Source organism: Rhinolophus hipposideros (genome assembly GCF_964194185.1).
Source record: "Rhinolophus hipposideros genome assembly, chromosome: 5".
NCBI classification, from domain to species: Eukaryota; Metazoa; Chordata; class Mammalia; order Chiroptera; family Rhinolophidae; genus Rhinolophus; species Rhinolophus hipposideros.
In genome coordinates this window covers 29894809-29966897 of record NC_138051.1, presented here as the reverse complement: position 1 = coordinate 29966897, position 72089 = coordinate 29894809, and the positions used below count along the sequence as shown (strand labels likewise).

The 72089-nt window shown below is 39.7% G+C and overlaps 5 protein-coding genes and 1 pseudogene across 6 annotated transcripts in view; 1 reads left to right on the top strand and 5 right to left on the bottom strand.

The window, feature by feature from the left end:
• The window catches only part of SALL2 (spalt like transcription factor 2), a 12859-nt gene extending 9174 nt beyond the window's left edge, over window positions 1-3685 (bottom strand). Inside the window, exon 1 of the mRNA XM_081050247.1 lies at window positions 3367-3685. Within this exon, the coding sequence (XP_080906373.1) occupies window positions 3367-3439 (73 nt within the window). The 5' untranslated portion in view covers window positions 3440-3685. The remainder of the gene's footprint in view (window positions 1-3366) is intronic.
• Window positions 3686-27786: 24101 nt separating this feature from the next.
• On the bottom strand, window positions 27787-28728 carry OR10G3 (olfactory receptor family 10 subfamily G member 3; the record flags this gene model as incomplete). The annotated part of the gene is made up of 1 exon (XM_081050261.1): window positions 27787-28728. The coding sequence occupies one exon, from the start codon at window positions 28726-28728 to the stop codon at window positions 27787-27789; it is 942 nt and encodes a 313-aa protein (XP_080906387.1).
• A 7880-nt stretch (window positions 28729-36608) lies between these two features.
• LOC308498387 (olfactory receptor 10G2) lies at window positions 36609-37565 on the bottom strand (the record flags this gene model as incomplete). Its single annotated transcript, XM_081050253.1, has 1 exon — window positions 36609-37565. The coding sequence occupies one exon, from the start codon at window positions 37563-37565 to the stop codon at window positions 36609-36611; it is 957 nt and encodes a 318-aa protein (XP_080906379.1).
• Window positions 37566-46172: 8607 nt separating this feature from the next.
• Window positions 46173-47129, bottom strand: LOC308498388 (olfactory receptor 10G2-like; the record flags this gene model as incomplete). The annotated part of the gene is given in 2 exon segments (XM_081050254.1): window positions 46173-46595; window positions 46599-47129. Coding segments are annotated over 2 exon segments (954 nt in total).
• Window positions 47130-60547: 13418 nt separating this feature from the next.
• Window positions 60548-61009, bottom strand: LOC308498396 (RNA-binding protein 3-like; annotated as a pseudogene). The gene has a single exon. The product of its transcript is annotated as an RNA-binding protein 3-like (transcript).
• A 6541-nt stretch (window positions 61010-67550) lies between these two features.
• On the top strand, window positions 67551-68492 carry OR4E2 (olfactory receptor family 4 subfamily E member 2; the record flags this gene model as incomplete). Its single annotated transcript, XM_081050260.1, has 1 exon — window positions 67551-68492. One exon carries the CDS (start codon window positions 67551-67553, stop codon window positions 68490-68492), a length of 942 nt encoding a protein of 313 aa, XP_080906386.1.
• Window positions 68493-72089: the final 3597 nt, after the last annotated feature.

Sequence of the window (72089 nt, the reverse complement as noted above, 5' to 3'; positions counted from 1 at the left end):
CTGAATTTTACACTTCAAAGTAGTTATAATGGTAATTTTTATGTATACTTTACCACAATAAAAAGTTTTTTAAAAAATGGAATGGAGGTAATAATAGGGATTTGGGAGGAATAAACAAGAGGCAATACATACAAGGCCTAACATAATACCTGACGAATAGTAAATACTCCACAAATATTAGCAATGAGTATAATTATTTAAAGGAAAGGCCAAGGCTGAAGCCCTGGAAGAAGAAAGGACTTGCCCAAGGTCACATAGCTTCAACATCCAAGCTAGACTGAAAATCAGGTTTTTTGCTTCCTTTTTCGGTGCTCTGTCTACTATGCCTGAGTTACTTCTATCCACTCAGAGGTGTTTTCTTTTTGACTCAGGGTTACCTAGGGCTGAAAGGCTCAGGGCTTAATAGCCTGAGAGATGATGCTTTCTACTTCCATATATAAAGAGAGTGGAGCCCTTAAAACTGTGTGCCTTCTTTCCCCTTTTGCAGCTCTTGATGTCTGCCAGCTTCCATTTCTCTCTCTAGATCTGTTTGGCTGTTGTCCTGGTTTCTCCTTCTCACTAAATATCTGGGTTTCTGATCGTTTCCTTTATTTCCCAGATGTACTAGTTTACATTTTCCCTATTCACATCCCTTATGTTCTCTAATCCAGATTTCTAGACTCTGTAGGGGAGAGGGATTTTTTTTCTCTCCAGAGTTGTTAAGTAAATAGACTATTTCCTTCTCATCACTTATGTGCAATAATTAGTCTGTTAGGTTTCGGTGTTCTGGTCAAAGAAGCTGAGCAAAAACAGGGCTGGAAAACAGGTTTTACAGACTGTTTCTTGATGACATCTTAGGTCACTGCAGAGATGAGGCTTTTAAAATGTGCAACAAAGGCTCAGTTCAGCATTTGCTTGTCATATAGAGTCAACATTGCTTAAAAGGAGGCAAAGACTGCTAAAAATCTTAGTGGCACTCTAGCCTACTGAAAAAAATGTCTGCTGGTGCTCATGATGATACCCAAAGTTTTACAGGTACACCAAAGGGCACACATAAGAGCCCCCAAATAAGAGCCTTCCCTACCTAATTTGGGGGCATGAAGAAAAAGAAAATGTCTCCAAGGTAGAAGGAAAAGTCAGCAGCCTGAAGATCACATAAGCAAATAGAAACCCTATCTATGGAAAAGGAGGGAATGAGAAATTTATGTCTTATAAGAGCAGGAAGGAATTTCAGATTTCATCAATTATACCTACCACATCTTACAGATGAGACCCAGTTACACTCCAGATCCTGTAAGTAACCTAGGACTTTCGCGTTCAGAATTCTGATCAGAAAACCCTTAAGCTTTATGAGGCTGATCTTAAGAGATTACTACTACTGCTTTTTTGCTTCTTACGCATTTATGTTTCTGACTTTCATGGCTGACTTTCTGACTTTCATGGCTCAAAGGCAATATTTCAACTGAAAGTTGTTGTTGACATTGGGTTCAAGCCTACACTGTTTCTACGGGAAGGTCTTGGAGCAGCATCTCCATGCCCCTCCGTCTCCATAGCCCCAAGTGGAAGCTACAGCTCAAGGGGTTTAGAATCCAGTCGGGGCAGTTACGAAAGATTCCTCACAGATTTTCCTCAGCTGTGGTATGGAGAATGGGTGAGCAGACTTGAGTGAGGAGAGAGGATGCTCTTGGGATGGGGGGATTCGGCATTGTTCCACAATCAAATCAGCGGGGGAGCAGGACTGCAAGGCAACTCGGAGGGTCTGCGGGAAGTCTCCTGTAGAGCAGGAGGAGGAGACATCCGGGCTGCAGAGGCATTAAGAAGGGCTAATGTGTCCCAGTAGGGAAGGATGCCACCACCTTGAGCCTCTAAATATGGGCACAGTGGGATCCCAGCAAAGCAGTGACTTGAGGAGGATGTGTTCTACCCAAAGCACAGTATGTCTCTTAAGGTTGTTCCATGGCAGATGGAGTACTACGGGGATCTCAAGTCACTTTTTAACAACAGGTAGAAAAACAAATCCATGATTTAGATTTGGTCACTGTGAATACATTTTCCTACAGCTTTTCATGCCACACGTCTCAACTTCAGCATAAAGAAATGCTGAAGTTCTCCAAGAGATTCCTGAGTTTTGGCCATATTTTAGCACTTGTAGGAAGTGTCACTGTTGCAGAGTAAAACAGTAAATCAACTAAAGTTGCACCATTAAGCAAGTGGTAGAGCCAGGATTTGAACCCTTAAAATCTGGCTTCAGAACTCTGTGCTTAATCTGAACCCTACACTACATTGTTGGGTGAATCAACTGTTTGCTGAATAACTATTAGTTCCTTCCTGAGCCAGGACTCCAGACTGTTCATGTCACACGTGAACATGTGTAGCCATACCACTGACCAGTATGTCCAAAACTTGCTTCCTAAATTTTACCTGGATGTTTGCAAAGATACAGATTTGCAGACTCTAGCACAGATCTACCCACAATCAAGCGAGTTTGGAAAACCCTAATGTGGTGGAGTGAGTACCACCACCATCAGGAAACAGGTTTTTGTCCTGACTATGTTTCTGTTTCTGAGATTTTGGGCTATGTCACTTCTCAATACCCTCGTTGCTCTACCATCTGCCTCTTTCTGGAATGTTAAAAGAATACATGAAATCTCCTCCCCCCTCCCCGGCTCCCCTTCCCCCCAATAAAGAAAATCTGTTACATAAAACAGATGATAGTAGCTTCATAAAATGGCATACATGGATGTTAACTCATACGTTTTTCTTATCTTGGCCTTCCTTGAAGCCCAAATCTAAGCCCCTCATCCAGACCTGTCCTCCGGCCTCTACCCCAGGTGACACGGATACACATCTCAAACCAGGCGCATCTGACCGACATTAGCTCTCTCCCTCTGGGAGCTCTGATCTGCTCTCAGCTCAGCCCAACAATGAGAAACTTTTTTCTCTTCTCCCTCAAGGGAACCTTCACGTTTATCCGATTCATTCTCTTGCAACCCAACTCTTCAGAAAGGAAAGGGGGGAAAATCCCACCCCTGAGAGACGGTCTTCAGGTCTGAGGACGTTACTTAGCAACGGCACAAAGACCAGAGAGAAAAGGGGGACCTGGGGAGAAAACTCTTGGGTGGGGAGACAGAGCCAGTTTGAAAACTCCATTTCATCCAGAGAAAAACAACAAGGAAAACACAAACAGAATGAATCCTGAGAAAAGCCAAGAGGGGCTTCTCCCCAGCAAAGGTCATCTCCTTACTCCCTGCATCTCAACTCCTTCAAACCCCCGGTGACCATGTTCTCCCCCTGCTTTCGCCCATGGCCCGGGTGCCCTCCCCTTGCCCTGGCTTGACCCACACAGACTTGGACTCAGGGCTCCCCCACCCCTCCCCAAGCACCCACCGTTCTCAGACGCGCTGGGACCTTCGCAGTCCGAGATTAACTGTTGGGGTTTCCGCTGCTTTCGCCGAGACATTCCCGTGTAGAGAGAGGTGGGAGAGGGAGGGGCAACGCTCACTTAGTCTTAACTGGGGTGACCTGGTCTGGTCTCCCCCTTGGATCTGAAGCCAACTGATGCCTCTCCCCCAGTGCAAATCACTGTGAAGCAGAGGTGGTCTCTCTTCCCAGAGACAGACAGACAGACAGACTTGCGCGCCCTCTCTCTCTCTCTCTCTGATTCTCCGTCCCTGACTCTCTCTCTCTCTCTCTCTCTCTCTTTCTCTCTCTCTCTCAATCTCTGCAAGTCTTTAAAGGGGAGACGCCCCCTTTTTTTTCTTCAGCTTCTTCCCTACGCTTCTGCAGCTCCCATTGTAAAAGCAAAAATCCTAATCTTTCCGCACACTCTTTTCTTTTGTACTGCAGAGGAAAGGATTTAACCCTCTCCTCCCTGCCAGCGCGTGGGGCCTCTCCCCGTGCTGTCTGTTCAGAAAATGTCCCTCACTTGAGTTTTGAACTCTTCTTCTAAGATCTTCACAGTGCTTTTTGATTCTTTCACGATTCTATGTCACCTTGTTTCATAATGTGACTGCTTCTGGGGTGTAAGCTGAAATGAGAACTTTCTGGTATATCTTGATAATGAGGCCAAGAAGGCAGCTCCTTCTAGTCAAAAATGGACATATGAAAGGTTGGCAAAAAGACGGAGTAAAGATGAACAGTCAGTATAATAATAATATATGTAGAGCTCTTTATAAATTATAGTATATTTTCATGTACATGATATATTTTGAATATTACAACTCTGAAATTAGCATGCCAGGTTTTACCACTCTCGTTTACAGATGATCCTTTTTACAGATGAACCAAAGGTCTCAGTGAGGTTGAATAACCGATCCAAGATTGTACAGCTATGATGTAACAGAGCCAGGGCCTGGAAGCCATGTGCATCTGACAGGCTAGCATTTCTTCCCTTCTATATTGATAAAGGTACAATATGCCACCAGACTCCTAGCATGATAAAAAAGAAGTGATTGATCTTAAGGAATCTCATTTAAAATAGCAACAGGTCAGGTGCATTGCTGTCTCTCTCATTCCTGTCCAGGTCCTAGGGTTGAAGGGACACCACCTCTGAGAAGATGATGTTAGATGAGTTCCGTGGTCCTCCAGGGTGGAAGCTACAAGAAGGCACTTTGAGCTCAATATAAAGGAACTTTCTAATAGTGTAATGGACTCTCCAGTGAATTTGTGAGCTCTCTCTAACATATACTCACAGAGGCTAAAAACAATTGTCAAAGAGTCTGTGGAAAGAATGTCCTTTTGGATATGAACTTTGACCTTTAAGTATATCCTCCATCTCTAAAATACATCATTTGGTAACCAACCAGGTCTCTCTTGCTCATTCTGTGCACTTCAAGGTGATTCATTTTTTTGCTCTGGCCATGCTATTTCTACATGAATTTGAGTAATACTGTACTACTGGACATAGAATGCCCACATATGTCCTGTGTTCTAGCTATAATGCCTAGGCCTTTTTCTTTCAACCTTATTTACCCTTTACTCTTCTGGCTGAGATGAGAGAATATCTGAAACACCATCAGTTAGGAAAGTGAAAATTATTTCCCCCTTTGGAGTTTAATGATATAAATCTCTGATGGCTGCATCTTCAGAGAAAAGCAAAGCATATCTCCCTCATAGTGTTGAGTGCAAACTTGAAGTTCCTTTTATTTCTACCCTTACACAAGTCCAGGCTAGTCTGACAATACTAAAGAAGGGAGAGAGAGAACAGGTGGTAGGAGAGTTGCTGGTGATAAATGAAGCAGGTACCACATCTGGAGTGATTTGGGAAGCACTCTGATCTTTACTTTGGAGCTCACTGAATCGCCATTATTTTCCCAGTCTTTTGGGGTCAGGACCCTGGGTGACTCCCTCACATTCCACATTGTCTAATTCATACTGCTAACTTCCCTGTGTAGATGGGTACAGTTATCACTAGGCTATGATTATAGGAGAAATGGGAACACTGAGGCCAAGAAAAGTGTCATTTCTCAGTGGAATAGACTGGATCCTGTCACTCTCTCATCCCACTGTTTCCATCATTTACTTCCTTTTTGAAGAATACAAAAGAGAGAAGAAATATAGCTTTCTGCTTCTCTCAGGAGTCCATGAAATCTCCAAGGATAGATTTGGGGGTCCAATATTTGTCTCTTTCCTGGGTGTTGTCTGTCTTGTCTTTTCCTATTTTTTCCACTCTCCTTCTTGCTGGCCTTATTGAAAGGAAAGACTCTTTCCCCTCCTCTCCTTTCTTCTGCCCTCCCCCATTTACCATTTTTTTCCTTTTACCTCTCTCCACTGTGGCCTCTTGACCTCTCCACAGAGTTACAAAAGTAAAATCCTTGAAGAGATGCTGCTGTGGGAATGTTAATGAGGCTTCCCCACAAAGGGGCAAAGACTTTACTTCACTGAGTTGGAAAAAAGCCCCTTTGAAAAGGGGTTTCTGTGTGTGGTGAAGTGGAGAGGGGAGGGGAAGGAGGGAGAGGGAGGGGAAGGGAGAAAATAAGGGAGGGAAAGAGAGCAAGAGAATGTGAGAGAGAGAAAGAGAGAGAGAGAGAGGCTTAATAGCAGAAGAGAAAAATAAAACAACATTTTTCTTGCTTCAATTGGTGATTTGGTTATTTAATTTTTTAATTTTTGGAAAAAGTTCCATGGTCTTTTGACCTTGTAAATGAAGCGCTTACATTCCCAAGCAGGTGAAGAGGTTACTCAAGGGCACTGAAGATAATAAAGGATAGGAAAAGGGACTTATCCTGGCATCCTATACCCAGTTCCTTCCCACGTGGGAGAAACTGAGAGGCTCTAGGGAAAATATTCCGGATGGGGGAAGCTGGTGGTAAAGATGGGCTCTTTCTTTTGGTTTTGTGGTTCCTTCTTATAGTTTCTCATTCTATAAAAAATTTCTATGTTGGCTTCCATATTGACTATTGGCCTAATATGTTTTTATCTTCAGGAATAGCTTAGAGTACAGTTGGATTTTTTAAATTTTTGTTTTTTACATTATTGAGCCAATTTTCAAGCCAGACCACTTGAGCATAATCTCTGTATCCTTTATTTATAAGCATAGGTTGCTTCTGAATTAGTTATAATGGATGTTATGGTATTTCTAGTATCAAAATTAAGTCCTCAGAAAGCCAAGATGTGTTGTTGCTTTTAAAAGAAAGCCAGTCATTGACTTTCAGAGATTTTCCTACACATTGTTTTGTGATGTCAGCATAACACTCTAGTTAAAGAAGCCCAGAACTGTGAGGAACAAGGAGAAGGTGATTGGAATGAGATCCCTGGAAGAGAAAGATGAGGAGCCAGTCAGGAATGCTAATTCTCAGAGTTCTATAGACTCCTCTGGACTGAGGGTAATCACATGGGGAATTTATCCAGAATTCACATTCTTGGCCTCTACCCCAGATCTATTTAATCAGAATTTCTGGGGGTGGGGCCTAAGATTTTTAAACAGGCTCTTACATGATTCTTTTGCAGAGTTAATTGTGAGACTGTTGCACTTGACTGATGGTTCCCAAATCATGGGTTATCTACTCCTAGGGGACTGCAGTGTTGTCACAAGGGAATCCATGTACAAATGAAGGGACCAAATGTATAACATGCCTCTCAAATGCATATACTATTGTTGGCCAAATGTTTGTCAATGTTGTTCAAATGAATACATTTTTAACTCATTTAAAGATTTTCTAAACTCGTCTTGGCTTTTGCCCTAAAAATACAACTATAGTCAGGTGGGGGTCCAGGACATTTTTTGGCATTTCACTCAAGGCCTCTTCTCTCAGGACAATACTCTGCTCTTAGCATTCCTCTTTTACTAGTTTGTAGAAGAGCAGCCATTGTGGAGGCATTTCCTCTACCTCCCAAATAGTTAGAATCCTATGAGAAATTTGATTTTAATTGAAAGAAAACTAAACTCACAATCTAGAAATGCAGGTAACCTTGATGTAACAATAGTCATTGCTTAGGTGTATTCTGTGTGCTATGCCCTTTGAGTGCATGATCTTATTTAATCCTTAAGATAATTTTGCAAAGGAAGCATTATATAATCCCCATCTTAGACATGCAGAACACCCCATTTTACAAATGAGGAAATTGAGGCTTAGAGAAGCAAAGTAGCTTTCTTGCTCAAGATCTCATAGTTGATAAATGGCTGGTTGAAATTTGTCCAAGCAATGCCTGATTGGACAGCTTGTTTTTCACCACAATGTGACACTGTATTGATTTCTGCGTGTTATGGGCCCACTTTCTGGCTGCAGACCTGGAGAATGACTTAAACATTCGACTTCCAAAAAAATTTTAAAGACCTTCAATTAATATCTACAACAAATTATGCTTCTTATAATTACATATACGAGTATTACCACATGTTCTTTGTCTTGCTAGCATTAAGGGAGTAAGATAATAAAGAGTAAAGGGAAAGCGCCCTTTGCAAAACTTTACTAAATAAGAAAGAACTGGCAAACAGTCCCTGGTCTTATTAGATGATTTCCGCCTGGCCTCTTTCAGGTGGCAGTTGCCATGGTATTTTAGGGGCAGAGGGAGGGTGTGAAGATCAAGGAGGGTCATTCAGACTGAGTCTTGTCCGGTGTTTCCTTTCAGAGTTCATTCTCCAAAGGATGGCAGGAATTTAAACATTCATAGGAGGACGGATAGAACTTATTCTTTTTGCTCTCCTTCATTTCTCTGTGTTAGTCATGTTAAATAAAGGGGAAATGGAGTTTGTGAAGAGGACAAGGCAGTGGAACAGAAAAGAGAGGTCATGGGGGAAGGGCCGTTAGCCTAGCTGGCAATGGGAGAAGGCTAGGGTGGGGGCAGTGTGTGTGTGTGTGTGTGTGTGTGTGTGTGTGAGTGTCTGTGTGTCTGTGTGTGCATGTATGTTTTCAAGGGAGACATTACAAGAACAATTTGTTAAAGTTCTAGGGATCCTGAGTTTGGTCATTTGAAAGAAAATCAACAAATCAACAAAGGATGGGGAATAGGGGCAAACAGTCAGAGTGAGCAGGGAGCATGATGAGAAAGACAAAAAAAAAAAAAGATAAACCAAGCCTTGAAAAAGGAAAACAAATCAGTGATGAGAAAGAAAGATTTAAATCACAGAGGCACGTTTTTGGAGGAATAGGAACATGGAGTGAAGCATGTCAGAAAAAATGAATAATTGACAACCTATAATAGAACCATAGCCAGAGCCTTCAGGAGGAACTTTGAAGAAGGGGAACCAGGACTTTGGAGCTGGAAGGGGCCATAGGGATCATCTCCAAATCTCTCACTTTTCAGATAAGAAAAGTAAGACCAAGAGAGGTTAAGTGACTTTTCAAAAGGTTCTCCAGAACCAGATCTTATCTCAGAGAATTACCCTTTTTACTACACCATGGAACTGGAGAAGAAACAAGGCAAGAATGAGTGGGAAGCCAAGCATCAGTAAAATTTTAAAAGATAGGTCTTAAATTAATTTTTCCTTTCTCCGTTCTCTCCAAAATTTATAAACTTTTTTTTCACTGTTTTTCAAGAGATAATTTCATTCCAATAACTTCATACTTTAAACTGTTTCAGTCAGATAATAATCCCTTCTCCACTTTAGAGATTATTCCCAGGAAAGGGATCCTTCAGTGACTACTTTTTAAATCGTGAGAAAATTCTTGATGATGACTAATTGATTACTAATTACATTTGAAGTGCAAATTCTTTAAGTCTGCTCTTGGTAGAGTTTATTTAGTTCAGATTCATTCGTTCAACAAATATCTTTTGAGCAGCTACTATGTGCTAAGTACCTAGTACACAACAGAAAATAAAATAGATGCTGTCCAGTTTGTTATTATGCATTTATTTTGGATTTAAATCTTTTGATGATATTTGTGTTGTTTTTTTACATTATTTCCATTTCCAAATAATGTTACTGCTTTATTCCTCATCGATAAGTGGGATAATTTATGCCAGTGTTCTTAGACAATTCTGATGTGGCTCCTCATCTATTCTGGAACTGCTCTTACAGCCTCAAAATGAGCCAGGACACATGGTTCCCATGGAATTGATTAGAGCAAGTTTACTACTTACTACAAGATAGTTCAAAGTAAGGAGAGATGATAGGGCAAATCAAAGCCAGAATCCTTGACAAGAACTAGGGGGAGCAGAAAACCCCACAGGCAACCTGGAAGTCCAGAGGGGCTAGAATACCATAGCAAATGAGTTAAGAGAGAGAGGAGTTAAGAACTGGAAGGATTGCTGTGAATATTGACTTTACTGTACTTGTGGATTTGAAGTGAATGGCAACTAGCTTAAATATGGAAGTTCAAGATGCATGGTAACGGCCATGGCCATGGTATATATTATAGAGAATCCCATGCTTCACTGCAATTAAGCATTTCTATGAGAATGGATGGCAATATCGTATTTACACTATTTAATAATCACATACTATTTGATGCATTATTCTTTGTCCATGTTAAAGTGCATTGTACATTTCTTGACCCCATGATCCACTTAATCCCATGGAATTTAATATGAGGTTCAGGAATTTACTATTTATATTGTAGATGCGATCTCTCTCCTTTCTCTCTTTAGATGTAGGTAGAATTACACAGATACTTGTATATGTACATATATCTGTATACATGCTATATATAGATGTAAATATATATATGCTATATAGAGATGTAAATATATATGCTATATAGAGATGTAAATATATATATATATAAACATATACATACATATATACATATGCATATATATGTATGTATATATGATGTTTATACAAAAATGAAGAGGGGATCAGTGGATCTCCAGCAGAAATTGGGGATTTAATGATCAAAGTCTATCTATGAGGTTTAGATCTTTCTTTGCCTTTCCTGGTTTAATGACCTCTGTTCCCATCCTTTGATCAAGGGATAAATGTTACCAGGGTGTGTGTGTGTGTGTGTGTGTGTGTGTGTGTGTGTGTGTCTGTGTGACTGTGTATTTCCAAAAAATTAGATGGAAGTTTGAAAGAAAAGAGAGGTAAAGAGGGAGACAATAGGCATGTTACTGAAGAGTTACTCTTTCCATCACTTCCCCCCACCTTTATACTATAAAACCATTCTTCCACACACACCATTTCCAAGCTGTCCATCTTTATTTAGTCAGCTTGAAATCCTGGTAATAACTTTGTTTTCTTTAAATGGAAGAAGGCACTTCCCCCCACTGGCCAAGGTACCTGAAAAATAGCCTTAGAAAATAAATTCAATAGAATCACATTACATAATTTAAAATCTTAGAGAACAAACAACACAGTGTCATAACCATTACAATACTGGGAAATCCCTTCAAATTTAAGATCTTTTAAAAATAAGAGCATTAAAAATACATAATTTTCAAAATAAAAAGCACATTTGTATGAAATCATAGTTTGGCCATTCTTTTATAACTACACTGTTAGCTGGGCAGAATGTATGGAACATAACCTCATGTCTTTTCAACCCTCTAGAAGCTTATATTGAAAGTCTACTTGACAAATAGATTTCAGATGATACACATTTCTATTTTTAGTGGAAAAATCATTGACTTAGGTTCTAGTCAGACTCTTCCACTTCCCAGTTAAATTACCTTGGGAAAATGTCTTTACCTTTCCAGACCTCAGTTTCCTCATCAGCAATGATTGTATTAGACCAGACAATTTTCTCACCCAGCTTTAACCTCTGTGCTTTGTATGTGATATCTAAGTCAATCAACAAAATATGTCTATTGCAACAATTTCTATATAGGGTCCTGCAATAATAATAAATTCATGGGAATCAGTTTCTAATGGCATCTCTCAGTACAAAGGTCACCTAAGGTCAAAGTTTAAAATCCCTGAGGAAGGAATGCACCAGAGACCAGTTTTATTCTGGTATTGGAACAGATGATCATTTCTTTGGCTGAGTATCAGATGATGTAAGTGGCCAGCATGTAGGGGATAGGTAGAATAAAAAACATGCATTTCTCTGCATAGAATCACACTCATGCTTATATTAGAGAAGGGACAAGAGAATGGTACTCATTGAATGGAATGCCAGAGTGGGATTGATTGCATTCTTTCCATTGTTGTTTCTCCCTTTCTTTTGCAGACTTTAATGTAATTATAATTTAATTTGCACATTGAAATTTAATTTGAATTAAATTAATAAAAAAATATTACATTCCATCAACAATCCTCAGGCCTGTTGGTGATCTTTGTGATCTCCTGAAGTAAGTCCAGTCAAAAACCAAAGCAGTTTACAGGTTCATGATTCTGTATCTCGAGAAGGCAGAACTATCTCAGGATTTAAATCCAAGTCCTGGCCAGAGAAATCCTTCCTTTGAGATATAAGGACCAAGCTAGATCTTCTAATTAGTTTTACTCTCAACAAACATTTACCAAATGCATTTCATATTTCACTCACTGGACCTGCATTTAGGAGGAAAGTAGAATTAAAAAAATACATTTTTCAACATAGAATCACACTCATGCTCATATTAAGAGAACTGAGATGCTGGGATTGCAAAGGTAAATAAGAGAAGAGGGACAATATTAAACAAAAAAATTATAATGCGATATGAGAAAATTACATAGAGACATGCATAAAGTTCCATGGGAAAAAGAGAGACTTGACTTGGACTAATTGTCCACTGGCAATAAATTCATCCCTCTCTTCTTCCCTCCCTCCATCCATCCTATTAAACGAATGTCCATGGTGGTTAGTTACTATATATGAAGCACTGTGCTAGGTATCATAAATGAAAAGAGAATAAAATCAGAGCCTTCTTGAAGGAGCATTAATTTGGTATAGGAGATAAAATAGTTAAGCAGGTAATGCAAACAGCCGCTGTTTATGGGCCACTTCTTTGTGACAAGGCCCTGTGAGGTTCTTTAATTACACTATTTTATGGCAGTCTTGTGAGGTAGACATTATTATCCCCATTATAACAGTTAGGAAATTGAAAGTTAGATAGGTTAGGAATTTGCTGAGGGTCATGCAGCTGTGAATTATGGAATTGAGTTCTAACACATTTACCTTACAACAAAGTCTGTGCTACAAAGACTATGTGGATTCTGGAGAGTGAGGTTTTGGGATTAAATTGCCTTCACCACTTGTCAACTGCATGACCTCAGTTATTTTACTGAGCTTCTCTGAGCCTCCGTTTCCTCATACAAAATGAAGTAGCTACTTCATAGGCTTGTAATGGAGATTTAGCAAAACTCAGTTAAGGCATTTGGTCCAGTGCCTGGCCAATATTTTAAGCTCACTACATTTGATAGCTAGTACTATTATGCTGTTCTGCATACCTGTAGATAGCAAGTAGTGCATGCTGAGAGATGCAGATCAAAAGTGTACATATTTCAAGAAAAGAAGGATTACTTCCAACTGGAGGGGGGTGGGAAGGTGTGTAGATTAAAGGAGGATCGTGAAGAATTCACTTAAATTGGGGTTTCTGAAAAAAAGCTAAGACTTGGGGCCGGCCCGGTGGCTCAGGTGGTTGGAGCTCCATGCTCCTAACTCCGAGGGCTGCCGGTTTTATTCCCACATGGGCCAGTGGGCTCTCAACCACAAAGTTGCCAGTTCAACTCCAAGAGTTCCACAAGGGATGGTGGGCTCCGCCCCCTGCAACTAAGATTGAACATGGCACCTTGAGCTGAGCTCCCAGATGACTCAGTTGCCGGTTTGACTCCCACAAGGTATGGTGGGCTGTGCCCCCTGCAACTAGCTACGGCAACTGGACCTGGAGCTGAGCTGCGCCCTCCACAACTAAGACTGAAAGGACAACAACTTGAAGCTGAACGGCACCCTCCACAACTAAGATTGAAAAGACAACAACTTGACTTGGGAAAAAGTCCTGGAAGTACACACTGTTCCCCAATAAAGTCATGTTCCCCTTCCCCAATAAAATCTTTAAAAAAAAAAAAAAAGCTAAGACTTGAACATTTAGATGATCGAGGAAGGCAGCAAGAAGCTTGTTACCTGTGGGAGGTGATAAGTAATAAAAATGCAAGCAAATTACAGAGAAGGGTAATTAAACAGGGTAATGGCAGAGAAAGTAAGGAGGAAGGGTGGGGCGGTTACGGGTAAGTGTCTAAGAGCTTTAATTCAATCTCTAGATAGAATGCTGTTCATATGTAGATTGACTGCTATCTGTGAATGGATACTGAATGAATAGCCCAAACTGACAGAAATGCAAATGTTATTCTAAACAGGGGCTATTAGTAATGCAAATATGAAAAACCTCTGATTTAAGAACAACAAAACACCCTAATTAAATTCTATGTTAATCGATCTGTGAATGAAGACATTTACATCCTTATGATTTTGATGACAGAAAAAATCTTTTTTTCTGTCCCTAGTTTGTCTTATCTGTAGCTAGAACTAAGTATGATTAGTAAATGCCATCCTAATCTAGGGTTCATTCATTCATTCATTTATTTAACAAATATTTTGCTGAGAGGTTACTATGTGCCAGGCCCTATTCCATGCCTGGGGGATACAGTGGATGGTCTTTCTTTGAGTTCTCATCAATAGCTAGAGAAGGCTTTTGGAACAGAAGGGCACCTCAGGAGAACCATAGGCAGATTCTGACATATGTCTACTGACGTGTTTGGATGGGGGTGGGAAAGGACCTGGAAACCTACAGGGTCCAGAGAGTGTCCTAAGATGATCTATGGTGAGAAGATAAAGTACCCTTGATTGAAGAAGTTTTGAAAAGATTTTAATGTCCCCAATTTCATTTGAACTAAAACATTGTCTGCCTTTCACATTGCTCTGTGCAACCCATTCCAAAGCTTACTCCATCACTCCTCATACACCTGTCCTCATCTTGTGCTATCTAAATTTACCAAATAAATATTCTTTCCACCCATTCCAATTCCTGCTGTTCTTCAAAGCCAGTCTCTGGGCTCAGCCCCAAGCCTTGAGGGGCAGTAAATGGATTCAGAGTTGCTACTCAAACACAGATCCCCATGGAAACCAAAGGACTAAGAAAACAAAAAGAGAGGAAGAGGCAGCCACTGCCTGACCTTTTATGCTTGCTCTCCAAATTCTTTTCGCTCTCCGGCTTGAAGGCAAGTGCTTATTTGTATAACCAGTGGAACGAAAGAACCTGACCCCTCCTCCTCACTCTCAAATTTCTTAAGAACCTCTCTTCTCTTTGATAGTAAGGGTAGAGCAGTGGGACATCTCCACCTGGTGGTGGAAATACCGAATTACCTCCAAAAAGAGATTAGTGAGAGAGCCTGCAATGCAGGTTCTTAAGCAGCCGCAAAAGGAAGAGAATGCCAAGACGTAACATGCAGGAGCCACTCTTAGGAAAAGTGTTTAGTTGTGAGGCATTTAGTGCCTCACATAATGATCTATGGTTACATATATATATGTGATTAAATATATATATATATTTAATACTTTATTTTTTTATTATTATTTTTAAGGAGGGCACAGTTCACAGTGGCCCATGCGGGGATTGAACCGGCAATCTTGGTGTAATTAGCACCGCGATCTAACCAACTGAGCTAACCGGTCTCCCTCCTCACATATATTTTTAAAATACTTAAATATCATCTTTTAGTTGGTGACTTTTTTTTTTTTGCATTCAATCCAAATATGCATGGGTACATGAGGTCCTCTCATATCTTCAAACTTCATAGCAGATATTTCCTACCCGAATGTCTTGTCACCACAAATTCAGTGTAATCCAGCATCTGGATGGTGTTCTTCTCTTCCTTTTCTTTCCCATCTAGAAGGCAGGCTTCACTAGCTTACAAAGGGAAACCAGAAGATTTATTCCATTGTCTTTTAGATGTATCCCAGAGTTGAAGTGTCACCCTTCTTCTTCCCCCATCATGAAAGCAAAAGCCCAGACTGTGGCAGGCACATACTGCTGTCCTTGTACCCCCACAGATATCATGCAGGACCTCAATGTTTTCCGTACATATTCTTGCGGGATGTGATAGCCCTTGTCGACAGACAGCTGTTGCCACCAATTCAATACAACAGGAGTCTCCAGTTTGGGGTGTGGTGAAGGGGAACTTTAGTCAATGAAAACAGCTCAATCATGAAATAGCACAGCTGTGGAACAGCACAGTTGTGAGGTGGCCCTGGCCCTCGTGTTGCAGCTCTGTCCCTCTCTGGCTCTACCCCAGTTCAGCAAGCCAGCTCTGCTCCAGTCCAACAAGATAGTTTTAATGTTACAACTCTAGCTGGGGAAACATAGTCTTTGGTGGAAATACAATGTGTGATCGTTGAGTCAGAGGGGACCTGCATTATATGGAGAGCTGACTTACATATACATACACCCCTGATCTCTGATTGGTCCATTTCTATGCAAATGAGGACGCTAAATCCTCACAGTTTGATCCAAATAGCATCATCCTGATTGGTCAGAATGGAGCCACTCTGATTAGTTAGTGAAGATGCAAAGGAGGATATAGCTACACAGCTCCAAATGGATGGGGAAAATTTCAGTCCTATTGGTTGAAATGTGATTGCAGGAATTACTTTATAAGTGTTGGTTCAGATGGCAGGAACACAGTGCAGGCAGGCAGCTTCTCTCTGAAGTGTGATGTGCATGAGAGGCCCCTGTTTAACAATGACTGCTAGGCTCTGTTTTTAAATTTGGGCCCGATTAAAGACGAGGAGTCCTTCCTAATAGGTATTTCCTTTCTCTGAGTCAACATCCTCTCAATAATAGGGCCTGGCCACAAGGCTCAAGGGCTCCTCTGAGAGAGCACAACCTCATCCCCTGCTCATAACTACTTCTAGCCAGGGGCACATGCAGGAGACGCTGGGGCGCATCACTGGAAGAAGGCATAAGACACGATGCATTCTCTTCAGAGTGGAGTGCTTTCTTCTATGAATTCTCTCAAATTGCAGGTGGCTCATGTCCCCCTAGTTTTGTGTGTAAGTAGGTTGAAATAAAAACACACTCAACATATTGACTAATTGCTCCTTTTTACCTTCTTTCTGAAGTTGTGTTTCCCCAACTTTTATTTATATCGTTTGGCCTTCTCTGGATCTTTTCCACAGTCTTCTTAAAAATGTGTTTTATTTTTTAAGAGCAGTTTTAGATTTACAGCAAAATTGAGCATAAGGTACAGAGATTTCTAATGTGCACTTTGCCCCTACACATACATATTCTCCCCCATTATCAATGTCCCCACTAGAGAGGTACATTTGTTAGAATTGATGAACCTATATTGACAAATCAAGCATCACCCTCGGGGGTAGGGAAACCTGAACTGTAATTGATGATTTCCTGGAGGCTCAGTGTGGACAAGTCTGAGAGATAAAAACTCCAAGGGAATCCAGTCATACGGGGGCTCCCAGGCTTTTCTGAGTTTGCCTTTAGGAGTTCTACTTCTGGCTCGGTCTTACAGTGTATATAGGAGAAAAATCCCCTCATGTTTCCAATAGGAGGAAGGAAAATGGGACCTTTTTGAAATAAGCCAGAGCATTCTCTTCTTTACAAGTCCTGCCCTCAGGGGAACTATTTAACCAGAGCCTAACCTGCTGGGGTATTATCAGAGCCCAACTGACCAGGGAGAAGGGAAATACTCAACTCCAGCCCCCTCTAGCCATCCTGTCCCACCTAAGGTGGGAAGGGGGAGTTGAGAAACACATAAAAATTCACAGTGCACAAGTACAGACTGTGTAAAGTAATGACACCTAGTTATAAGACTAGAGAATGCTTCCTCTCCCCCCATACCTCACTACCATATTGTTAAAGGCATATTTATGGCAGTTCTTTTTACCAAGTACATCATGCCCAGTTATCAAGAAAAAAATTACAAGGCATACTAAAAGGCAAAACAAAACAAATCCCCCCAAACTCCCCCATAAAACAAAAAACGTGGTTTGAAGAGACAAAGCAAGCATCAAAATCAGACTCAGATATAGCAGGGATGTTGGAATTATCAGACCAGGAATTTAAATCAATTGTGATTATCATGCTAATGGCACTAATGGATAAAGCAGACAGCATGCAAGAACATATTTAAGCAGAGAGATGGAAATCCTAAGAAAGAACCAAAAAGAAATGTGAGAGATAAAAAACACCAGAGCAGAAATGAAGACTGCCTTTGATGGGCTTATCAGTAGACTGGAAGCAGCTGTGGAAAGAATCTCTGAGCTTAAGGATATCTCAATAGAAACCTCCAAAACTAAAAAGCAAACAGAAAAAAGATGGGAAGGGGGACTCAGAACAGATATCTAAGAAATGAGACAACTACAAAAGGTTTAATATATGCTTAATAGAAAGAAAGAAAGAAAAAAAGAAAGAAAGAAAGGATATGGTGGCTTTGATTTAAAAGAAATTAATTTCTACTATGACTATTGTATGTATCCAATATTATAATATTCTAACAATATTATATGAAAGGGAAATGAAATGTATTAAATCACAACAAGTTAAATGAAAATACCCTTCCTGGTGGAGATCACATGTGAGCTAATTGAATCATAAGGAGTCTGCATAAAAGTTGTATTTTGAATTTATAAAGGGATAAAAAGATGGTAATCCTACAAAACTATAGGTTGTAAACACAACTCTAAACCTGAAAATTCTAGAAAGAGGGCATCATTTAGTGAAACTCATCTCGAAGTTGAAAAGCCAATGACATTGTTAAATTTATTGTTGCTTTTTTTCCTCAAAACTTAAACTTTATGGAGGAGACAAATACTTAAAAAAATTTTTTTAGTTAAAATTTATTGGGGTGACAATGGTTAGTATAATTACATAGGTTTCAAGTGTACAATTCCGTGCAATATGTCATCTATATATCACATTGTGTGTTCAACACCCAGAGTCAGCTCTCTTTCCATCACCATGTATTTGACCCCGTTTACCCTCATCTATCACCCCCCTCCACCTATCCTCTGGTAACCACTAAACTATTGTCTGTGTCTGAGACAAATACTTCTTGAATGAATTCACAAATTTCAATATTCACAGCCATTACCTTAATGCAGGCTATTATCACCCCTCACCTGGACTGCTGCATCAGTCTTGTAACTAGCCTCCTTACTGTGTTTTGCCTTTTACAATCTATTCAGTACATAACAATAAGTGTGACACTATTAAAACAGAAGTCAAATATAGTCAATAATATTGCAATCACTATGATGTTAGTTGGGAACTGAACTTATTGGGGCAATCACTTTGTAAGTTATATAAATGTCTAATCACTATTCTGTACACCTGAAACTAATATAACATTGTATGTCAAATGTAATTGAAAAATTAAAACAAACAAACAAACAAACAAACAAACAGAAAACCCCATGAGTCAAATCACCTCAATGTGGAGCTTTGATTCTCTCAGTGGCTTTGATATGATAGTTAGAATGAAATCCATAGTCCTTACAAAGATTTGAATGATCTGGCCCCACTTTACTTTTTATAGCTTTTTTATGTCCCTGGATCCTCACCCTCATTAACAATGCTAGCCTTGCCTAATTCTTTCTTATCCTTCAAGTTTCAGATTACCATATTTTCACAAAAATCCTTGTACATGAATGTTCATAGCAATTTATTCATAATAGCCAAAGAGTGGAAGCAATGCAAATCATCATTAACTAATGAATGGATAAACAAAATGTGGTATAGTCATACAATGGACTATTATTCAACCTGTCAACATAAGAAACGTCAAGCCTGTAGAGAATTTTTATAAAAGTTTATTTGAGTTAAATTGACACTATATGCCAGGGAGCAAGATCTTAGAGGCTCTGGAGAATAACAATTTCACAACTTCTTTTATGTGTTTGAAATTAAGGACGGAATATCAGGAAGATTACATGAGGATGGGAGAAAGCAAGGCAGATATTGGATTACAAGATAGTTAACAACATTATATGCTTTCTTGAGGGTGGTTATTTGAAAGGTGTGTTAACCTAGATGCACAGAAACAATGGATAAGCTTGCTTAAAGTAAAGATAAACCTTTTACTAAAAAGTATATGCCTGGAGCATGACTACCCACCATGATCTGCCCAGTCAGAAATTTAGAATCAGATCATACTGTCAGGTTACTTTCCAGAGTACCCCTTTTTTTGTCCACTAATCTTAAAAAAGAATGAAATCACAAATCTTAATAAAGAATGAAATTCTGGAGCAGCTGGATGGCTCAGTTGGTTAAAGCGTGAGCTCTGAACAACAGGGTTGTTGGTTCGATTCTCACATGGGCCAGTGAGCTGCGCCCTCCACAACTAGATTGAAGACAACGAGTTGCTGCTGAGCTTCTGGATGGGCGGCCGGATGGCTCAGTTGGTTAGAGCGCGAGCTCTCAACAATAAGGTTGCTAGTTCAATTCCCACGTGGGATGGTGGGCTGTGCCTCCTGCAACTAAAGATCGAAAACAGCAACTGGATTTGGAGAAGCACCCTATTCCCCAATAAAATTTGTTTTAAAAAAATGCTAAGTGAAAAGTAGTTAGGACAAATATTGTATGATTCCACTTATATGAGATACCTAGAATAGGCAAATTACTTACTCATATGACACAATATGTATATTTCAAACCTTGATTCTCCAAATAGTTCTTTACGTCAGTGTTCTATACCATGGTCTAGGAATAATGGCTCCTGCCCTTTGGCCTATGACAGGTCAGATGAGGCCTGAATCACATGAAAATTTCTGGACCTTGGAAGAAGGAGGCCCTGAAGGGCTGAGAGGTTAGGCCAAAAGAAAAAATGATCAGAGAAACAAAGACAATGGCCGGCCCCAGGAAGATGACAAAGGCTGTTGAGGTCAGGCAAAGATAAAGCTACCAAGGCATTAGGAGAGCTGTTCTGGAGTGTGGTTCTAGGGCAAACATTTGGAAAATAAAGCCCTAGCTGGGAGTAGAGGGAAGAGAGGTTTTCAGGTATCAGGGTCTTAGCTCACAATAGCCAGGAGGGTATTAAAGATAGAGCACTTGACAACATCACCAGCTTCCTGTTTTTTCCCCCAGACCCCAAGCCCTACCCTTCCTCTTCAAGGGTCTCTGAGCCTCTTTTCACTTCCTTCTTGCTGCCCTTTCCTCTCTGGAAAACTATAAATGCTGTTGCCCCAGAACCTTTGATTGCTAGACCCATGAGTCAGAGAATCTTGAGGCTACTTAGGGGGCTTAGGGTTTGGGGGAGGCTGGCTTGTTGCTTGTGCTGGGTCAAAATTGGTTGGGGCATTTCTGCTGTTGTAGTTGTATCTTGTCCTTCCAAGCTGCCCAGCTTCTCTGTAGAGGGAACAGGGACCCCTGTGTAACTGCACGTGAACTTCATTTCTTTAGGATGCATTCTACTTTAATCCAAACTAGCTTTGTTTAGCCTGATAGAAATATAATTCACTTGCATTCACAGGTAGATTCTCCTACCTGTACGTATACTGTATGTCTGCTCCTTTTAATCATTAAGCCCTTAGGATATTAGGTTCTGGTCAATGTCACACTTACTTCAGAATAAAGCTTCAGATCTATCAACCATGACCAAGAGACAATAACCAAACCTCAAACTAGAATAAGGTTTTGGTCAAACAAAGCCAACACCTTGGCCTCCTTTATGTCTCAGCTCCAGACTCATGAAAGCAGAATGGCTCCATGAACCACGTCCCCTGGGAACCAGACAGAACATGCCACGACTGACACCAGACCTGGAGCTATGATCAATAGCTCCCTGCCTTAGCCCCGACCAATCAGTAGAGCCCATGACACCAACTCCCATAGTAACCATGACTAATGATTTGCCCCTTACATCACCTAGCTGCTAGAGGCCACCAGAGAGCCAGGTTTCTGAGATCATTAGCTCACCTGTGTCTCTGGGCTTAGTACCAACTCCTTAAATAAGCCTTTACTTTCTTTGCTGCAAACTCCTGCTCGTGTCTTTTTTTTTTTTTGGCTTGGCTGCATGCAGGCAAGTGGATCCTTTGAGTCTATCGTAACGCCTTCTCTATATAACTTTTGGCAGAAAGCTCCAGAAAGTGGAGACAAAACTGCCTTGGGGGACCAAGAGTCCAGGTTTCTTCCCATTGCTTCTCTACATACTTCATGCACTGTGAGGTGTTTTATCACCAGGAAAATTCTGCTCTTGATGTTTAGATTCATTAAATGGAGAATAGAATGAGGTGTGCTTTGGGTGTCAGAGTCTCAGCATCCGGCGGCATCAAAAATGATGGGTCAGTACCCAAGTTACACAGCCCCACCCCATGCAGGTCCTAGCTTCTTACAGCTGGGTGCTATAGCAACACAGCCTAAGAGGAAAGAGGCTCAGGAACTGCTCCAGCCACAGAATCCCGAGGACCTAATTCTCCAGAAGCTTGAGCCTGGGGCCAAGTAAAGGAGCACATACAGGTTATTTGAGACTGGGTATGTGAGGTCTTTCACTGGATGGGTGGAAGTAGACATGGTGACTCTTCCTTGGCCCTAGAGAGAAGAAAGAAAAATAGGACTGTGTAAAGGGCTAAATGAGATTCTTACAAGTAAGCAAAATGAACATGAAAAGGGAAATTGGTGAAGCTTTTGTCCTGTGCAGACATGAAGCAGGTTTCCAATGGAAGGGCTTTATTTTCGTAGGTAATACAGTGGACTGGTGGATTAATCTAAATTGGAGCAGAGCGGAGACTTTCCCTTGGTTCCAGAGGTTCTAAGATTTGTGTTCAACTCCAAGATGTTGTATGGTTTTGGGCCTTTCGTCTAACCTTTCTGAAATTCAGTTACTAAAAATTGTTTACCATACTACCTGCCTTACCTCATGGATGGGGTGATGGCCTTTATATGTGACAGGCCTTTGTAAACTATAAAGCCTTGTTATTTAAAGTGTGGCCGTGGTCCAACAGCATCAATCACCTGGCAGCTTGTTAAAAATGAAACTCACAAGTCCCATTCCAACTCTACTGAATCAGAATCTGCAGTTTAATAAGATCCCCAGATAGTCACATACACATTACAATTTTCAAAGAATCACCGTAAATCACTGTATAAATTAATGTTACTGTCTGAGTGAGGACCAAACATCACTTGGGATTCAGTTTTGCCCTCTTATGTAAGACCACAAGGGGGTGGCAGGTGCCCAATTCATTGAGTGACAGATCCCTCTACTCCAATTTCTTTCATAAGAGCAGTCTTAAGAAGGATGATTAAGAATGTGCTGGGCCCTGGCAGTGGGATGGGAGAAAATGAAAGAAGAACCTGGAACGATGAAAAGAAAGATGGATGATGAAAGGAGGATGAACTACGGTGATTTTCTGTGCTGAGTGCAGGAGAGCGAGTGTAAGAGGAGACAAGTAGAAAGCATTTGTAATCCTGTGTTGGGGTCTTTGAGCACACGAAGGTCTGGTGTTCTGAGGTAATAGACAAATTTCTCCTTTTTGTCACTTTTCTCCTTTTTCTAACAGAAGACATGCTTCTGACATGGATGCTCTTCTTGCTCCTCCTAAAGGACGAGTCTGGCTTCTCCGAGACCCACAACTTCCTTGTCGTCATGTTGACAGACCCATAGCAAAGGTCTCTGATAAGTACGAATATTACTGTGACGTGATCATGATGGTTCGAGGGCTGGCCACTGAGAATAGCTGTAAGAAGACCAAGAACTTTTTCACAGCCTGTTTCCTAACAAAGGTAACCCTCTGCAAGGGTCCAACTGTGAGTGACTGCCACCTCATCATCTTCAAAGTCACTCAATGTAATCTCTACCCAGAGGCCTTGTCACCACACTTACTACCAAGGCATTAACCCCTGGGGGGATGTGAGGGTGGTCTGTGTGGGGAAACATTCAATTCTCTTGGAGGAATCATCTCTAAGCATCTCATCAAGGATGACTTTGGTTCTGCCCCCCACTCCCCCACCCCATTCCCACCGGGAGGCCCTGTTTTGTCCTAGCTAGTCTAGATTTTCTCCCAGAGCCTGGACTGACTCACTGTTCCCTACATCCTAGTCCCTAAACCTGCTCTGAGGGATAGTGGAGGCAGAGGGGAGAGAGGCTTGTCACCAGCCTCCTTTGACACCTTTAGTACTTGCCCTGTCTAATTGCCTTATCTTTCCTAGAGAGAGAGAGAGAGAGAGAGAGAGAGAGAGAGAGAGAGAGAGAGAGAGAGAGAGAGAACACCAATGCTAAATATTTTTCTAGGGTTTGGCCCCTTTTCTCCTTAAGCTCTCACTTCCTAGGGTGGAAGAGAAGGTCAGAGAGAGGTTTGTGAGCCTGGTGTGGGCATTTATGCTCCAGGGGTCTGCTGAGCCCATTTGCCCACATGCTGCTTTAATAAAACTCTCAAGGGTGCTGACCGCAAGTGGCTCTGAGTGTTTGGGTTTCTAGCACCCTCTCATTTGAGGGGGGCTTGTGACAGTAAGGGGTTTGTAGGGGAAATCCTCCTTTACAGGTACAAGTCCCAGAACTGTCAAGCACCAAGAGTGGGCAGAAGTGTAACTATCAGGAGATAGGAGTGACATTAGCCTGGGGTAGACCCACTCCAAGCGGCATGATTCCTTCTCTGACATGTGTCTGACATGTGTCCAGCATGATTCCTTCTCTGACATGTGTCCAGCTGCCGGCCATGCTGGCCATGCCCCCTTGAACACTGTCTTCTTAGCTTAGCAGAAGATGCAGAGAAATGTTGAAAAGACCAAACTGAGTACTGAGAGTACAGGAAAATTAACCCAGAGGCTATAATTAGCATGAAGCTTACCAAGGACAGATTTCCTAAATTATTCCGTTTCACCTGTCATTTTGAGATACTTAAACTTTGGTCCAAAGCGATCAGGAGAGGAATCCATCACATCTACTCAGCATCCTCAGCGTGCAGAAACACTTCCTACATTGTGGCAATTGTACTGTGGAAGGGACAGACAAGGTAAGAGAGGAAGATGTCTGCCACCCTGTCTGCCTGGTATTTTATCTCCTCCAAAGAGCTTTCAGCTTTTAGAAGCAACCCCGTTCTACGTCACTGTAATGTTTTTAATTTTTATTCTGTCATCTCTACCTTGTATGGTCTTTTGGTTACTAGGGTTTCCCTGAGGAAATCGGTAGGAAAAGTATAGGATCCATGAGTTTATCTTTAAGTTTCAGGTCGAGAAGGACAAAAGCTTTGCCATTGGTTTGGCTCACTTTCTTTTGTTCTTTAATTGGCAATTGTTTTTCTATAAGAGAAAAAGATAAATCTATGTTTTTATTGCATACTATATGCAAAAATAAATTTCAGATGAAATAAAGATATAAATGAATAAAACAAAATTATAAAAATGTTACAAAAAAATTAAGGACACTAGAAAATCTTGGGGTGGGGAGCGAGCTTCTTAAGCAAGACAGAAGCCCAGAGTCCATAAAGGAAAATATTATGGCACAAAAATAAAAAGTGTGGAATAAAAAAAACAGAATAAACACAAACAAGTGATACAGTTGGAAGAAAATAGTTGTACTCATATCAACAGATGACTTTTCTAATATGCAAAGCTCTCCTGAATTGATAGGGAAAAGTAAACAACTCAATAAAAAAATAAGCAAGTGATATAAACAGACAAATGATAGAAGAGGAATTCTGAATTATAGGTAAATCTAATAAAAGATACTCAATCTCTCTATTAGTCAGATAAATTAAAACAAAAATAAACTTCTCAATAGCTTGGCAAAAATCAGTTGATGTGATTTATTGTTGGTGAGAGTGTGGGCATGGGCATTCATTCATACACACACACATTATATTTTATGTATGTATGTTTTTAGTGTATATATTGTAGCAAGTTCTCACTTAACATCCTCAATAGGTTCTTGGAAATTATGACTTTAAGCAAAAAGATGTATAATGAAACCAATTTTACCATAGGCTAATTGATATAAACAAGAGTTAAGTACCCACATCATATTTCTAGTAAAAAAAAATCACCAAACTTCTACATAATGGCCCCAAATACTTCATATTAAACACTGAAATAATTGTGAGTGATACAGACGTTTAAGAAAGGTTAATAAAAACAAGTAAGATGATGACTTTCCAAATTGTTGACTCCAATACTGTATCTTGAGGGCTGGAGCCTATGCTGGCAGCTCAGGGCACAAAGTAGGAACGAACCTGAGCAGGACACCCCTTCCATTGCAGGCACGCTCACACCCCACCCACACTCACTCAGACTGGGACAATTTAGACCTGACATTTCACTTAATATACTGCACATCTTAACTGACTATAGAAATAACATTTACAGTCATAATGTGATACCCTTTAGGTAAATGCTTTTTAATGGTTTTCCGTATTTGGAATCACCATAAACAGAATAATAAAGGCCTACTGATGGTTATAGAATAGAATATAAATTTGATCAACTCTTACAATTAAAAAGTACAGATTACAGAAGTTGAGAGGTGCAAGGTAAAGAAGAGGTGGATAAAATGGGGGTTCTCATGGTCTCCTTTCATAAAGTGAAAGGAAAAGAGATTTAACTGTATTCATTCAGTAACACAACAAATACTTACTGAACATCTGCTATGCTCGTACACTCTTCTTAGTGCTAGAGATTCAGTGGTGAATAAAATAGACACAAATCCCTGCCCACTTACAAAGACAATGATTGAAGAGCTACACTTACAACCATAGTCTTATGTGGACAATAGATGGAAAATTGGTCAACACGGCATCCCCAAATCGCAGAATGGAGCACATCCCTGGTGTGGCAGTCATGGAGGTGTCATTGGCATCTCCCTTAGAGACAGAAATAAGCTAGTATACACCTCCCAGGGAGAAAATAAACCTTCCTCCTCAGAAAAAGTAAGATGACAGTTAGGTTTTCATGGTTTCCATGTCATACTGTTTATTTGCATGTTTCTATATGGCCAGGTGACCTTCAACTGACACTGTCCCTTTCATGTAAGCACGTGCTGTAGATAATAGCCCTCGGAGTCACAAGCAAATATAAGTTTCTTATATGACTTCACCAACAGCCCTGTGATCAACAGTTTCCCCTGCCTCCTACTGCCTTCCCCTTTTGAACCCCTTAAATAAGACCCCCCCATGTGGCTTACCAAAATCCTGCTCTTTTTGTTTGACTTGATCATTCAGCCTAAAATATTCCATCCATGGAACTGAATAAAGACAAGTGATAATATTATTTTCTTAATTTTTAAAACAACAGCTATGATAGCAATTGTGCTAAGCACCTGGGAAAACGGGAACAAGATGTATAACAGCCTTTGGAAACTTTTTGATTCATAAGCTACAGATTTAAGTTTATTTTTGTAATTAACTATTCAACCATTTTATTTGTTAACTATTTTGAAAGATTAAGATATTTCATAAGTAATTTTGTAGTTCGAGGGAGTTGGTATCTAGCGCATTGTTTGTTTTCAGCACAGAATAGTGAGGAATCGTGTATGTTCGCTTCATGAAGGGAGTATGGCTAGTTTTCTCCTAGATCAAAAGGTGAACTTCTGAGTCGTTTGGAGAGGAACATTCACGTGACCAAACTAATAACTCTTTGCTATGACCAAGAGCGTTTGCTCTATTGATAACATGATTTCATCACATGGATAAAGCAACCATCCAATATAAAAAATGGAGCATGAGGCAGAAGCATAATAGGATAAGATTGGAGGTGCGAAAGGGTTAAAACGAGAGATCTAGCGTGAAATTTGCCCACATTGATTAAGCCCTGGCCTAACTCACTGAAAGCTTGTCAACCTCATGAATCTAAATTGACATGAAATACTAATTTGGATAAATTATCCTGGTGCCCTGATTAATTGCCCTATTTTCTTTTAATGGGAAATTTCATGTTGAGCTTTACTTTTGGGTGTGGGGGAATTATTACTGGGACATTTGAAAATATTTTATTGCATTCTTTTTTGGATTGTTTAATTTGGTTTGGTTTGTGAAAGTACCGGTTTAAGAAAAGGTTTATTTCTTCAGCAGGCAAGGTAGAGTAAGGACTTAAGTTCCTCTTTATATCCCATACTGGCCGCAGGAAGTTCCCCAAGCCAGGCCTTTTTAAATGCACACAGCAGGGCATCTATAGTTTCTCTTCTAGCACTAGCTCCTAAGGTATATATCCAATTGCAAAAGAACTGAAGAACATTCTCCCATCAAAAGACCTATAGTCCATCCTATTAGGGCTTGACCATTCCAGCCTAGATGTCAATCCTCTGGATGTCTAAATGTGCTAGGTTTTGCTATCTTCTGAGTGGCTTTAGTCTTACTCTTCAGTCTTGTAGCAGCTTAGTTGTTTACCTGGGAAGAACACTAAAGAACTGCTAGAAAGTAGTGTTTTACCTAAAACTGTGTTTGATCTTGATGTATTGATACTATATGGCTACATTAAAAAGAAAAATCAAAAAGAAAACAAAAACTGTCTGAAATCTAACATTAGAATAATTGTAAACATGAAGGTCTCCCCAGGGAGGGACAGGCACTTTCAAACATCACTGTTAGTCCCAGGACCTCCTATCATTCTCTTCAGGGCCAGCTTCACCTCTTGGTTCCGCAGAGTATAGATGAGAGGGTTGAGAAAAGGAGTGATGGCTGTGGGGAATAGGGCAGCTGCCCCATCCAGGGGGCTGTTGTTTTCAGGCCTCAGGTAGATGAAGGCACAGGGCACGTAGTACACGGTTACCACGGTTACATGGGCTCCACAGGTGGAAAAGGCCCGACGCCGCCCATCAGCTGTACGGATTCTCAGGATGGCCTGAATGATCTGTATGTAGGAGAGGAGGATCAGGGAGAAGCAACTGGCAACCACCAGTCCGATGTCCACAAAGGTCACCAGCTCGTTGACTGTTGTATCAGCACAGGCCAGCCTCAAAACTGCAGGGATGTCACAGAAGAAGTAATCTACCTGATTGGGCCCACAGTAGGGCAGACGGAAGGTTAGGATGGCATGGAGAGCCCCATGGATGGAGCCGGCCACCCAAGCTGCAGCCACAAGAATGGTGCATAGCTTCCCATTCATGAGCACTGGGTAGCGCAGGGGCCGGCATATTGCCAGGTACCTGTCATAGGCCATCAAGGTGTAGAGGAAGCACTGGGTGCTGCCCAGGAAATGATAGAAATACAACTGAGCCACACAGCCACCAAATGACATGGGTTTGACACCTAAAGTGAAGTTCATCATGAGACGAGGGACAATGACGGTGGAGATGCCCATGTCAATGATGGAGAGAATGCCAAGAAAAATGTACATGGGACGGTTATGGAGCCGTGTGTCTACCCAGACAGTGATTAGAATGAGCAGGTTCCCCAGCTGAGTCAGGATGTAGATCAGCAAAAAGAAAACAAAAAGAAATGTCCTTAGCCTGAGTGGGTAGGGAATTCCTGTCAGGATGAACTCAGTCAACAACGTACTGTTGACTCTTTCCATCCTCTAGAGAGATCCTACCTAGAGAATAGACAAAACAGGAATTAGCATGGTGGTGAGAGGAAGGTGAGGAGCAATCAGAGAAAGGGATTGTAAAAACTAGGAGAGGGGCAGGGACATTTCTCTCTTATGTGGAGAGATGACAAGTGGGGAGAAAATATGTTCTATGGCAGGAGCTGGCCCGTTTTGTAAGTAAAGTTTATTGGAATATAGTCATGCTCATTTACTTATATATTGTCTGTGGCTGCTTTGGTGCTATGATGGCAGAGTGGAGTCGTTACATTTGGCCTGCAAAGCCTAAAACAATTACTCTCTGGACCTTGACAGAAAATGTTTGCACCTAGAGTACTTTTGCCAAAGATTAAAGGTTTACTGGGAATGAAAAGTGGTGGAAAGGATATTTGTTTTGTTAAATGCTCTGCCAGTTCAGAAACTTCCAGAGGCCACTAGCTCATTTTTATCTCTGCCGGGGCATAATCTTATACAGAGTGGGGAGTATGCAGAAAGGAAATGAGAAAAATCTTTTCCCCTTTTTGTAGTAGAGAGAATGGAATAGAATTTTGATTAAATGATTAGTTACATGTAATAGTGCTTGATGCTGTATAAGTCTACTCTCCAAGTTCTTTGTAGAAAAGAATGCCCATGAGGCAGTAAGCATATAAGTAAAGTTGTGGTTGGTAATTATTGCTATGTATTTTGGTTTCTTTTTACATAATAATTTTGCCTTGGGACATGGTAAAGAAAGAGAGGAGAGGAAGCAAAGAGGGACAGCCATAGTGAGAAGTCAGGTGGCTGCTCTGGTCTGGCAGACATGGGATGCTGTAGTTTTCTGAGGTAGAAAAGGTCTGATGTTAAACTCTGCAGATTTAGAAATCTGATTTTATTTGGTAAGGTTTCCCCAGGGTAATCAGGCATTGGGAAATCAATTCACTCTATTCAAATACTTGAGAGAATGACTTGTAAACCAAACAACAATTTTGTTAATCTACAATGGGAGAGCTCACTCCCATGACTGAAATGGTGTGGGAGTGCCACAGTAAGTGCCCAGGGCAACCACTTACTATGTAATATAAAGGTCCCTGAAAATCAAATTAGGAATCAGGTGTATATTTCTGAATTTTGAATCAGGGCAAAAGGAATTTGATGGAGCTTCAACAGCTCTCAACTAATTTCACCTAGTGAATTACACAGTACCTTCATCTTTATACTTCAATCTTCCCTTCAGATATAATACCTTTTTCTCTGGACAGTAGTGGGGATACATGGACAAAGTTTTACTGTTATTATTTCCTTCCTGAGTCTATATCTGTTTTAGATTGCCTTTATTATTTCTAATGGCTTTCTTCTTTTCAGCACATTTCATAACTTTTTGGGATTCCTTAATACTTTTTTTCCTCATTTATTTTCCATACTGTCTTCTTATTTGCATTAGGGAACATTCTCTGTTTTCTGAATTATTCTTGTGGAACTATATATTCCCCCTGGAAATTTCCCATAGATAGGGAATTCCAATCCACACATATTGTGTTGATTCTTGTGTGTGTTTTAAATATATGTCAAAGATTTATTAACTCAGGAATGAGCAAACTATTTAGAACATAGAGTTACCAAGAGCATTTGAAGGAGAGAGTATTTATAGGCATTAAAAAAAAAAAACTGTTGGCATAAGGTTGCCAGGTTAGTCCAAAACTGGTTACAGTATAATGAAACCATAGCCTTTGGGGATATTTTTCCTATGAAAAAGAAATCTATCAAATTAGCATATTATCTCACAGAACCTGAACTTAAAATTTTTTAAATTTGTATTTTTATATTGAGGTATAATTTACATTAACATTATATTAGTTTCAGGTGTACAACGTAATGATTTGGTATGTGTATATGCTGACTCTTGTTATGTTCAACCCGAGACAGTGTATTTCCTAATCTTGCCCTTAGGTTTTAGAGCCATCATGGGAAGGCATGTAGCTCTGTGTGTAATTCTGTTCTATTAGGTGTGATTTCATTCCAGTCACAATTAAGTTTTCCTCTTTGTTTCTTTAACAAATTTTCTTCCTCATTTAGTTATAAAGATTCACAGGACAACTTTTTTTTTTAACCTCTGATTTGTCATGCCAGTATCATAGACCTCCAAGCATGAAACTTGGTATTCACTGGCTGAACATCCTCTACTTACTTCGAGTCACTGATATCCCAGATGTGGCTCTGAGATGTCTTAATTCATTTAAATAACAAAACTGGAGATAGAGGGGTCGGCCCGGTGGCTCAGGTGGTTAGAGCTCCATGCTCCTAACTCCAAAGGCTGCCGGTTCGATTCCCGCATGGACCAGTGGGCTCTCAACCACAAGGTTGCCAGTTCAATTCCTTGAACATGGCACCTTGAGTTGAGCTGCCGCTGAGCTCCCAGATGGCTCAGGTGGTTGGAGCGCTTCCTCTCAACCACAAGGTTGTCAGTTCGATTCCTCGACTCCCGCAAGGGATGGTGGGCTATGCCCCCTGCAACTAGAAAAAAACGGCAACTAGAAAACGGCAACTGGACCTGGAGCTGAGCTGTGCCCTCCACAACTAAGACTGAAAGAACAGCATTGAAGCTGAATGGCACCCTCCACAACTAAAATTAAAAGGACAACAACTTGACTTGGAAAAAAAGGCCTGGAAGTACACACTGTTCCCCAATAAAGTCCTGTTCCCCTTCCCCAATAAAATCTTTTAAAAAAAACACCAAAACAAAACACTGGAGATAGAGATAACTAGCTAGCTAGCTAACTAGATAGGAGAACATGGCACAAAGAGAAAGACACATGGCACTAATGAAATCTCAATGGACTAGGGTGATATGAACTCACAAAATAATGATGGTATTTTACATCTCTGTAGTGTTCTCATGATCCTTAAAGGAGTTAAATGACAGAGGCGTCCCATAGCCATGTAGTGCTAGAGTAAGGACTCCAACTAGGCTTTATGGTTTCCAGTTTAGTGCTTTCTCTACATTTTACTTACCATTACTTCCAACAAATAAGCCAAAATAATTTAGTAAATCATATTATTTCAGGTTGCTAACTCATTAGGAGTTTTAAAAGTTCATTAAATCATTAATCATTAGTGTCCTTGAGGCCATAGCTTTGTCTATGATCAAAATAACTATGTTAAGTGTTTGGTGGTTCATTCTGTCAAAAATTCTAAACTGGTGTTGTTGCCCCCTATTTCTAAATCTAAATGTAGTAGAATTAAATGCATGTTCTAAAATCAAACAAGAGTAAAATTTTCTTTACCATGAATCCATAAAGTAGCCCATCTTCTTTCATTGTCTGGAATTCTATCACATTGAGTATTTTTTAAAAAAATAGACCATTGCTGGGGGTTTAGCAATCTTTTCATTTTACAGAGAATTTGACTGTGAAGATATTGGTGCAATGTGTTTTTGAATTGTGATCTGATACCAAATATAAAAGGTCACGTAGTACAGTCATGTTTGAAAAACATGGGAATCATTAGTGGACCACAAAATGACTATAAATCAACAATGTTGATCATTAAAGAAATTGTTAGTGATTGATGATTTGCCCAGGGGATTAGGCACCTTTTCTAATGAGGCAAAGGGCACAGGCTTGACCTCACTTCAGCAGATGAGGTTTGCTTAATTCTGGTTCCTAATTACATGCCTAACTCTAGTCATCTATCTCTCAAATGGCCGTGAAGAAAATAAAAAAAAATAAATTATTTTTTGAAAATCAACTCAAAGCACTTTCTTTTAATTTATACAAAGCATCTCAAATATTTAGAAACTTATATAATCTATTGCTATTTTCTGAATTTTACAATGAGACAGGTAAAACTGAAAATAATCTAAAGAAGAGTAACATTGCAAAGAACATATACATAAATACAATGAGATCAGAAAAATTTGAGTTACTAAGTCCAAGAAATGAGACTACAAGTTTTCATTAAAATATAAAACCCTTATTAGCAATGAGTTTGAACTCATTGTGTTTAAAACATTTACTAACACAGAAATCAGATTACAGTTTTACTCACACCCATCCTTCAAACTGTGGGCAGAGAACTTGTCTTAACAGGTGGGAGAAGGGACCTGACAAAGACCAAAGAGCAAGGAGAAAAGTGGGAACAACCACAGAATTCCAGATGCTCTTACCTGCTTTGGTTGGTGTTGAGTCTAGACAGTGAATGGATCTCTGAAGAAGAGTAGTTTTGGAGAAAGATGTAGCCAGTGAAAGGCTTGGGGAGAGAGTGTTATCCTGATATAAAATAGCTAAATGGTAGTTTCATAATTAAACTTAGCAGAGCAATAATAAAAAAAAAATTCTGTGAGAACAGAAAGAAATATATTGCATAATTGAACAAGGAAAGATTGAGAGATAAAGTGACTGAGAGTGGAGAAACATTTTGCACAGTGTTTGGACCATCATTTATCTGTATCTGAAACTCACTCTGTGGTCATCTATAGTTGGGAATATCTTCCTCTCTTTTCAGCACCTCTCCACATCGGTGATCAAATCTTGTAGGTGATGTTTAACTCTGGAAAATGGGATCAGACAATGATAGGTGCTACTTGAGGAGGAGAGTACCACCTTCTCCTGGCGGTGTCAGTGTCCATAGAAAATCCTTTTGCAATCTGAGAGGAGAGATAAAAACATGTTTCTAGAAAGATTTCAATGATTTTGGATCTAATGGGATCAGCAGTAGTTATTGTGAAGAGATCATGGCAGAAGACCCAATTTGTCAGTTCTGGCTGGATCAAAATGAAGGCCCAAATTATTGAAACTTGATCTATTATTTACCTGCTTATTTATAGACATCCTCTTCCAGTTTCCTTACAAACTGAGGGAACAGTTGTGGCTCCCACTGAAGGTAACTGCTAAGGTTTGTCTCTCTTGTGTTCTGTTACTTCTTTTATTTTCCCCAGAGTCAATTACAGGGGGTGAGACCATTACCTTGGGGAATATTATAACAGCACTCTTGTGATAAGACAAGACCAATATTCATGGTTTTGTTTCCTGGGAAACTCCCTTATTTCTAACTTTTTAGAATTTTGTAGCATTAGGTAGGCAACGTCTGTGGGGCTTAACAGGGCTTATTGAGGCTTACATATCTATGATTTCTTTTATCTTCCAAAAACAAATTGGTGGGGGGGGGAAGGAAGGACAGCTAATGTGGTTGTCGTTGGTCAAAAGATGTTTTCTTATTGGCACTTTCACATTTTATGAAACTCATATTTCTTTGAATTTCTAAGGTGCTAGCTAACATAGATCTACATAGACTAAGAGAAACAGAATCTCAGGATTAGAGGGACATGAGAAGTCATCCAATCCAACTATCTACAATATTTTCAGCCATGCTCCCTAAGCAGTGATTTTTACTAGTATTTTTTAGTCCTGTTTCTTTGAATACTTTCAGATTGGTCTGATTTCTTTTCTGCTAGTCTGATCTTTGAAACTATCTGAACCCTTTTTCTAGACTTCCTTCAAAAGTCTGGTAATGGTCTACATCTTGAGATAATACCCTGAATGTGATCTGTTCCCCTTACCCCCAAACTTTAGTAATAATCTCTATAGCTCCAGTCACCTTGGTGTTGAAGTGTCTAGAGCAAAGGTTGGTAAACTTTCTGTAAAGTCAAATAAATATTGTTGGCCTTGAGGACCATACAGTTTCTATTGTAACTATTCAAGTGTGTCATTGTACATGAAAGCAGCCACAAGTAATACATTACAAATGGACATGGCCATATTATGGACATGGCTGTACAAACTTTATTTGTAGACACTGAAACTTGAATTTCATGCATCATAAAAACTTATTCTACTTTTTTTTCAACTATTCAAAAAATCGAAAAACCATTATTAGCTTGCATGTTATACAAAAAACAGGTAGAAGGCCAAATTTGGACCACAGGTGAATAGTGGTAATCAGGGGAAGAAAAAAACTTGTTTGTGACAAGTTTGTGAGAAGAGCTGGCCATGGTGTGTTTGGGTAGATGGAACCAGGAGAAAATGTTTGTCTTACCTTTTCACAGCCTTATCTTTCCTTGTATGAGTATTTTGCAGCTTCCACTATTTCAGGAAGCATGACTTCAGTTGCACTAGGTTTCAGAAAGGAAACTGTTGAATTTTATGGGTCCAGGTTTGTATATTGCAACGAGACTGTGTGTGAGGAGGTAGTTTGTGAAGTGGACTGCACAGGTACAGGTTCATAATTTCTTAAGTTGTTCATGATTTAATCTAGTTTCACGGATTCACCTGACACCTTTCTAGCCGTGTTTTACAAAAATCATTCCACAAGAGTAGTTATGTTTATTGATTAAAGTAGTAATGATATACACACACCTCTAAGAGTAGTTAGGTTTTACGGATTAAACATGCTTATGACCCCAAGATCTGACAGGCTTCATAGCATCTCATCTCCTCTGGCAATAATAATAAGGTCCCCAAGGTTAGGTGTTATACAAAAGACATATCGATTAGCTCTGATTTCTATCATTATTTTATTCATGTCACAAGTGGCAATTTTATTGCTTCTGATGAGAGAGATGCAGATAAAAAGATGGGCAGCTGTTGCTGTTGCACCTCCCCTATTGTTGCAAGCCCTTCCAGCCTCCAACTGTAGTGACTTCCAGGGGATTTAAAGGGCCTCTGTCTTTTTCTCTTCATTTTTTGCTTTACTTAGACATATAACTACACCTACCTGTTAAGATGGACTGGGAAATGTCCATTGTGGGGCAGCCATGTTCTAACTACAGCTCTCTGATGAGGGAGGAAGGAGAGAATTTATTTTGGTGGGCAGTTAGCCATCTCTACTACAGTGCCTACTAGTAGATATTAGGGAAAAGAGGGCTACAACATAAATATCAATAAAACATTCTTTCTGTTCTCCAGGGACTCTGATGTAAACTATAATACAGGCCAACCTATGATAAGTGCTATTACAAAATTCAAAGGGCTGTAGGAATACAGGGAGGAGGAGATAAGTTCTGATTGGGAGAATCAGAGAAAATTTCTTGTCGGAATAAGAATTTTTCCTGGGCCATGAAGGAAGCATAAAACATCAATTTACTAAAATGAAGAAGGAAAAAGAGTATTTCAGATTCAACAATGTCTTAAGTAAAGAAAATGTTAAAAAAGAAAAGGCAGGTAAATTAATGGGGTCTGGAGGGAAGAGGGAGGTGGAAATGTCTGGGGAGATGGGGTACATTGGGATCTGACTGTGGGGGATTTTGAATTCCAAGCTAAGAGGTCTGGCTTTATCTATATGCAATGGAGAGCCAGTGAAATTACAAGGAAAGAAATGACATATTGAGTTCTATGTTTTAGAAAGGAAACGCTGGTAATGCTATGGATGAGGATGGGGATTACAAGGGGATAATTTAGAAGTCAAAGAAATATTCCTGAGACAGAGTGAACAGAATCTGGGGAGAGAAAGGGGCTGGAAGGAAACACAGAGGATCCACACGGAGATTCACATCAAGTGCTTGGGGAGGACAGATTTGGCTTGACGTGAGCACAGTAATCCTGAATGCCCAGAGGTTTGGGAAATTAGGAGTGAAGCAAATCGATGAAGGGTGATGGGACAGCATTTTGCTGATTTTTCCCAAATTGGCCTGGAATAATCCCCCCTGCTTCCAGACAGAACATTTATTCCTCATATTCGACATTTATGTAGAATGTGCTTTCTCCTGAGAGATGGGTCATAAAAGTGTAAAACAGCTCTAGCCTATTTGCAAAGGTTAAATATAGCACTAGAGCTTCTTCCTAGTAGAATTACATTCAATTAAGCTTAAACCAACATCTATTTGTTGAATGTCTGCCACATGCAGTAATAGCTGAAAAGAGTGGTGGCGATGGTGGTGTAGGTAGTCCCTGAGCCCATAGTTACTTATTTTCATTCGCAGCCCCTAGACCTGCTGTTATTCTCTTCAGAGCAGACTTCACTTCTTGGTTCCTCAGTGTATAGATGAGGGGGTTCAGTAATGGAGTGACAACAGTGTAAAACACAGCCACTGCCCCATCCAGGGGACTCTTGGAGCCTGGTCTGAGATAGATGAAAATACAGGGGACATAGTAGACTGTGACCACAGTTAAGTGGGAACCACAGGTGGAGAATGCCCGGCGCCGCCCATCAGCTGTGCGTATCTTTAAGATGGCATGGACTATGTTGGCATAGGAGAGCAGAATTAACATGAAGCAACTGGCAGCCACTACCCCAATGTCCACAAAGGTCACCAGCTCATTGACAGTCGTGTCAGTACACGCCAGTCTCAATACTGCAGGGATGTCACAGAAAAAGTAATCCACCTGGTTGGGCCCACAGTAGGGCAGGCGGAAGGTCAGGGTGGCTTGGATAGACCCATGGATGGAGCCGGCCACCCAAACTCCAGCCACAAGAATGGTGCATATTTTCCCATTCATGAGCACCGGGTAGCGCAGGGGCTGGCATATTGCCAGGTACCTGTCATAGGCCATCAAGGTGTAGAGGAAACACTGAGTGCTGCCCAGGAAGTGAAAGAAATACAACTGAGCCACACAGCCACCAAATGGGATTGCCTTACTGGCTGGAGTGAAGTTTAGAATAATGCGAGGAACGATGACTGAGGAGAGCCACATGTCCAGGAATGAGAGCACGCCCAGAAGAATGTACATGGGGCGACCATGGAGCTTTGGGTCAGTCCACACAGTGAATAGAATGAGCAGGTTCCCCAGCTGAGTCAGGATGTAAATGATGAAGAAGACCAGGAAGAGGAGGGTCCTCAGATTTGGGGGGTGAGGTAAGCCCAGGAGAATGAAATCTGTCACCACAGTGTCCAGGGATGTGTTTTTGGTCTTTCCCATGTCTCTCTGTAGTCTGCTAAGACGAATGGTGAAGCCAGACAAGGGAAATACAACACAGGGAGGTGATGAGAGAAAGCTTTTATCTGCTGACCAGAGTCTAGGAGGTAAACAGAAGATTTCTATACTTTAAGTAGAAAGCATTTTCCATCAATCACCTAGGTTTGCTTGGCAAGACAAGTCCTTAGAGGCTGCTTACTTTCTAGGTGCCCTGAAATGCTCCTTCAATGGGAGACACTACATGTAAGTGTTGGAATCCAAGACACAGGGCATTTCTGAACAATAATGTTAGTTCAAATGATAGGTCTGTGCCCCAAAGGGGACCACAAAGAAGTAGATGCTGGTGTTATGGAACAGTATGAAACAATTAGTCATAATTACTGTTTCTATTGTTGGTCTCTGACTTATTTCCTCAAAATGTTTCCTCCCATGATCTACAAGAATCTTTGAGATCTGACCCTTATATATTTCTAGTTTTCTTTCTTTTTTTTTTTTTTTTTACCCTTTGGAGTACCATACCCTCCTTTTTTCTGGACCTCCTCCTTCTAAAGTACACTGATTCGCCTTAACATAGCCTCATTCCTCAGGATTCACTTTGGCTGTCACCTCCTTTGGTGAGAGTTCTCCCTTAGAAAACAATCTTCTGGGAGATAAGAGTTTATATTGTAAAAGACAATTGCAGTACAGTGTGATAAGAGCTATTTGCTGAAGTGCTCATTGGTTTCTTCTACTGGGTTAAAACATCCTTCAGAACAAAGATTTAGTCTATTTTGTACTTTTTATGTTTCTACAACACCTGTCCCAGTGCTTAGCAATAGTAAGTTAATTAATAAATATTTGGCTGACTGGCTGACTGAATGGATATTGCCATTTCCCATTAATCCTGCATTCTGTTAGCCTGTGTAATCACATTTCTCATGCTTTATGTCACACACACTTCAGCACCATGAGTCTATTCCCGGTGTAAACAAAGTCCAAGACATTACCCATGCTTTCTGTTTGCTCCAGAATGTTATTTACATTTATTGATTGACCTAAGTAGTTTAATGTTTTTGATGATTTGGATTATAATAGCATTGATTGTTATAGGATTTGACCTTTAGTATATTTTTATTTTAAAATCTATTTGCCTCCCAATAGATGAATTTCTTAAAAACTCTTTGAAGGTATTAGAGAGCTGAGTCAGATGTTATTTTAAAACTCCATTGGATGACTGGTTTGTTCTAAAAGAAATTTTCCCCAGAGGGGTAGTAGATGGGGGGTGGGGGGTTATAACTGTGTGAGGGATATAAATGATAAATGTTTAACGATTACATTGTTTTGTACACCTGAAAGTAATTTAAAAAATTGTTAATAAAAAAATAAGTAAACTAATTTTTCCTCATAATAGTGTTTTAGGTATTTTTCTTGTTGCTTAAACTAAAACATCTTATAATTCTTAGGAAGCAACAAAAAATTAAACTATAGTTAAACTAAACTTTAATAAGAGATTAATTATACAGAGATATTAACCTTGATAGATCTAACTACTGAAATACCACTAAAAATATCCTTGTATAAACACTAGTCTCAAACATATTTATTCTTTATTATTATTTAACCTTCAAGTAAGTTGACTAAGTGTGCTTATCACTAGGAAATAAAGGGTTAAGGATCCCATCTCTGAGTTCGCTCAGTAATGCTGAATTCGAGGCATCATTTATATTTATTATTTATACGAAACTTTTAAAGTTTGGAAATTAAGTCTTTGCTTCTATTGTAAATTGACCTGACTTTATTACCTCTCCCAAATTAGAGAAAAGAAAAGATAACTGTTTAAAATTCAAGTCAAAGAAAAAAGTTCCTAAATCTGGAGAAATACAAATTTAATTACAAATTAATATGCATAAAGTATTAATTCTGTGAGTAGAGGATGAGGTAAGGAAGAAGATGGAGAAAGAGACAGACTAAATACAAGTTTTGAAAAGATTACTGAAACTTTTAAAGTCTGGAAATGAAGTCTTTGCTTCTATTGTAAGTTGACCTGGCTTAAGGAATGCTTCCCTTCTTGGACTCACATGGACACAACAGCAAAATCTTGGAGGAGGCAGGTCTTTTTCAGGTAGAATAGCCCAACAGGTGGAGAAAGCGTACTTCAGGGCATCTCCTGCGCTTGTGGTGATGGGTGACTGGATCTCTGCTTTAGAATTCAATTAAAATCTTCCAGGGGTCAACACATTGACTATTTTAATAATTTATGAGACCACCTGCCTTGGAGATTCTTTATAGATTGTGACTTCTCTACTTAAGTGTCTTGAATTTTATATCACTTACGGTATCAACTAGATCTCCTTTGATTGAGCTTCGTTTTTAAAAAAGAAAAGAATCATCAAGAGATTTGTAGAAAACTATTTACCTCTTGGGAATTCTACCCTGAAACATTTCCCCATGAGAGCTACATCCCCCCGATCCTCATTATTTTTTGTTTTGACAGCAAGCAGGCATCATTTCTACACATTGAGAAAGTGAGCTGTGAAGAGCAGAATAATCTGTTTGCGTGACCTCTAATTTCTGAGATTCCTTCCTTTGAAGTGTTGAGGAATCACATATTTACCCACATTATTTCCAGAAATGCATTGAAAATGTACATAATTTTCAATAATTGAGCTAATCTTCCCTATATGTTTCCACCTCTTTGGATATTGATAGAAAAAAACAACAACCCTAAATTTAGGTGAGTTGAGTAAAATTTAGTCATCTTCACTTTAAAGTCTTCAATGATTCCATTGTTCCCATGAAGTGGAGAAAGAGGATGTTTTCAAACGGTTGGAGTGTTCCTTGGGTACTTGTATTCTTTTTTGGGGTGTGGCAAGTCTGGTAGAAAACTTGTGTCATGCAGGTGAGAATGGCCCCGTCTGAAATTGTGGGGTGACTTGTTTCCCCCAAATGCTTTTTTGGGGTAAGTTGTGTGCTGTGGTTCATTCGTACTGGCTTACAATAGCTTACTGTTAAATTTTCAGAAATTTTGTAAGCTCTTTTTTAAACTTGCAATTAAAATTAAATTTACAACTAAATATGCATTTTCAATCACATAAATTGCATTAAATATGATAATATTAAAAACTCATCACTTTCTAATTATTTTACTATGTTTTACTAGTATCTATAAAGTTATTCATATTTATCATATCTTTATGGTGGAAATACTATATAATGGTGTCCTGTCATTAACAACTGCGTATACAATGATTTCATGTTGGAGTTTGAAAATACTGTGGTGGGAGTATTTAAATGACGGAAATTGGCAAGCAATACAAATTAGGGCCTTTTTTTGGAAGGGAGGTTAGGGTGGGGAGTATTTTTAAACATTACCAGCATACCACTAGCTGGAATCCACAGTTCCTGTTCTTGGCCTCTGGTCTGGAAATCACTGCATGCAGTGGTGACTTTGCTTTGACTCCAGCCTTGTGCTGGTGCACTGTCATTCCCAATACCTCTCTGTGTTCACTGGCAAAACATGCAGGCAGGCATTTCTGGTAAAACATATAGGCATGGGTGGGCTTGAGCAGTTCTGGTATTTCCTGAGGTTATGAGTTCTGACAATTAGGTTCACGAACTCATCCTAGAAAAAGTGCTACATACCTCATTGCTGACTATCACAATGGTCACCTTCAAAGTATTCCCCTTGGGAAGCTATGCACTGATGCCAGTGCCTAGTCCACCCTTCAATTTTGGAACTCTTTCTGGAATGGCCATCAGAGCTGTCATCATATTACCTTTGATGTCCTGAATGTAATCAAAATGTCTTCCTTTCAATATTTCTTTTATCTTTGGGTAAAGTAAGAAGCCACTGGGGGCCAGATCAGGTGAGTAGGGAGGGTGTTCTAATACAGTTATTTGTTTACTGGCTAAAAACTTCCTCACAGACAGTGCTGTGTGAGCTGGTGCATTGCTGTGATGCAGGAGCCATGAATTGTTGGTGAAAAGTTCAGGTCGTTTTCCTCTAACTTTTTCACGCAACATTTTCAGCACTTCCAAATGGCAAACTTGGTTAACTGTTTGTCCAGTTGGTACAAATTCATAATGAATGATCCCTCTGATATCAAAAAAGTTTAGCAACATTGTTTTGATTTGGATTGATGTAACTTTTTTGGTTATGGAGAATTGGCTGACTTCCATTGTGCACTTTGATGCTTTGTTTCAGGGTCATATTGGTACACCCATGTTTCATCACCACTAATAACATGTCCCAAAACATTGTCTTGCCTCTCCAAAAGGTCTTGGCAAACTTCGACTCTCCTTTGCTTTTGTTCATTGGTGAGCTCCTTCGGGACCATTTTTGCACACACCTTTCTCATGCCAAGATTTTCAGTTAAGATTTTCCTAACTGTTTCTCTATCAATGTTTACTTGATCTGTTATGCTTCTCACAGTCAGCTGATGATTTTGATATGCAATTTGATGAATTTTTGCAATTTTTTTTTTTGTCAGTTCTGCTTGTTACTGGACGCCCTGACCTCTCTTCATCAGTGACACATTCTCTCCCTTCAGAAAAACGTTTAATCCATTTGTACACTGCTGTTTTCTTCATGGCATTAGCCCCATAAACTTGAACTTCTGATTTCACTTCCACTCCTGCCAAGTTTAACAAGAAATTTAATGTTTGTTCATTGCTCTAATTCAAGCTCAGAAATTCTCGCGATGGCACACAAAAACACGCAACAACAATAATGATCGCCACTTAGCAAGACATCGCCACACGTTGATATGAACACATCTGTGAGATGCTAATATACCAAGGCTGTGAAACCTTACCGAGCTCTTTGTACAGTGCTGCCAATGTAAGTGCACAGTGGCAAGTTCGCGAACTTAATTGTCAGACCCCATATGCCTGCTTCTACCTTTAACTTTAAGCTTGTTTACAATAATGTAGCAGAAAACTCTGAAAGTGAATTCTAGTACATCTGAACCATGGACTGCTAGAAGGAAAGATGAACTGCGCGCTCTCTCTTCTTTTTCTTCTCCTTTCCTTCCTTGTCCTAGTGATCCTGTAGCCCTAAGGGTGGAAGACAGAATTTGCTTTTGAAAAAAGCTCTTTATTCAAAGGTAAGATCCTTGGTGAGTACTTTTGTTTATGCAATAATAAGTTACACACTTATTCATTTATTCCTGGAAAGCTCTGAAATTTGTGAAGTAAAGGAAAATGCCTCAGCTTGAGATGTTGAGATTCCATTTAATTCTGTAAACTCTGTCCTCATTTTTGTATTTCTTGGAGGGATTATTTTTGATATTATTTAACTTTTTGGTGGATTTATCCACCAAAGTTGGAGCATTTTGGAGAATGCGGGGTCTGCAGATTTAAGGAGTAAAAGGAAGATTAAGGAGAACTCCTCTCTGTGGAACAGAAGAGTGAGGTTATGCAATGAGGCGGAGGGTGGGGTGGGAATGACAGGGCCTGTAGGTAATTTCCATAAAATCACTAAGGATGGATATAAAGAATAGTAAAATCTTGTACTGAGTTTAAACATTTTTCTTTTTCTGAATTGTAATTCTTGTGTGCTATCCCAAAGTCTTGTTGAACACTATAGCTTGTATATTCTGTGTAGACAGGGAAATGCAGAATTTCTTCCTCATAATGTGAATTCCTCTTTCTTTTAGTACATCTTAGTACATGTATTTATTTCTATGTATATTTTCCCTTTAGCTTTGGGTGTTTAAATTCTTCTATCAGATAATTTTGAATCATCCTTTTGGTATAAATAGAATAAGAGAGACTTGGTGGTAGGGACCAGGAAATAAAGGTAAAATGGGTGGATTTCATGCCACAAATGTTTTGCTGGGAACCTAATATGTGTTAGACATGCTTTCAATTATGAGGAGGGTAGAATCAGTGAATAAAAGATCCCTGCACTCATGCTGCATATATTTTAGTGAAGATAGAGAAAGAATAGACCTTTTAGAAAACATGCCTTTGAAAGTATAGGGGACATAAACTTGACCTTCAGAACTGGACTTCATTGTCTTTTAGAAGAAGAATGATGAAATGTATAAAAGCAATGCTGATGTCATATGTTTGTTATAAATTTTATAACATAAATTAGTCATGAGTCGAGTAAGGGCTATACAGCATTGGATGATTACAAGACTACAAGTCAAGTATCCAAAGAATCTCAATTTTTCAAATTACTCAAATGTATCTGGGTTCATAGTAGGACTCCAACACATAAAATCAGAAAGTTACTGAACATTTGAATAGAGGATCTAATACTGAAGCAAATGACATGTGTGTTATTAGTAAAAAATAAAAAATAAAAATTTAAGTACCTCATTGAAACAACGAAGGAGATAAAGTCTAAGAAACTTCTAGCAAAAAGTGAATGGAAGATAGAAGTGACTGTACAATATCAAATGTCTTAAATTTGAAGACATGTAAGTTATTGATATTCTCTTTACTCAGTATGTTATCCTTGTATTTAATTTAATGACTATGAGGAATATTCATAAAGACTTTTGTAGGCTCACTCTGACCTTGTTTTCAAACCTATTTTACCCTACAGTTTACGTCTCTAAAACCACATGTTTTTCAACCATAGAGATTTCAAAAAGAGCATCACCTCTCTTTGATACTTTCTATCTCTGCGAGTAGCATTTCTCTCTAGCTGACTAGGAACTTCTTTCATTTCCACCTGGAATAAGGTTGGGAGTTAGAAGTTGGAGCAAGCCATTACCTGAGGGTAGGAACCATGACATTTAGAATTACTGTGGGTCAAACTGGGGACTCAGTTCAGTTGTCACATTCAAAAAAGAGTAGCTACATATGGACTTGGGAGTCAGAAACTTCTAAATTCGAACCTGGCTCTACAGGGTGTTCAGATAAAATCTCACAGCATAAAATAAACATAGGTTGTCAGGATTTGGAGTGCATCTAATCCGATTATCTTTCATGATGTTTAGAGTGAAGCTTCCTGAACTCTTGTTGAGCATCTTTTGGCTTTGTTCCCTTGAGTGTTTGGAACTGAATCCAGCTTCAGTGTTCTTCATCTTGAGATTTTTAGGGCTCTCTGTATCCCTCTCTGTGTGCTAGATAGAACATCCTATTGTCCTGTTATTTTCTCATCCTTGTGGTATCTATGGCATTTCAAGAGCCACATTGATACTCAGATGTCTGGAGCATGCACTCATTGTGGCAGTTAACTTCTCATCAGTTCTATTTCCTGGGGAAAATAAACCAAAAGAATGTAGTAGAAGATGCTTTCATCAACAAGAGTGTACCCCATTTAAAGGATTAATTGTTCACTGTTACATATGTAGCTCAAGAAAAACTAAACATCTACAGGCTGTATATGTGTGTGTCATTACTCTGGAGGACAGGATTTGGGAGCGTTATATGACACTTTTCCTCCTTGCTCTCCTAATTGTTTCCTCCTTTGTCTCTTCTGGCTTAGGGATGGTAAACTGTTTGAGTGTCACTGAGCCCCAGGTTATTCAACTTTTCCTTGTGGTCCTCCTACTCCCATATCTTTGTAAACAGCCTCTATGCAAATAAATCCTCCTCAAATTATAATGTTTGGAGCGGGCCATCTATTTCTTTTTGGGAAATCAGTACCATCCAAATGCCTTAAGAGTTATTTGCATGTGTACTCGGGTGCTAGGCAGTGAAGGAAGTCAGTTGGAAGAAACATAAAGGCCAAGATCCTCATTAAGAAGAGTTTTAAAATTTGGAGCTTATAGTTTGACACTCTTATAAGAAAAGTCTTTAAGAGATTAGACAATATGAATTTGGATGGGAAGTGTATTCCACCTAGAGGGGAGAACTTGAGCAAAATAGTGGCGGGCAAGCATTGGGTGTACTCAAGGAATAGCAGTAAATCAATGAGGATGAGAGAGGAAAAGGAGGTTAGAGTTGTGTTGGGAGATAAGGTTTGTTGGGTCCAGATTTTTTTGGATTTTGAATTCCAGATTAAAGGGTCTGACTTTATTGAACATTCATTACAGAGTCCTACAGATTCTATGGTGCAGAAGGGTAATTTTTATTGTGGTATGGATGAGGAGGAAGAGGACAAAAGATTATTTAGGAATTAAGAGAGATATTCTAAAGGTGAAAGGGACAGAATTTGATGTCTTAGTACGTGGGAAGAGTGATGGACAGGAAGAAAACATAAATCATCCAATATTTTCAAGTTCAAGTGCTTGGAAATGTTAATGCCACACAAGCAAAGAAACAGAATTTATAGAAGACTAGGGTTTAGGGGCAAAGAGAATAAAAAAAGGGCTAGGGTAGCATTATGTCATTTGTTTCCTCTTTCACATTTTCTGGCATAATATACTTCTGAAGAGGTTGACACATTCTCATCCTATTTACCCTTTGATAATGCATTTTTTATACCACAAAGTAATCAGAGGTGGTGGAAGTAATGTATCCATTTATTTCTAAACAAATAATGTAAAACAATTTGAACCAATTTAAAAAGAGAAAAAAGATTATGAATCCAAAGAGATCAGAAATTTCTCATAAATAGAGTTAAATTCTGTTCAGTTTAAATCATTAACAGTTTATTAAACATTTGCCACATGCAGTAATAGCTGAAAGGAGTGGTGGCGATGGTGGTGTAGGTAGTCCCTGAGCCCATAGTTACTTATTTTCATTCGCAGCCCCTAGACCTGCTGTTATTCTCTTCAGAGCAGACTTCACTTCTTGGTTCCTCAGTGTATAGATGAGGGGGTTCAGTAATGGAGTGACAACAGTGTAAAACACAGCCACTGCCCCATCCAGGGGACTCTTGGAGCCTGGTCTGAGGTAGATGAAAATACAGGGGACATAGTAGACTGTGACCACAGTTAAGTGGGAACCACAGGTGGAGAATGCCCGGCGCCGCCCATCAGCTGTGCGTATCTTTAAGATGGCATGGACTATGTTGGCATAGGAGAGCAGAATTAACATGAAGCAAATGGCAGCCACTACCTCAATGTCCACAAAGGTCACCAGCTCATTGACAGTCGTGTCAGCACAGGCCAGTCTCAATACCACAGGGATGTCACAAATAAAGTAATCCACCTAGTTGGGTCCACAGTAGGGCAGGCAGAAGGTCAGGGTGGCTTGGATAGACCCATGGATGGAGCCAGCCACCCAAACTCCAGCCACAAGAATGGTGCATAACTTCCCATTCATGAGCACCGGGTAGCGCAGGGGCTGGCATATTGCCAGGTACCTGTCATAGGCCATCAAGGTGTAGAGGAAGCACTGGGTGCTGCCCAGGAAGTGAAAGAAATACAACTGAGCCACACAGCCACCAAATGGGATTGCCTTAGTAGCAGGAGTAAAATCCAATATTAGTCGAGGAACGATGACTGAGGAGAGCCACATGTCCAGGAATGAGAGCACGCCCAGAAGAATGTACATGGGGCGAACATGGAGCTTTGGGTCAGCCCACACAGTGAATAGAATGAGCAGGTTCCCCAGCTGAGTCAGGATGTAAATGATGAAGAAGACCAGGAAGAGGAGGGTCCTCAGATTTGGGGGGTGAGGTAAGCCCAGGAGAATGAAATCTGTCACCACAGTGTCCAGGGATGTGTTTTTGGTCTTTCCCATGTCTCTCTGTAGTCTGCTAAGACGAATGGTGAAGCCAGACAAGGGAAATACAACACAGGGAGGTGGTGAAAGAATGCTTTTGTCTGATGATTAATGCCTAAGAGTTATGAGAATAACTCATAACATGAGTTATGAAACTGAATACTATTAAATTTTTTTTTAAAGAAGATGTGGTGTTGCCATTAGTTATTTCAGTTCACTTGATATGAGAAACTGTCTAGAGGCTGGTTAGTTTCCTAGATGAATGGAAACCCTTGTGTATTGGGAGATACTTAGAAGCTCAATTTGGCTGATCAAGGAGTAGGGGAACTTATAACTCCAAACAAAAAGAATGTTCACCAAAGAGGGGCTAAGGTTGAGGCTGAGAAGTATGAAATGCATATACTACAATTACTACATCTACTTTTTTTCTCCACTTAATCATCATTGCAATGTCTCCTTTTGCCCTCAGCTAAAAATCCCATCTCCTCACAATAGCATGCAAAAACATTCATTATCTGGCCCTTATTTACCACTCCATCACATCACTTTTATTTATTATCTACGCTTTCTTGCAAGTCCTTCTTAGTATTCAGATGCACAGAACTCCTCAGGGCTCTCTGCTCCTGTGCCCAGTCTGCCTTCTCTGCTCCCTTCACCTTGGTAATGCTCCCTTCACCACTTTTCCTTCAGGACTGAATTTGGGGTCCTCACCTTCAAGAAGACTTTCCTGATTCCCAAGGACCATGCTTATACTTTTCAGAGCAGGTATCATATTATATTTCCATTGTCCAATTTCTGAATGTACTAGATGGGATGTGCTAGATGGGATGACTAAATGGCTGATTGAATGGATGTTGCCAAATCCCACTGAATCCTGACGCAGTGCTGCTTTCTCTGCTTGATCTTGTTTGTCTAAACCTTGGGCCCACTTGGCTGGCAAAGGCCATCTCATTCTTATGCAATATGGATTAAGTTTTATTGTAACAAATTCCAAGGGTCATTCATGTTTTTTTATTACTCCAGGATATCATTTATATTTATTGATTTATGTGGTCCATTGATTTGCGATTGGACTTTTTTGGTATGGAGTTATAGAGGAATTATTATTGTTTATTATAAAAGCATTGATTAATGCAGGAATTGATCTTATTGTATATATATAGTATATATATAGTATATATATATATATATATATATATATATAATACAGTCTATAATATAGCAACTCTCTTTAAAGACCTTGAAAGAATTTGAAGTACCTAATTAGAATGATAAGAAAAGATAGAGGAATAAAATATGTTTGTTTCAGTCTTTTTGTTGAATAGAATGTTAGATAAAAGATTTTTCTCTCCATACTAGATTTGAGATGCATTCATCTGTCATTTAGCCATAAAATATCTTTGTAATTTAAATGACTGTTTTTCAGGAAGCAATTATAATGGCAACAGATTAATTATAAATAACGTGAGTGTTCACAGGTTTACCAATTCAGTCTTCATCAGATAATTCCAAGAGATTTTACCTTGGTTATTTTCTAAAATAACATAATTTCTATATTAACATTTAAGAGCTATTGATAATAATAATAATACTTAATATACCTGGCTCTTCAGGGTCCATAGAAAATGTTAAGCATGCCCTCTGCTCACAAAGAAAGAAGAAATACCAGATTTTTACTGCCTGAATTTCAGGTGGACACCCTGGTTTATTTGAAAATGGACGGGAAGACTAGTTTTTATTTCTTTGGCTAAAATATAGAAAAGAGTTGAGATTAAGATTATGCTAAAATACTACTAATGAGCCAAAGTAATTTTTTTGTCAATACATACATATAATATCAGTGTGCTTCCACTTAGACAAATGATATACTCCTGAAATGTTTTATGAAAGTTAATTGTATATAAAATCTGATAAAATGTACCACTAGGGGAATCATTTGGAGGATTTCCATAAATACATATTTATGTACGGTTAAAAAATTGTCCCCAATTTATCTGCTTTGCTAGTCTGATTTTTCCCACTTGTTTTGCATAAATATGGTTGCATAAATCTGGTTCCACTTCTCCCAGGTGCCCTGTTGGAAGAAAGTTCCTTTTACCTTCTAGGTTCTGGTTGCCCTTCCTGGTAGGACCGGGAAACTGAGGTGGGTAACAGCTGCTGGATGTGAGGGCAGATTACTTTTCTAGGCTGACTCTGCAGAGGGTGGAGGTTTTGATTTAGGTTGTGGTGTTCAGGGGTTGTAGAGGAAGGCAATCTGTGATTCAGAGAGGTGGACAGAGCAGATTTCCAGAAGGTGGATCTTTGGAGAAGCAGGGAGCATGTTTGTAGAGGGTTAGATGTGTTGATGAGAGAGAAGAGTCTGGGCACCACCCTCCTTGCCCTGCTGTTTCCCGGTCCAGTAGGTTTATGTGTCACTTTGTTTTAGGTCTGCTCCTGTTTTCAGTTGTGGAAACTTCGGATATTTAAAGTGAAGAAAGGGGCAGACTTGAAGAATTTCAAAAAATTAAAAACAACTTTAATATCTCTATCCTGGCTAATTAGATAACCAACTTATTTTAAAATCTCCTGTTTTAAGACTATTTGATATTGCTAAAATCATGTTAGGAAATAGTTGGAATTTAAATATAAAAGCACATAAAGGTAGCAAAAGTGTAAAATTCAATACAAAAAGCATCGGAAAATAATGGCCCAGTGACATTAGAGAATAAATAATACATACCTTGAAAGCAATTCTCCTGGAAACTCTAGGAAAAGGCTGTGGGGATGGGTGAAAGACTGGGCATTGAAAAGATAAAAACAGTGGAGATGGCCAAGAGCACTTTTTAGAGAACTCTATGGAGCCATGGAATCATGGGAGAGGCTGCTTTCTGTCCACCCCACTTCTGCCCAAAACAGGCAAATTTGGTGCGAGCACATCCAGCTATTTGAAAGTTTGGATTTCTATAGTGAATTTTGGGATCTGGGCCATTAGGGAATAGTTATGAGATCCTGAAGATGATGAATGAAGACTGGCCCTCTGTTGTGTTAGACATACTAGGATCACAGGACCTTTATTTACCCTTGGGAGAAGACCCAACACAAATCTGTTTCTGGAAAGATTCCCCTTCCATCACATTCATTCAGTTAGACATCCTGATAGAGCTAGGGTAGAGTAAGGGAAATGGATAGAGTCTGAGGTGGCCTAGACATATTTCATCTCTTCCCACAAGAGGATATTCCGGTCCTTCTACCAAAAGTTAAAAAAAAAAAAAAGAGCTTGTTTAAGGAGAGGCACTTAGTGTTCTTTTCACTGGAGGAAGAAAAGATGACCAATTTGGCCTGTGTTCGCACAATTACTAAAGAATCTTCTTCACAACCTTTATGACTTTATCACTGCACAACTTTATCACTGTCCTAAGAAAAAGAGAATATGAAAAGAAAATAGTGTTAAAATTCTTTTGAGTCATTTTCTCAACACAAAAAAGAAATTCCTTAAGCTTGGAAAGAAGGAAGTTAATTCCAGCTGTTTGGGAAAAAGTTGAGGAAGAAGATGGAGAAAAGAGACTGGCTAAATTAACATTTGAACAAAATAACAAGAAACATTTAAAGTTTCAGAATTAGTGTGTGGCCTCATTCTTAATGGAGCTGGTTTCAGGATTGCTTTTCCATCCATCTTAGACTCACATGTACAGAGGTGAGAAATCATGGAGGAGACTGGCTGTCCTTGTGTCCTTGAGTGAAATGGTCCAGCAGATAGAGAGATGTCCTGCAAAGATTCAGTCTGGCCTATTGTAAAAGGCTCCCATGTCTGATTTGGAAAGGCTTTAGAATTCTTTCAGGAATTTACCTGGCAAAAAAATATTCAGAATCTTTGAGAGCACTTGCCTTTCAGGGCTCTTTGAATAGTGTGACTTCTATATTATTTGAATCATATTTTACATTGGTTTTCATCTGTTGTTGCCTCTGTTGCTCCAAATAAAAGAAGAGGAAGAAGAAGAAGAAGGAGAAGGAGGAGAAGGAGAAGGAGAAGGAGAAGGAGAAGGAGAAGGAGAAGGAGAAGGAGAAGGAGAAGGAGAAGGAGAAGGAGAAGGAGAAGGAGAAGGAGAAGGAGAAGGAGAAGGAGAAGGAGAAGGAGAAGGAGAAGGAGAAGGAGAAGAAGAAGAAGAAGAAGAAGAAGAAGAAGGAAACACTGTCAAGAGATTTGAAGAAAAATTCTAACCTCAGGGGAAATCCTACTCTAAAGTATTTCCCTAATGAGATTTTTCCCTCCCCAAATCCTCATTATTTTGTTTTGAGAGAGAGTGGCTGCAAATGTTTCTAGTAGATCTCTGGAAGGGGGTTGTGGGGAATGACCGTGTCAGAATAGTTTCTGGTAAGAAACTGGAAGTGTTATGAGATCTCAGTTGGTCACTGTCCCTCCCTAAATATCCATCAGGAATTCTCCATCACCCCTTCTGGTTTCTGTTCAGATGTCACCTAATCAGTGAGATCTCTCTTAACCTTCCTCCTTCCTCTTTGCTGTTTCATTTTTCTCAGTAACATTTAACACCACCTCACATACTATATTTACTCATTTACTTGTTTTCTTGTTGATCTCTCTTCACTAGAATGTAGGCTTCACAAGAGGAGGGGGTTTTGCTCATTCTGGAATTCTTAGCACTAGAACAGTTACTGGCACATGGTAGGGTCTCAAGAAATACTTCTGAATAAAAAAATAGGAGAAACCGCCACACAGGTTAAATGCTGTGGACAGGAAAAAACCAAACCAAAACAAAACAAGCTGTGCTTTTAAATATGAACCTCTGATTCAAAGTTACCAGGGGTTGATTTGATATCAAATTGATTCTCACATTCATGTGCAGGTCTAGGTAGCATATGCCAGTTCAAGTAGCTTTGGGTATTGTCGTGTGGAGCGGCCTGAGGGGTCTCTGCTCCCGCTCCCCACATAAGAACGCAGGATATGGCTAGGCCAAAAAGAACACCCACGGAGCCATAGGTAGGGGAGTCATACCACTATGGTCTCACTGGAGGTTGGGTTCACAAGACATGTGACCTGCTGTCCACTTTGCTGCCAACCGACTGACTCTCCTCCACTCTCCTCCACTCTCCTCCACTCTCCTCCACTCTCCTCCACTCTCCTCCACTCTCCTCCACTCTCCTCCACTCTCCTCCACTCTCCTCCGTAGCCACGGCAGTTATATCAGTGGCCAATGGCTCAATGGTTACAGCTGACGGCCAAACAGCCACAGCTGACGGCCATCTACTACCCGAGCCAGCACCTTTCCACATGAGGCCGAGAGCCTGCTCTCTGGGGCTCTGTCCCCACAGGTATTCATTTATTTATTTTATACACGTTAATGTTAATCTGAGTGATACTGGAGAACTGGCTAGAAACGAAGAAGTGAAGTGTGATGTGAGCTTCAGGAACCTCCACTGTAAAATGATGGAGCTGGGCAAAGACTAGATGATTTCTGAGATTCCTTTTAATTCTAAATTACTAAGGAAGATGTTTAGGCTCCCGCGCGTGTGCGAGAAAGTGCAATGCTACATCATGCCACAAGATGGCAGTATTATCTACGTTAAAACCAAGTACTGAACTGTGTCTTCTATATGGAGTAAATAGAAATAATGAATCCAGAGGACTCGTGAGGGATATAAATTCCTTTAGCGAAGATACTGTATATGGGGGTACATTAGCTTGGGAAAACTATGTGTCAAAAGAGATAATTTGCTTTTGTGACAATTGGGAAATAGTTTGAAACACTTCCTCCCTTCCTCCCTCCCTCCCATCCTTCTGTCAGTTTTCTTCTCTTCCTCTTTTGTTCCCTTCCATTTCCTTCTTTCAAGTTCTTAGTTTATTACATAAAAATTATAAATCAAACAAAACGGAGATATATAAGAAAAGGTATATATTCTAATTTCCTTTAAATCTCAGCCTTCTGACTGACTCTGGGTGGTGAACACACAACGTGGCATATAGCTGATGTATTACAGAATTGTACACTTGAAACCTAAGTAATTTTACTAACCATTGTCACCCCAATACATTTTAATTAAAAAAAAAATCTCAACCTTCTGAAGTAACTACAGTTAATAGTTTCTTTTGTTGTTCCACATCTATTCCTCTATATTTACTCATAAATTTCAGACAGATATATATTGTATTTCTTTAGATCTTTTAAATAACATCTCTTTGCATGTGAGGAGATACATTTAGATGGTAGAAAAACTACCCCATCTCTTCTGTACTGTCACAAATACCACCACCATCACCACTACCACACACACACACACACACACACACACACACACACCCCACTTCTAATCCCACTCCTGTTTCTATTTTCTCCTGCTTTGAGAAAGAGAAACTCAGTATGGAAAAATTGACCACTTCTGCCTTTGTTTTATATTATTTTCCCATTTCTCATCTTTGTTGTTTACACACAACTCTATTGTTCAATGTTCACAGAATATGGGGACAGAGCCCCAGAGAGCAGTTTCCAGGCTCTCAGACTCACACAGAAAGGTGCTGGCTCAGGTAGTAAATCGCCATCGACCATGATTGGATGGCCATCAGCTGTGGCTAGTTGGCCGTCAGCTGTAACCAGTGAGCCATTGGCTACTAATATAACTGCTGTGGCTACGCTAGCAGAAAATGGGGGCTAGTAAGAAGATGGTGGCTCAGCTAGCAAGTGCGGATCGCAGCTAGCAAGGAGAGTCGGTCAATTGACAGAAAAGCGAACAGCAGGTTGCATGTCATGTAAATCCAGCCTCCAGTGAGACTATAGTGGTGTGACTCCTTTACCTATGGCTCCGTGGGTGTTCCTTTTTGGCCTCACCATGTCCTGCATTCTTATGTGGGGAGCAGGACCAGAGACCCCACTTGTCACCCCGCATGACACAGAATCACTTGGATTAAGACCAGTGGATTTGTTTGTAGAAAATATTTATGTGTAGACACTCATGTAAGGGAACCCAGAGCTGCTCGGGTGGAAGCTTAGAGTCACCCCTTCTTGAATAGAAGCTCCTCCCCTTGCGTTTCTTCTGGGTTTTGCATCCACAGGGAGGGAGTCGACCTTCGACCTTCAGCGGCTCAGGGACTGAATGAAGTACCTGGCTCCTAGTGTCCTGCAGCAGATGTGGGGAGTTTTCCTTCTTTATGTTTTTCTGACAATGGAAGGTAAGTCTCCCAATGTTCCCAAGGAAACATTGCTTGGAATTTTCAAAATAATTTTCTTCCAGCTAAATTAAATGATTACAGCCTCTCACACTTATAATAAGAGAGTCTTTTCTGACACACATTTTCCTTATGTCGTGCTAATTATCCTTGTCCCCCTTCTTTTCCTCCTCCTTTTACCACCACTTATTGCTATCTAAGGAACTCCTCCAGCAATGGCAGTTTTTGTGTGACTCTATGGAAACTAACCTTTTTAATAATGATGTGCCTTCCAGAAGTGCTGCCCTGGTAATGGTCATGTGTCTTCTCACAGGCGTTGCAGGAAAAGGTGTTCAGCAGACTGCTGAGTTGACGGCTATGGAAGGAGCCTCTGTCCAGATCAACTGCTCGTACCAGACATCTGGGTTTAATGGGCTGTCCTGGTACCAACAACATGAGGGCAGTTCACCCATATTTATCTCTTACAATGTTCTGGATGGTTTGGAGAGGAGAGGGCATCATTTTTCCTCATTCCTGAGTCGTTCTGAGACATACAGTTACCTCCTTGTGAAGGATCTTCAGATGAAACACTCTGCCTCTTACCTCTGTGCTGTGAGAGACACAGTAACTACAAAGCCTCTGAAGCTGTACCAAAATTCAAAAGGCAGCCATTGTAGTAAGAAGTTATATTTCCTGAGTCTATGCCTGCTGTGAGTTAAGACAGGGGACTTTGGAACCAGATTGCCCGGGTTTGTAGTCCATTTTAAGACCTTCCTTGCCTGCTTTGTAATTCCCTGCTTTATAATTCAAATTTTCAGTGAAGTTTGTTAAACATTACAGCCTACTGTCAGCTAGGTTTAGAGAATAAATAATCAATGTTGTGGTTTTGTCTCCACACAATAAGGCTGACAAGAGCTTAGACAGTCAAACTGTAGGTTATTTGGATATCAAAAGTGAGGGCTGTTCTAAGTTAAAATAAGGTATAGTCAGTCATATATTACATAAATTTGTTTGGAATCAAAGATTAAACAAAATTCTCTTTGGGTGAACCTTTGAGATGGAATTTCTATGGAAATAGTCATGTTGGAAAGCAATACAGCATTATGAATCAAAGCCATTAAAATGTTCATATTCCTTTACTGAATAATTCTATTTTTGAGCTCTCACTGAAAGAGAGGCAGGCTAGAAATGAGGTTTAAGGGCTTTGGACTTTGGAGTGTGGAATGTTTATATAGCAGCATTATTCATTAGGGCAAAATATGGGCAACAATGTTAAGTAAGTTATGATCAATGGAATATTTTAAAGATGTATTAGTTTCTATTGCTGCATAACAAGTTATCACAGCACCCAGGTAATTACTTATAGTTCTGTAGATCAGAAGTCCAGGCAGTTTGAACTGCTTTCATGCTTAGGATATCACAAGTCAAGGTGTTGGCTGGCTGAGTTCTCATCTGAATCTAAGGGTCTTTGTCCAAGTTCATTTCTATTATTGTCAGAATTCTGTTCCTTGCACTTATAGGACCGAGGTCATTGTTTCCTTGCTGTTTGTGGGCTGGGGGCATCTTCACCTCCTTAAGGATACCAGCATTCCTTCTCATGTGATCCCTTCCATCTTTAAACTAGAAACAGCACTTCAAGTCCTTCTCATGTATGGAATTTTGGGGCTTCATTTTTTGCCTTCTTCCTCTGACACCAGACAGAAAAACTTCACGTGCTTTTAAGATCTGTGCTTAAGCTAGGCATACCTAGATATCTCCATTTTTAAAGGTCACCAGTGTCATATAATACAACATAATCAATAGAGTGATAGTTCATCACATTTAACATTATGGGGATTAGGGGATGGAACTTGGGGCCATTGCTAGAAATTCTGCTTACCATACAGCCAATAAAAGACACTCATAAAGATTGTATAAAAACTCTTGAGTTCCTAGAAAAGAGGAGGAAGCCCAAATATATATTTCTTATTATAAATCACAATCTCACAGTTGACTTTTTAAATAATAAAGTTATAAACTTTTATTACAAATTAAGAATGAAGTTCTCAAAGATATTAACTTGACCAGATATGAAACAATTTAAAAATATTTAAAGTTGTAATGAGAAAAACTAGGCTTAAAAAAACCACAATCATCATTACCTAAAAGTGATGTCTTTAGATAAAAATATTAAAAACCCCAAACTGTGTAGATAGTGCATAGTCCTAGTCATCTGGTCAATGGGCAAGAAGTAAGCACATAAGGTCTTCAACTCAATATTTCGTTCATTTCTTATTGCTGGGATTTTCTATTCATCTTTTTGGATGACTGAACCGGGTGATGGTAAGTGTGGTAAGCTGACCTTTACTTGAGCCGGGCCCTGCTCAGCCTCAGTAGTGGATAAATTCTCAGCTGGTGAATCAGCTGCTTTTGTCTCTTTGCCATGTTACCGGTTAGGGTTTTCTGGGCATCTGCGGAGGTAACTGAAGTTGCTGCAGTAATGATGCTGAGGTGGATGCTGACCTTGGGTCTTATTTCCTTGATTTTCCTTCTCCTCTTTATTGCTGTCCTCTCTGTGCTGCCTTCAGTTAGGAGGGCCCCTGAGGAATTGTGATCTATAACTCTGATCCATATTCTGTCTCACTGGTCATCTTTGTTCTCCTGAACCCTAGTTGTCAGCACACTCCAGCACTTCTTTCTGCACTGGAGGGTTGGAATAGTGTGACTGATGATCACAGGGTCTCTGCATGTAGTAAGGTGAGAACTGTGGTTTGAAGGAGGGCTGACACCATTGGGCCTGGCCTTTGGGAGCACTCTCCCATCCCTCCTGCTTTTCCTTACTCTTATTGTTCTGGTAATTACATGGAGGAGCCCTGCCACCTGGGTAGCATCTATGATAGTTACGGTCTGCTGAATATTTACTACCTTGCACTGGTGGAACTCCGCCAGGGCCTGTAACATTTCCTGCCCCCATACCCTTTTCTCCTCAACAACACCGAACTCTACTGTCTCTCCATCTCCTGCACTGAAAAGGTGGATATACGTTTTATTGTATATCAGTACCTCATTCCTTTTTATTACTGGATAACATTCCATTTTTTATGGATATACCACATTTTGTTTATCCATTTGTCAGTTGATAGACATTTTGGTTGCTTCCATTTTTTGGATATTAGGAATGATGCTGCAATAAATGTTTGTGTACAAGTTTTTGTGTGGACATGTTTTCAATTCTCTTGGGTATAGGAGTGAATTTTCTGAGTTATGATAACTCTGTGTTTAACATTTTGAGATACTGCCAAATTGTTTCCCTAATTGTCTGCAGTATTTTTCATTCCTACCAGTAACGTATGAGGGTTTCAATTTCTCCCCATCCTTTCTGACACGTGTTATCATCTGTCCTTTCAATTATAGTAGTAGTGGAGTGAAGTGGTAGCTCTCTTTTTAAAAGAATTTTATTAAAAATATAGCTAACATACAATATTATATTAGTTTCAGGGGTACACCATAGTTATTCAACACTTATGTACCTAAAGAAATGATCAACATAAGTCCAGCAACCATCTGACACCATACTATGCTATCACAATATTAATGACTCTATTCCCCCTGCTGTACATTACACCTCCATGACTTATTTGTTTTTACCTGGAAATTTGGACCTCTTATTCCCTTCCCCTGGTGATCACTTCTTAAATTTATCAATTACAGTTGACATTCAATATTATTTTGTATTAATTTTAGTTGTACAGCCTAGTAATTAGACATTTACATAATTTAAGAAGAGATCCCCTGACTAGTCTAGTACCCACCTAGCACTATACATAGTTATTATTATATCATTGACTGTATTCCCTATGCTTTACTTTACATCCCCATGACTATTTTGTAACTAAATTTGTACTTTTTAATCTCTTCACCTTTTTCACTCTGTCCCCCACCTCCTCCCATCTATCACCCTAACAACTCTATACCCATTTGACACTATACATAGTTATTACAATATTATTGTCTATATCCCTTATACTATACCCTATATCCCCATTGTAACAACCAATTTGTTCTTCTTAATCCCTTCCCTTTCTTTCATCCACACCACCAACCTCTCCCATTTGGCAACCATCAATATGTTCTCGTATCTATGAGTTTGTTTCTGTTTTGTTTGTTAATTTTGTTCTTTAGATTCCACAAATAAATGAAATCACATTGCATCTGTCTTTCTCTGTGTGACATACTCCCCTCAGCACAACACCCTCCATGTCCTTCCATGTTGTCGCAGATGGCAAGAACCCATTCCTTTCCATGGCCGAGCAATATTCCATTGTATATATGTACCACCTCCTCTTTATCCATTCTTCCTTTGACAGACACCCAGGCCACCTTCACATCTGGGCCTTTGTAAACAATGCTGCAATGAACATATGGATGCACACGTCCCCTCAAAATAGTGATCTGGATTCCTTCAGATAAATACCCCGAATTGGGATTACTGGGTGCTTCATTAGCTCTTCTTTTTTTTAATATATAAATTTATTTATTTTTAATTTTTATTTTATTATTTTTCTTTTTAAGATTTTTTTTTGGGGGAAGGGGAACAGGACTTTATTGGGGACAGTGTGTACTTCCACGACTTTTTTCCAAGTCAAGTTGTTGTCCTTTCAATCTTAGTTGTGGAGGGCTCAGCTCAGCTACAGGTCCAGTTGCCATTGTTAGTTGCAGGGGGCGGAGCCCACCATCCCCTGCGGGAGTTGAGGAATCGAACCTGCAACCTGGTGGTTGAGAGCCCACTGGCCCATGTGGGAATCAAACCAGCAGCCTTCGGTGTTAGGAGCATGGAGCTCTAACCGCCTGAGCCACCGGACCAGCCCCATTATCTCTTCTTATAGCCTTTGTTTTAAAGACTATTTTGTCTGGTATAAGTATTGCTACCTCAGCTGTTTTTTTTTTTTTTTTCATTTCCATTTTCATGAAATATTTTTTTCATCTTTTTACTTTCTGTCTGTGTATGTCTTTCAGAAGTGAGTCTCTTATAGGCAGCATATGTAAAGGTCTTGTTATTTTTATCCATTCTGCCCTCTAAGTCTTTTGATTGGAGCACTTAATTCATTTACATTGAAAGAAATTGTTGATAGATATGTATCTATTGCTATTTTATTATTCATAATTTTGATTTTTTTTTAATCTTAAAGAAGTCCCTCTAACATTCCTTGTAATAATGTTTGGTGGTTATGAACTCCTTTAGCTTCTCTTGTCTGGGAAGCTCTTTATCTGTACTTTGATTTTAAATGATAGCCTTGCTGGGTAATCTTGGTTGTAGCTCCTTGCTTTTCATCACGTTGAATATTTCCTGCCAATCCCATCTGTCCTGCAAAGTTTCTGTTGAGAAATCAGCTGACAGTCTTATGGGAGCTCCCTTATAAGTTATTAGTTGCCTTTGTCTTGCTGCTTTTAGGATTCTGTCTTTGTCTTTAACCTTTGCCCATTTAAATTATAATGTGTCTAGGTGTGGGCCTGTTTGGGTTCATCCTGTTTGGGACTCTGTGATTCCTGGACTTGTATGTCTATTTCCTTTGCCAGCTTAAGAAAGTTTTCAGTGATTATTTCTTCAAATAAATTCTGAGTCTCTTGCTTTCTCTCTTCTTCTGGTACCCCTATGATGCAAATGTTGTTACACTTGATGTTCTCCTAGAGGTCTCTTAAAATATCCTCATTTTTTTTTCAGGTTTCATCTTTTTAATGAGCTCCATGAAGAACATCCTAAATGCTATGAGACAAAACAAAATATTTTTTTTCTCCCAGAATTAAAAAAAGTGAACATTCACAAATACTTTAAAGAAACTTCTGTATAATCCGTGTGATGACCCTTAGTAAAAAAACACCTCTAAATAATCATATTGGTTTCTTGTAGTTACATTTGGAAATTGCTTCCTAACCATGTTAAACACTGTGTATGGGTTTTTTTAAAATGCCCCTAGATACACATTAAATCAGGGTGGTCATTTTTTTTTCAGAACCAATCCTGAGAGCCCAAACTGAAAAACTAGTCAAAGGAAAAATACCCAAACTCTATAAAAGTCCCAGAATTTGTCTTTAAATGGGAGAAAAAAAAACTTTTTAAAACACATGGAGCTTTCTAAAAGATTTTTTTAAACAAGCTACCTTGCGAGCTCAATTCAAAAATAGAAGTCAATGTACTAAAACAGATGTTTCAGTGAAGCTCCAAAAATCTTCACAAATATAGCCATTAGGAAAGACATTCATGGATCAGAAGTTTTATTCCTTGTGTATCTATATTAGTTGTGTATGCCTCATCTTAGTTGTCTTAATTGTCTCTGGAATTTCCTCCTGAGTAGCAGTCATAACCACCCTGGCTTCTGCTACCATAGTCTCTGGACCTTCCATGTCCATCTTCATATCTTCCAGGTTGATTGTCATACCTGCCACTCCTTTAGCCCTGGTCCCCACCACCTCTAGAGTAGCTGTGATCATTCCCATGGGTCCCAAAGGCACCCTCTCTTGTACCCTCAGCCAATTTGGCTGCAGGGTCCATACAGATCTGGTGACTGTCCAGAGACTCTCCATTCATGGCTCTCATGGCATCTGAGGCATGTTTTGGATTGGTGAAGGTGATGAAGCCAAAACCCTGGGATTGCTATGTTTCCCGGTCCTTGACAACAACCATCTCAAAAATAGGGCCAAAGCTGCTGACGTGATCTTCCAGAGCTTACTCATCAGTGTTAAAGTTGAGCCCTTCAACAAAGAGCTTCTATTCTTCAGAGGACATGGCAGTGAATTGGAGTCCTGGAAATTAAGAAATAAAAGGACCAACGGCACAGCAACCACCAATGAGCAGAGCAACTGAGCTATCCTCATTTTTTAAAAAATTCTTTTTTCTTTTTGCTGTTCCAGTTTGGTGTTTTCTGCTACCATGTCTTCCAAATCACTGATTAGATCCTCTGCTTCATCTAGTCTCCTGGTGATTCCTTCTAGTGCATTCTTCATTTTAATTATTGCATTCTTCACTTCTGACTGGTTCTCTTTTTATGTTATGTTTGTCCTTTTCATGCTTGCAATCTCTTTGTTGAAGTTTTTACTAAGTTCCTTGAGCATCCTTATAATCATTGTGTTAAATTCTGTCTCTGATAGGTTGCTTGATTACATTTTGTTTAATTCTTTTTTTGGAGTTTTCTCCTGTTCTTTCGTTTGGGATGCATTTCTTTGTTTCCTCATTTTAGCTGCCTCTTTGTGTTTGTTTCTAAGCAATAGGTAGCTCTACTATGTTTCCCAGTCTTGGATGGGTGGCCTTATGTAGTAGGTGTCCTGTGGGGCCCAGTAGCACAGTCTCCCTGGTCACCTGAGCTGGGTGCTCCAGGAGCATCCCTTGTGTGGATTGTGTGTGCTTTCCTTTTGTAGTTGATCTTAGGTTGCTGTTGGCACGTTAGCCTGTCTGCCTGTGGGGTTGGCCATGTCCACAGCTTATGGGCTTCTGTACACAAGCTAACCCCATTGAGTGGGATTTGCCCCAGTGGGCTCTGGTGCCTGTTGAGACCACCCTTTGTGTGTGCCACTTGGGCTAATTGGGTGGTGCTCTGCTGTAGCCTGAAGACCTCCAAGTATGTGGGTTCTGGGACCTCTTGCAAGGGGCTCTGGTGCAGGCTCAGGTCACCCAATGCCTGTGAATTGTTGGGGACTACCTGGTAGGAGCTACAAAGAAATCTGCTGTTGTTTCTTACCTCTGTTATATCTGAAGGCACATAGGAGAGACCACACTGCAAACTGAGGATGGGCTGGGGTACCAGGCTGGGGTTACTCTGCATAAAGCCAGGATACCTGGAGGCCTGCTGCCAGCATCCTTAAGGTTCAACCACTAATAAAGCTTCATGCAGTGTGTGAGTTGGGTGAGTGTTGCGCAGGGCGGCCTGTGGGGTCTCTGTTCCTGCTCCCCACATAAGAACGCAGGATATGGTGAGGCCAAAAAGGAACACTCACGGAGCCATAAATACGGGAGTCATATCACTATATTCTCGCTAACGGCATCCGCCTCTCTGCAATCTGCTCTTGCTAGCTCAGCCACCATCTTCTTGCTAGCCCCATTCTCTCTTAGTGTAGCCACAGCAGTTATATTTGTGGCCAATGGCTCACTGGTTACAGCTGATGGCCAACTAGCCATAGCTGATGGCCATCCAATCACAGTTCATGGCCATTTACTACCTGTGTGAGCACCTTTCCACGTGAGGCCAAGAGCCTGGAAACTGCACTCCTGGCTCTGTCCCCACACTCCACCACTACAGGGTCTCACCTCACAATCTACACAACAAGCATCTTCCACAAGGGGCCCTGTGCGAGGAGCCTGGAGGTGAATGCAATATCCTAGATACAGCCAGGGTTTCTCAGGGCACCACCATTCTCTCTGGGCTCAGCCAGACTTCCTGGACTCAGCCAGGGCTCTCAGGGCACTGCCACTCTCTCTGGGCACAGCCATATTTCCTGGACTTCTTAGGGTACCACCAATCTCTCCAGGCACAGCCAGGGTTTCTTAGGGTACCACTAGTACTTCTGCGCACAGCCAGACTTCTTGGGCTTCTTTGGGTACCACCAGTCTCCCCGGGCACAGCCAGGGCTCTCAGGGCACCGTGCTGGAACAACAGCGACTCACAGTCAAGGTGCTTACATATTCTCAATGGCAGCCGGTCAAAACACAAAAGCAAACATCCACCAGTTCCAATTACATGGTGGCATGTTCCCAAGCAAACAGTCAAGCGGTCCATTAAATTAGGGATGGAGCCCATTCCCCATAGTCCATAGTCAATCGCCAGGGCCATCCTGGGGATGAGGGATGACCTTGACCTCACCCTCATCTCCCAAGGAGGATTCAGCAAGTGTTTCCTCCTGGGACTACAAGTCCTGCACCCGGGCTGCCTCAGCAAGCACTTCCCAGCCCACAGGACTGCAACAATCTTTGCTTTCTCTGGCCTCTGCTGGTTGGGGAACCGTCCACGTCTTCCCTCTCCTCCATGGGGGTCCAGCTCTCCAGCAGCTGCTCCTCCTGGTCTTCCTGAGATTGATGCACAAATTACTCCACTGCACTTTGGAGAGCTTTGGCTGGCACAGTACACTGCTCGCTGCACCATTTGTCATACGGGGCGACCTGCGGGGTCTCTGCTCCCGCTCCCCACAGAAGAACGCAGGATATGGTGAGGCCAAAAAGGAACACCCACAGAGCCATAAATAGGGAAGTCATATTACTATATTCTCGCTGGCAGCATCTGCCTCTCTGCAATCCGCTCTTGCTAGCTCAGCCACCATCTTCTTTCTAGCCCCCATTTTCTCTTAGCATAACCACAGCAGTTATATTCATGGCCAATGGCTCACTGGTTACAGCTGATGGCCAACTAGCCATAGCTGATGGCCATACAATCACAGTTGATAGCCATTTACTACCTAAGTGAGCACCTTTCCACGTGAGGCCGAGAGCCTGGAAACTGCACTCCTGGCTCTGTCCCCACAGTGAGGCAGGATCTCAGGGAGTCACTAGAGTGGGAAGAATTGTGGTCACCAGGTTAATGTAGACTCTGGTTTGGTGCTGGTGCTGAGCCTGGAGTGACTCAGCAAAAGTCTCAGAGCACCCCGAGGCAGGTCACTGCCCCCCTGTGGCCCATGGACTCTGATAGTTTTTCAGGAAAGAGTGTAATACAGGAGGGGTTGGCTGTTCATGAGAAAGTGCCTTCAGCTGTGTGCGAGTTGGGTGGGGTGGAGTACCAGCTGAGTCAGTAGGGCAGAGCAGTGGAGCTCACCAAGTCAATCAGATTCAGATTTGGCCTGTGGGGGTGGGCTCAACATAGGGATGATGGCGCCCGCATGCTGGCTGTGCAGGAAGAGGACTCCTTACTGGGAAAATGCCAGCTGTCCTCTGGTCCTCCTCCTGACGCCACTCACTTCAGGCTGTCCCCCGTATATCTCCGAGGCCCCCTGAGTTACCGTCCCTCCACTGGATCCCAAGGTGAGTGCCTGCGAGTGAGTGAGTCTGTGCATGGGCTGTTTAAGAGTATGTCTGGCATTTCTGTATCCTTCCTTCCCACATGAACTGCCAGAATCCCTACTGTTTTTTACAGCCAGATGTTGTGGGTGCTCCTCTTTCTGGCATCAGGACTCTGGACTGGGGAGGCTGGTGTGGGAAGCTGGGGTCCCTTGCTCCGCTGTGGGGAACCTCTGCGGCCAAGATATCCCTCCTGATTCTCAGCCATCACAGGGAGCTTTGGGGCTTGTTCAGTGTCTCTGCCCCTCCTACCAGCTTGACATGGCTCCTTTATATTTTTAGTTATAGAACTTCCGTTCAGCTAAACTTCAGATGGTTCTCCAGGTTGATTGCTGTATAATTTAGCTGCAATTTTAATGTGTTCATGGAAGGACACAGGCACAGTGTTAATCTACTCTGCCATCTTGGATCTGAAGTGGTGTCTCACTGTGGTTTTGACTTGCATTTTCCTGAAGGCTAATTATATTGAAAATATGTTTATGAATTTAATGGCCATTTGTATATCTTCTTTGGAGAAATGTATAGTCAGATCATTTGTCCATTTTTAAGTTGTGCTATTTGTCTTTTTTGTCTTATTTGTCTTATTTATTGAGTTGTAAGAGTTTTTCTTTTCTAATATATTCTGGACACAAGTTAGACCATTTTCATTTAATGTAATTATTGATGGGGTTTGGTTTAAATCCACCATTTTGCTATTTGTTTATTATCTTCATTTTTTTCTATGTTCTGTTTCATTTTTCATTTGGATTAACTGAGTTTTTAAAAAATATTTTCTCTACTATTACCTTATTAGCTATGCCGTTTTATTTTAGTTTTTCTCTATCACTTAGAATATATATCTTTAATGTAGTATATCATTGAATAACATTATAACATGGCCTGTATAAGAATCTTTCAAACTACCATTTTCCTTCTCCCAGCCTTATTATTTTTATTTTAATATATTTTACTCCAGCATGTTGTAAGTTCCACAATGTATTATTATTATTATTTTGCTTTAAGTAGTCAAAACTCTTTTAAAATAGATTTACAACCTGTCTGGTTACAAAACATCTTGACATTTTTTCCTTATTGGAAGATGTTTCCTCATGCACACAATCTATAAAGTGTGTATATTTTTTTGTTTTGAACTTTTATTCAAGCATTGAAAAAGACAAATGAGAATGTTTTCCATCAGATACGTCTGGAAATTAAGTTAGTTCCAGGCTGTATATTAGGCATTTTTGAAGCCTATAGATTGGTACCAATTTACTTAGTATTCATGGGTGAGGCCTTGTCAGTGGCCTTGAATCCCTGGAGTGTATTGCAGTAGTTAGTCCAGTGGCTAAACAAACTGATGTCATGCTAATTGCCAAAGTTTGGAACTTTTTCATTTTGGAGGCTGCTGGTTTTATTGTCTACTTATTAAATTGCTAACCGAATGAGATTAATAACCAGAAATTCATTGAAATGGAAAACTTTTAATAATACCCCTGAGTATTCACTGATGGCAAGTTCAATTATAGTCATGCAATGATCGCTTCAAAATCCTATGTCAGATAAGTAAGAATCCCAAAGCTTTGAATCCTGAAATCCACTTTGTGTAGAATTTTGTGCTCTATGATTTTACATCGCAGGCTTCTGTAACATTGCAGGGTATAAGAGGAGAAATGAATCATTAGAGGGGGTACAGGAGCTGTGGTTATGTGTTTGTCAGCGGAAATTCTATTTTAAATAAGCAAGGTGAGTCTACACATGTTACTGATTACACATTGAAGAATATTGCTTTTGCCTTTAAAAGAGAGCCAGAGTTTTATAGAGTTACTATGTTGATCGATTTGATTTGATGACACTGAGTTTTCCTATCCTCTTTTTGCCTCACCTTTACAAAATGATAATGATTTTTATGTGCCACAGAACCACTAATGAAGCCAGAGATTCTTCCCATTCCCTGGCTTCTCTCATTTTTTATTCATAATATTTCAATATTTTTTATATTGGTAATTCTTTATTACTGCCATTCCTAATGGCTTTGTACAATTCTATTCAATTTCCACTATATTCATTCAAGCTTCAAAAAAAAAGGTCCCTTGACCATTATTTTAAATAATGCTGTAATTAATATTTTCTTGCATTTAGCTTTTTCAATAGTTTGAATGCTTAGGAGATTCCTATCAGTGAAATAATTGAGTCAAGAACATAATTTTTTTTTTATGGTTTGTGGTAATTATTTCCTAAACTCTGTTATAGGTTTTGCCCAGCCAATCAGTATAGAAAATTAGGGGTAATATAATGTTAGTATTTATACAATAATATCTCCTGGGGGAAAATCATATTACAAAAATATGTTTCTTGAGTCACTCATTAGCTATATTATAAATAAAGGATTGGATTCTCTTTTCAGATAAAAATATTTTTTGCATACCTATTGTGTGCAAGAAACCATGCTAAGTGCTACAAGGGGTAAGTCATATGTGGTTATTGTTTTTTAAGAAAATTAAATTTAATGGGGAGCAAAAACAAATATTTTCTTTTATAGTTAAGTGTCATAAAAGAAGTAGGAACGGGAAGAGATAGGATTTAATTGTGTCAGGGAAGTTTTCTTAAAGGTACTGCTTTTCGAAATAGTCTTGAAAGATGAATAGTATTTTATAGTCAGCAACCAGGTAAAGAGAGCATATTTGATTAGAGGGTATGTTTTCTGAGCAGAGGAAACAGAATAAATAAAGACAAAGATTTTGGACAATAAATAGGTGGAGGTAGCATAGCTGAAGCACAGTAACTTGTTTCGTTGGAGAGAAGAATACATAGGGAGATGGAGGGATGCTATACTGGAAAAATAAATGTTGCAGGCTTTGAAGGTACAGTTAATTTGATAGGAGGAGTGAAATAGTGAATGATTTCAGTTGGGAGTTGTATTTTAAAACATTAACTTGGTGTTATCTGTGGATTAGATGGAAATGAAAAAAACAAGTTAACTAGTGACTAAGGGTTTTAGGCAACTTATTTATTCTTGTAAGGCTCACTTATTCATCTGCAAGATGGATCAATAATGCTTATGCCATGGTACAGTTGTGGTTAAACAGAATGGTGGATATAAAGTTTTGGAATAGCTCCTGATACATAGATGGATATATTGTTACAATTATTATTAAATTCATCTTATATTCTATATGCCCTAAAAGTAAATAAGCAATTCATATAGGAATGAAGAATCACTTCAGTTAGTTCTATTCCTTAATATTAAAGCTAAATTAGCTTTCATTCCCCCGACCGCTAACCTAGGTCCTTTGGAAAGCTCACTGGATGGATGGATGCACTAAACCAAACACGAGTGACCGAATTTGTCTTCTTGGGACTCACAGATAAATGGATACTGGAGATATTACTTTTTGTGGCATTCTTTGCCACATATGTGCTAACCCTTTGGGGGAACATTCTCATTATGGTTACCATAGTCTTTACTGCACATCTCCATACCCCCATGTATTTCTTCCTGAGCAATCTGTCCTTCATTGACATCTGCCACTCATCTGTCACTGTGCCTAAGATGCTGGAGGGTTTGCTTTTAGAGAGAAAGACCATTTCTTTTGACAACTGCATCACACAGCTCTTCTTCTTACATCTGTTTGCCTGTGCTGAGATCTTTCTACTGACTATTATGGCCTACGATCGTTACGTAGCTATCTGCACTCCATTACACTACCCCAATGTGATGAACATGAGGGTCTGCGTACAGCTTGTCTTTGCTCTCTGGTTGGGGGGTACTGTTCACTCATTGGTGCAGACCTTCTTGACCATTCATCTACCTTATTGTGGCCCCAACATTATTGATAGCTACTTCTGTGATGTGCCTCCTGTCATCAAGCTGGCCTGCACAGACACATACCTTACGGGAATGCTGATTGTTTCCAATAGTGGAACCATCTCCCTCACCTGCTTCCTGGCTTTGGTCACTTCCTACACAGTCATCCTGGTTTCTCTTAGAAAACAGTCAGCTGAAGGGCGCCGGAAAGCCCTGTCTACCTGTTCAGCCCACTTCATGGTGGTTGTCCTTTTCTTTGGGCCATGTATCTTTATCTATACCCGGCCAGACACCAGCTTCTCCCTTGACAAGGTGGTATCTATATTTTACACGGTGGTCACCCCTTTGCTGAATCCCCTCATTTACAGTTTGAGGAATGAGAAAATAAAAAGTGCCATGAAGCAGCTCAGAGAGAGACAAGTCTTTTTCATGAAATCATGTACATGATGGTCTTGAGATTGCAGGTATAATTATGGCCATATCTGCAAGGAGAGAGCAAAAGTAAAAAATCAAAAACATTAAGTGAGGGCCGGTCCGGTGGCCAGGAGGTTGGAGCTCCATGCTCCTAACTCCAAAGGCTGCCGGTTCTATTTCCACCTGGGCCAGTGGTTTTTCAACCACAAGGTTGCCAGTTTAATTCCTCGACTCCTGCAAGGGATGGTGGGCTGTGCCCCTTGCAACTAACAATGGCAACTGGACCTGGAGTTGAGCTGCGTCCTCCACAACTAAGTTTGAGGAAACAACAAGTTGACTTGGAAAAAGCCCTGGAAGCACACACTGTTCCCCAATAAAGTCCTGTTCTCCTTCCCCAATAAAATCTTAAAAAAAAAAAAAAAAAAGAAAAGAAAAGAAAAAGTATGGCTTTCCTTTTAAAAAAAAAATCATTAGGTGAAATGGCATGGAGCAGGGCAGACTTTTGCATTAAAGAGAGGGACTTGTTAACTATTACTTAAATAAGGAAAAGATCATGGTGGAGCATATAAGGAAAAAGAACCTGGAAAAGTTTAAAGAAGCCTTCTAATTTCACCAATAAAATACATTTTGAGGCAGAGACTCATTTTCAAGAACAGGTGTAGTTGACAGAGAAACTACTTTCTTGATTTGTGTACTGTTCTGTGGGTGATTGACTCTGGGAAGTTGTATATCACACCTGTATTTTATATTAGGTTGGTGCAAAAGTAATTGCGGTTTAAAAGGTTAAAAATTATTGCAAAAACCGCAATTACTTTTGCACCAACCTAATAGATGCAGATTTTAAACTTGTTCTCAAGTATATTTTCAGCACGTTTATTTGAGCTTTTACTTAATTTATATTGAATTAAACTTTGTTACTTTTGAAAGGGATTTTCTCATTATTTCTAAATTGATTTTGTACTTTTTATAGTATTTTTATTTGGACAAATAAAACGTATTAAGAACTTTAAAATGTATGAAGAACTTATTTTAAAATAAACTTTTTGAGGTAAAATTTAATTACACAAAATACACCCGTTTTAATTGTAAACTTTGACAAGTTTTTATAAATGCACATACCCAAATAAGCACCTCCCCAATCAAGATATAGGACCTCTCCAACATCCCAAAAGTTTCGTCAGTCGCTTCCCAGCCAATCTCTCTACCTCACCCAAGTATCCAAGGATCTGATTTGTCTTTTCCAGAGTTTCATATAAATTGAATCATACAATATGTACTCTTCTGTGCCTGACTTCTTTTGCTCTGCATGCAGTTTCTGAGAGTAATACATGTCTTTGTGGTATCAGCAGTTTGTTCCTTTTTTTGTTGTTGAGTAATATTTTATTGTATAGGTATACCACAATTTGTTCATTCATTCACGTATTGATGGACATTTGGGTATTTCCAGTTTTTGACACTTATGAATAAAGTAGCTATAAACATTTATTTACAGGTAATTTGGGACACATGTTTATTTCTCTTGGATAAATACTTAGAAGTAGAGTTATTGGGTTATATGGTAAATATATGTTTAACTTTGTAAGAAACCTCAAGACTTTTTCGAAGTGGTTATATGATTTTATACTCTCATTGGAAGTATAAGAGTTTAACATCCAATGACTGGTATTGTCAGTTGTTAATTTTAGGCATTCTAATGAGTGTGTGTTTTATTTTTCATTTCCTTAATGACCGATGATGTTGAGCATCTTTTCATTTGCTTATTATTCTTTTATATATCTTGTTTTGAGATGTGTCTTTTCAAATATTTTGCTTATTTATTATTTTTTGTCTTCTTGTGATTGTGTTGTAAGAGTTCTTTGTATAGTCTGGATACAAGACCATAGTTTGATGTATGTCTTCACAATATTTTTTTCACTCTCTGGTTTGCAGTTTTATTTTCTGAATGATGTACTTTGCATAGCAGAAATTTACATTTTGATTAAGTCCAATTTATCAATTTTTCACTTTTAGGGTTTATGCGTTTGTGTTCTAAGAAATCTTTGCCTACCCCAAAGTCTCAAAGATTTCCTTCTAGAAATTTTATAGCTTCAACTTTAAATTTAAGGTCTGTGATGTATTTTGAGTTCACTTTTGATATATGATGGGAGTTACAGGTCGAGATTCATTTTCCCCTCTATCTAGTTAATCCAGTACTATTTGAAAAGACTGGTTTTTCCTCATTGAGTTACTTTGGTACCTTTGTTGAAAGTCAGTTGACCCTTTAAATGTGAATTTATTTTTAGACTTTTTATTCTGTTCCATTGACCTATATGAATTCTGAACTTACTGAATAAATCAGCATAATAAAAAGGTTGTTGTTTTTACCACTTTCCTTTTAAAAAAAGGCAGTTTCATGGTAAGCTGAATAGAATACATCTGGCCCCCAAATTTTCTTTGTTGGAAAGTTTTAAATTATAAATTAAATTCCTTTAATAAATACAGAATTATTTACATTTTGTTTTTTCTTGTGTCAGTTATGTAAATCTATGTTGATCAAGGAGTTGTCTAATATTAACATTTTTATTGTGTAAATGGAGATGCTGTTAATTGAAATGAAAAGGACTGAGAGAAGTTTTCCTTTTTTAGGGTGGAAATAAAAAATTCTTGTTTGGTTATGATACATTTGACAGTCCTATTAGACATCCAAGTGGAGATGATATGTGGATCTGGGATTTGGAACAGAGGTCATTTCTGGAGACACAAATTTATGGTATTAGCAGTGCATATAGAGAATATTTAAAGTCATGGGACAGGATGAGGTCACTAGGAAATACTGCATGGTGACTTTAGTTAATAATACTGTATTATGGATGGTTGATTAACTCAGTTGGTTAGAACGTAGTGCGAATAACACCAAGGTTGACAGTTTGGTCCCCGCATGGGTCACTGTAAGCTGCGCCCTTGAAAAAAGAAAATCGTGTTGTACAACCTAAATAAATAAAATAAAATAAAAATAATACTGTATTGTATGCTTGAAAGTTGCTAACAGAGTAGATGTTAAGTGTCCTCACCACACACATTAACAAAAGGTAACTATGTGAGGTGATGGATGTGTTAATTAGCTTGATTGTGGTAATCATTTCACAGTGTATACATATATCAAATCATCATGTTGTAAGCCTTAAACATGTACAGTTTTTGTCAATTATATCTCAAGAAAGCTGGAAAAAAACTTAGAAAATAGTGTAGCCCTGTCGACACCTTGATTTTAGCCCAGTGAGATTAATGTTGAATTTCTAACCTATAGAGCTGTAAAGGTAATAAATTTATGTTGTTTTTAAGCTTCTAAGTTTGTGGTAAGTTGTTACAGCAGCAATAGAAAATTAATACAGTTTTTTTTTTTTGTATGGGATTTCTTTGTTTTGTCCAATAAAGGAGGCCTATATGCTTCTATGGGGAAAAAAACAAAAACAAAAAACTACAAAGCTCTGTTGAGAAAACTTGAAGAAATATAGATTTATACATGTTCCTACATAGGAATAAAAGAAATGTTAATACAATAGACCTTCTTAAAGTGATTTATAAAGTGATTTAAAAATTTACTTATAAGGGGCAGCCGGTTAGCTCAGTTAGTTAGAGTGCCGTGCTATT